This window comes from Momordica charantia, assembly GCF_013281855.1.
Source record: "Momordica charantia cultivar OHB3-1 chromosome 11 unlocalized genomic scaffold, Mcharantia_2.0 BLBB01000011.1, whole genome shotgun sequence".
Lineage (NCBI taxonomy): Eukaryota > Viridiplantae > Streptophyta > Magnoliopsida > Cucurbitales > Cucurbitaceae > Momordica > Momordica charantia.
Window position 1 is genome coordinate 7,642,178 of NW_028275159.1, and position 56,531 is coordinate 7,698,708.

General features: G+C 31.4%; 4 protein-coding genes, 1 long non-coding RNA gene and 1 pseudogene across 13 annotated transcripts; 2 read left to right on the forward strand and 4 right to left on the reverse strand.

Annotated features, from left to right (window-relative positions):
* Positions 1–416: 416 nt before the first annotated feature.
* LOC111010382 (COP1-interacting protein 7) lies at positions 417–7,379 on the reverse strand. Of its 6 annotated transcripts, XR_015788843.1 has the most exons (11): positions 6,554–7,377; positions 6,276–6,461; positions 6,016–6,116; positions 5,607–5,659; positions 5,457–5,512; positions 5,200–5,352; positions 4,463–4,695; positions 2,217–3,958; positions 1,572–1,902; positions 1,363–1,476; positions 417–720 (listed from the first exon to the last, which is right to left on the reverse strand). XR_015788843.1 is itself a non-coding variant. In XM_088119718.1 (10 exons), exons 1-10 carry the CDS (start codon positions 6,610–6,612, stop codon positions 700–702), a joined length of 3,144 nt encoding a protein of 1,047 aa, XP_087975844.1. In that variant the 5' UTR covers positions 6,613–7,379; the 3' UTR covers positions 417–699. The 6 variants fall into 6 exon arrangements, 5 of the variants coding, with proteins under 5 accessions (XP_087975844.1, XP_087975843.1, XP_087975845.1 ...); XM_088119718.1 differs by having other exon boundaries at positions 1,363–1,902; positions 6,554–7,379; XM_088119721.1 differs by lacking the exon at positions 417–720 and having other exon boundaries at positions 1,307–1,476.
* A 4,608-nt stretch (positions 7,380–11,987) lies between these two features.
* LOC111010344 (beta-glucosidase 18) lies at positions 11,988–19,692 on the reverse strand. Of its 2 annotated transcripts, XM_022283714.2 has the most exons (12): positions 19,394–19,689; positions 19,235–19,301; positions 19,091–19,149; positions 18,929–19,004; positions 18,172–18,246; positions 17,249–17,336; positions 16,883–17,135; positions 16,059–16,174; positions 14,499–14,751; positions 13,529–13,631; positions 13,078–13,186; positions 11,988–12,361 (listed from the first exon to the last, which is right to left on the reverse strand). In XM_022283714.2, exons 1-12 carry the CDS (start codon positions 19,547–19,549, stop codon positions 12,172–12,174), a joined length of 1,545 nt encoding a protein of 514 aa, XP_022139406.1. In that variant the 5' UTR covers positions 19,550–19,689; the 3' UTR covers positions 11,988–12,171. The 2 variants fall into 2 exon arrangements, 1 of the variants encoding a protein (XP_022139406.1); XR_015788818.1 differs by lacking the exon at positions 13,529–13,631 and having other exon boundaries at positions 12,222–12,361; positions 19,394–19,692.
* A 2,091-nt stretch (positions 19,693–21,783) lies between these two features.
* On the forward strand, positions 21,784–30,183 carry LOC111010519 (beta-glucosidase 18-like; annotated as a pseudogene). The gene is made up of 11 exons (XR_015788817.1): positions 21,784–22,119; positions 22,214–22,280; positions 22,366–22,424; positions 22,552–22,627; positions 24,826–24,913; positions 25,007–25,273; positions 25,745–25,860; positions 27,130–27,387; positions 27,944–28,046; positions 28,711–28,823; positions 29,718–30,183. The product of XR_015788817.1 is annotated as a beta-glucosidase 18-like (transcript).
* A 2,278-nt stretch (positions 30,184–32,461) lies between these two features.
* Positions 32,462–34,518, reverse strand: LOC148208062 (uncharacterized). Its single transcript, XR_015788671.1, has 3 exons — positions 33,913–34,518; positions 33,786–33,830; positions 32,462–32,763 (listed from the first exon to the last, which is right to left on the reverse strand). It is a non-coding gene; the product is annotated as an uncharacterized LOC148208062 (long non-coding RNA).
* Positions 34,519–40,914: 6,396 nt separating this feature from the next.
* Positions 40,915–42,571, forward strand: LOC148208063 (NAC domain-containing protein 72-like). The gene is made up of 3 exons (XM_088119903.1): positions 40,915–41,179; positions 41,256–41,527; positions 41,850–42,571. Exons 1-3 carry the CDS (start codon positions 40,999–41,001, stop codon positions 42,285–42,287), a joined length of 891 nt encoding a protein of 296 aa, XP_087976029.1. The 5' UTR covers positions 40,915–40,998; the 3' UTR covers positions 42,288–42,571.
* A 9,593-nt stretch (positions 42,572–52,164) lies between these two features.
* LOC111010599 (uncharacterized) lies at positions 52,165–55,404 on the reverse strand. Of its 2 annotated transcripts, none has more exons than XR_015788667.1 (2): positions 53,182–55,403; positions 52,165–52,518 (listed from the first exon to the last, which is right to left on the reverse strand). XR_015788667.1 is itself a non-coding variant. In XM_088119344.1 (2 exons), exon 2 carries the CDS (start codon positions 55,027–55,029, stop codon positions 53,248–53,250), a length of 1,782 nt encoding a protein of 593 aa, XP_087975470.1. In that variant the 5' UTR covers positions 55,030–55,135; positions 55,233–55,404; the 3' UTR covers positions 53,178–53,247. The 2 variants fall into 2 exon arrangements, 1 of the variants encoding a protein (XP_087975470.1); XM_088119344.1 differs by lacking the exon at positions 52,165–52,518 and having other exon boundaries at positions 53,178–55,135; positions 55,233–55,404.
* Between the last annotated feature and the right edge of the window lie 1,127 nt (positions 55,405–56,531).

Sequence of the window (56,531 nt, forward strand, 5' to 3'; positions counted from 1 at the left end):
TTGTTAACAACTTTGATAGCATGTAGGGTAAAACCCTTCATTTTTATCTCTTTTTTCTTATCATAATTTTAGTAACCATAAGTTTGTATTAATGAGTTTTTATTGTGTATAATTTTTGCGTTAAATACAAATAGGGACCAAATTGATAAAAGTTCAGGGACCATAAAATACAAGAATCAAAATGAACAAAAGTTGAAAGGACAAAAATCAAAATAAACCTTTTAAAAAAACAAGAGACCAACCAAAGTTAAAAATACAACGACTAAAATAATATTTAAACCTAGAGATTATAACTAAAACTCAACAACTACATAAAGCCTTCATCTCAAGATAAAGAGAAAAAAAAGAACACTAATGTATTTGAGCATACTTGCCAAAGATACAATGTATTTCTGCAAATAATGTATACAGCAAGGTAAAGAATGCAGCTCAAAACTAATTATTTTGGGACATTGTTCGAATTACAAATATAATTATGAACAGAAATTACAGTTACATTATATAATATTATGCAAAGTGAATGAAGAAGCATGGCCTTTTAAAACTCTCTTGAGGAAAAAGAAAAAAAAAAAGAAACTTTACCTTTTACAACTCCAATAGAAAAAAATGAAATAATATAAATTACAACACAAATCCAAACATGGCAGCATCATCCATGGCCTTAATAAGTACAAGGATCATCTATTTGCTTCATCTCAGTCACCTGAACTCACGTATTATCTGCATAACAATCAAACAATTTAAGCAGTCCATCCAACATGGTTACTGAAGAACTCAATCTCAACAAAGAACTCAACACAATCATCGGCTAGCACAGAATTGAATTAACAAGACAATAAAGGGGTGGATCGATCAATCTGCAGATGTGTTTCGGCTATTACGTCCGAAAAAGAGCAGCTTTCTAAACCCTTTAGGCGCTTTAGGAGAGTTTTCATCAGTCATCCATTTCTTCCTGGAGTGTGTTGTATATTCCGAGGCCATCCCGTTAGTTGAGGGAGGAGTCGAGATTTCGATCTCAGAAATTTCAGATGTGGCTGCAATGTAATCAGCTACCACATTCTCTCCAGTATTCAAGGGTGAAGGGCCTAGGGATTTATCAGCCAACGCCGCAAAATCGACCATCTTTTCAGGAGTATATTCATTGTGAGCATTAGAAATGACTTTTTCTTCACTAAGAACTAAAGGTGCTTTAGATAAATCAATATCATCACCACCCTTAAACTGGTTTTGTTCAAGTTTATCTTCAGTGGGCACAGACAAAACCTTGTTGTTTGAATTACCATTACCACTTCTGTCAACTAAGGCAACTCCTTGAGTAATAAAAGTTTCATCATTTTTCTCGACTGAATGGGTAGTGTGTACCTCCTTAATGTCTTCCACATCATCAACGGCACCATCCTCGATTGGTTGAGTTGCATTCAGTACTGCCGACTCAGCTGGTAATGCTGCTACGTCTTCCTTGCCATCCGTCTTTGTCTGGCCATAAGAATCAGAAGAAAGTGCCTTACTCAATGTCTTGTGGCCGTTTTTTAAATCGGAAGGTTTTACTTTGTTCGAAATAAGTTTCTTACTGTCAGATTTGGGGAGCTTTTCGGATGAAGGAGGAGTGCTAACGCCATTTGCTCTCGAGATCAACTTTTTCGGTTGGCCTGATGGTGATTGAGTTGGGTTTACCTTCTGAGGTGTATGAGCGGTAGCAAGGCGATCTATGGTTGAACTCCTAAGTACAGGCTTAGGTGACTTCTTGGCTTCTTGAACTTGGGATTGACCTTTTGGCTTCTCTATCTTAGTTACACCAGGCTTGGAACTCACACTACCAAATTTTCTAGAAGTGCTTCTTTCAGCAATTCTTTTCTGGCGTTCAATTGCCAATTCTTCCATTCTCTTTCTGGTTTCTTCTTCCTACAGTATTGGAACGAACAAGAAACGAAGAAAAAAGGTCAATATTCGAAAATCATGTGTGAAAGTGCTAGTGTTGAAATTCTCAAGGATGAAAAATTCAACTTCAACTTCATCTCTCTTAGAAAAGCACCACTAAAAAAAAAAGATGAAGAAATGCGAACTCTAGAGAGAAAAAAGAAGTTTAAAAAGACGAAAATTTTGAAGAAAACATCTGAAGAGAATGGTTATGTACAGTACATTCCAATACCAGGGAAGCTAAAATGGAGGTTCACAGTGAAAGAAAACTATTGAAGCTTGAATTTATATTAAAATACCTTCTCAAATTTGCTCTTCTGAACTGTAGTTCTGCTTCCAGAAAGTGGTTTTCTTGTTCTTGATTGAACATCAGGTTTGCCCTTAACAAGAGATCCCCCCAACGATTTGGACCTTCCTTCTTTACTTGGAACTCTGCCGCCAGGAGTTTCTTTATTTTTATTGCTTTTCTCCAAACCAGGCGACTCGATATCGCCACCATTGGTTTCAACAATATCATTGTGCTTACTATTGGCTATAGTTAAAAAACTATTTTCATAATCCATTTCTGGAGTCCAAGATGGTGCTGTGTGCTCTGTAGCTACATCACGATCAAGGATCATGTAAAGGTCATCTGGTTCATTGACACCAAAAGTTCCAGGCTTATCATCTCGTGAGGTTTCTTGTCGGACATACTCATTTTTGGCATCACCAACAAGATCCGACACCATGCTTATGTCTCGTCTGGATAGAAAGTCAGATTGGTCATCTACTAATGGTCGAGCATGAATCATGAAAGAATCATCAACCAACACATCCTTCTTGTTTTTCTCTGCATGGAAATGATCTTGAGGTAATGATGAAGAGAAATCGACGTCGTAAGCTCTGTGGCCTATGTTTTCATACTGATTATCCAACTTGTCAGTTGGATTGCCAACGAACCAGTCGCCTTCTCTTTGATTTTTCATTCTGGAAAACTCGGTGGTAAAATCGGACGCAACAGAATGCCCATTGTTCCCTGCTTCCTCACCTCTTTGTGAAAATAATAACTCCTCGTATGTGCTGTCCCTCTTTCTATTAATTGGGTTGGCAATATCACCAGCTTCAAAATTTTCAATATGCGTTCTCCCTTCATTACCTGAATTCCTGTCTGTCACGACAAAAGAATCGCTTGAAACTTCACGCTGTCTTGGTGGTTTCTCTGACTCCATGTCTAATATAAGTGATCTTCCGTCAGTGTTGGTTCTAAAATGTCCGTCTTGATCCTGAACCGAGGGCAATTCTCCACCGTGATTATCTGGCTCGTCTCTCATAAGAAGATTCTGGAAAGTATCCCATGGGCTACTCATCTTTTCTCCCTCATTCGAAACCCGATTAATCTCCTGTCCTGCAGAGTCATTTAAGTCATCAGCATTGCCAAAGCCATTTTGTTTCTTTTGGTGTCGATTGGTTGATTTATGTCTTCTCTCCAATGTCCCAACAGCTTCCTCTACCTGCTGCTTGATGGAATCTCCATCAATAAGTTCACCCTCATCAGATGAATCATCCTCCGAGTGGCTGCCCTTTTCACCATTCCTCTTAGAGGTTATGTAATTGATATTGCGTATAACGACTGTTCTTGAGGATTTCTTGCTGTTCCTTTTCTTACGTATTTTTTCTGTTAAATATTGCTTTTTATCATCCTCCGAGTGCTCATCTGAGTCACTGTCAACACTGGACTCGGTAGTTCCTTCTTGTTCTGAAGTTCTGGAAACCTCCTTGTGAGAAAGTTTCTTCTTGTTCCTATGAGATTTAGAATTCCTACGACCGTCAGGCTCTCGATCAGAAGCAAGACTGGAGTCTTCAGCATTTGATTGCCACTGCATATTCCCTGGGTAATATGGTGGTGGCATCTGCATTCCGGGGAAAAGATATCCTTGATATGGAGGATATAAAGGACCTTGAAAGTTGTGCATATATTGAGGAAGATGATTAGGCCATGTCATTGGCACTTGAGCTTTCCCATTCACTGATGGCATTTGCGCCGACTTCGGAACACTACCGTCTGCATGTTTTCATCCATACAAAAATAAATAGATAAGAGATCTGTCTGCACAAGCATGTTTCTTTCTTGTCATAACAGAACACATCCAAACCCAAGAGCCAGTTTTCAGGAAAACGACAACCAAGGTGGAAAAAACATCAAACTAGAGTATCACATACATGTGGATCAAGGCATCAAAAGCTAGACATCCTTTTTTTTTAATGAAATTTATGCTCCATGAACGATCACGATCTAAATCGGTTGTGATTGTAGATCCTATCTCTTGAAGCGTGCTTTGAGTGATTACTAAGGTGCAGAGACATAACACTTACACATGGTGAAGGACTGAATTTAAATAGAAAATTGAGATCCAAGGTCCATTTAGTTTGTTGTATATGCAATGGTCAAAATGCTTCAGTTAGCTTACATTTTAACATAAAGGAACCCAAATTATATTTCAAGAATTCACATGCATGAGAAATAATCCATGGATTTGTAAATCGGAAAATTCACATTACACAATACCTTGATTGTTGTCCAAGCTTCCTTGACTTGCAGTTGAATCAGATCTTGATGCTTGAGTATTTATCATGATACCCTGGTTAGTTTCATTGTCTTCACCAGCTAGTATGATACCGGAAGTTTCTGAGTATGGAAATGTTGGCTGAGAGAATGCCTGCATTGCTGCTATTTCATCTATCCAGAGCTTATCTTCATTCTTTCGCTTGCACAAGTCCATAAAGTTTATACATGCTTCCCTGAATCAAGCCAATTATAATACTTTTATTCTTTATCTAACATTTAAAACCCCTCCCCTGTAAAAGAAAAAGCAAAGCAAAAACAGCGAATGAAGAAACAAACAGATATTAATCTACAATTATCTGAATTCTGAATCTCTGTTCTGAAGAGGTGATGATTTTCCTTTTAATGAGTAAAACAAGAAGATAATTTCAAATGTGAAATCGTAAATAACGTCAAAGCTATCAACAAAGAGGTATGGCACAAATCAATTAAAACATCAAAGAAATAAAATCCAAAAAGTGCAAACTATCATCCACTCGTCTTCAATCCAAATATTGGATTGCTTGCAGTTGTATTTGTCATTTGAATTTGAACTTTGAGTTCAAAATGACACAAACTATTTTTATCAAAAAATAAACATGGTTGAAGAAATACTGTCCAAAAGCAAAGCACATCAGCTAAAAGTTGTTCAGTCATTCGAAGAATAAATCATTTTCGTTAGTCATAGCCCGAATCCATACCTCAAACGTGAAGCTCCAAAAGCATCAGCAAAAGATATAAGATCATCAATATGATCTAGCTCATATCCTGCAACTAAAGCACGGGCATAAGCCATTGCTTGCTCTTTGTGTAGCACTGCCTTTCGAGTTTCTAGAACACGTTGAAGGTGGATCCTGTAGATTACCCATTACTGAAAAATCAGTGCATTAGAGAATAGAAATTATTAAATCTAAAAGATACAATGATTAGCCATGAGTAATAGGAATGCTGATATTACTTGGGATTCTCCTTAGATGCAGCATCGTCATTAGATTCGTCGGAATCACCCTTCACCTATTTTCCCCATCACAATTAAAAGGTCTAACATTACTGCATGAACATGCAGAAGTTGTTGCATCTCCAAGGAATGACAAAACAAACGACTTACCCTCGTGGTGGGGCTAGATCTTTTTGAGTTCCAATCAGCAATCGTCGCATTTCCTGTAAATTCCACATCGAACATCATAAGATGCATCAAGCATGGTGATTAAAAGGATTTATATAAGCCCAAATATAAGTCAATGCATCCCAAAACTCGCAGAAAATCTAGATAGCTCCAGTTATCTAAGCATCATTTCATACATGAAGTACGAGGAGCAAGCTCATTGCAGAACCAATTTACCAAATGTTTCGAAAAACCAGCATCCATGAGAGACAGAGTTTGCAGAGGAAAACTATTCAATTTTCGTTTTAAATTTGAAGTTTATACAAGTAAAAGTGAACAAATAGAAACTAGGAAAAACAATTACAGGCACAAAAACCAGGAGAGTAAACAAACATAAATCCTCTAAGCAAACCTTCTGCATCTGTGGACATAGAATTTTCGATCTGCACAATTTCCTTCTCTATAGTAACAAATCTCTCAAGAACCTCCGGCGTGCTGACAAATCTCACGAATCTGCATCAAACAAATCCACAAAAGAGTAACAATTATGCAAAATAACAAACCAGCTAAGCTTGGATCCACCCCACCCAAAACTATTCGACTTCCAATAATCTTACAAAAGAAATCCATAATGCGACAAGAAGAGAGAATTAAAGAGAATAACTAAATAACCTCTGAAGAGTGCCCTTGGTGAACCAGGCAGGGCTGGGTCCTGCAGCAACTGGGCGAAGAGTAATGGAGTAACCCCCTTTAGAAATCTGATCTTTAGCACATTTCAAGTGGGAAATAAACGGCTGAAGAAGCCCAGATGCCAGTTTCTCAGTGGCTCCTCCATTGGCGGAGATAACCAGTTCACATCTTCAACAAACGAAGAAACCAAAATCAGAAATAAAAACAAAATCCCAGAACCCCACAAAAATTTAACCCCAAGTAAGGGCGATGGAAAGAACCTGGTTCTGGTGGGCGTGAGCTGAAACAATGCATGATCCAGACGGGTGCGAGGATCCATGGAAGCCGAAGAAGAGAGGAAAAAAAAAACAAGAAATCAAAAAACAAAAAAGAAAGTTTCACAGATGGGTCATCTCAAAACAGCCCATTCATTGAATCGAAGCCCCCAATACAGTGATCCCTCATTGCGATGTTTCGCTGCAATCTCCACATGGGAGAGAGAGAGAGAGAGAGAGAAGAGAATGTATTTGCCAGCAGAAATCGATGAAGCTGTCACATATGAGAGAGAGAGAGAGAGAGAGAGAGAGAGAGAGAGAGAGAGAGAGAGAGAGGCTCTTAGACTTTAGAGAATGAAGAAATGGGATATCTAGGGCATTATTGGAGGTGGGTCCACGTGAAATTGCCGACAGAGCTCGAATTTTCCTTCAGTCACCCACTAAAAAATTTCCCAATTCATTTCTTGGGTAATTTCAGCCCTTATCTGAAACAAATCAAATGGGTTGCAGAGAAAAACAGAGAGATTTGGGAATTGGGGAAGAACAAGAACATGAATGGCAATGGTGGGGCTGAGAGAGGAGAAAAGAAGCTTTTGGGGAGTGTTTTTTCTCTCTCTTTTCTGAAGTTTGTCATTTTCACAGCAACGATTGGGAAGAAGAAGAGTGAAGAAGTGGGCAAAGAATAATCAGAGAGGCAGCACCAACCGCAAGATTAGATTTACAGGCAGCTATCAGCTATGCTTTCAATTCAAAGAAAAGTTTTCGGTTTTTTTTTTTTTTTGGAGGTTTTCAGTTTTCTTCTCCAACACTTTTTCAGAGTTAGAGATGATGATGGTGGTGGTGGCTGTACCAGGGCCAGTGCTCTTGTGTTTGCCTACGAATTTTCTTTTCTTTTTTTTTCCTTTTTTTTGGAAAACAATAAAAATAAAAGCTTTCTAATAAATATGTGATTTGGACTTTGAAAGATGCATTTCTGTTTTTTTTTTTTTCAAATTTTGTTAGTAACGTTTTTTAAGTTTTAATTTTATTCTTAAGGGTAAAATGTTTACAAGTTTAAAATATTGATAATGTTGTTTTAAGTTTTTTTTAATAAAATATTATTTAATGGTTCATGCGCCCACGTCTAAATGGTGGTCTTGACCAACCTTCTATTTTTTAAAAGTACAATATTTTTAATATTTTAAAAATAAGTTTCATTTGGAACAATATTAAAAAAAAAAAAAACTCTATCGATTTTCATCTTACCATTGGATAATGTTGTAATTTTCACCATATTGATGGGTAAATGGTTACATTACAAACTATAATTCCTCCATTTTATTACTTTTATTTAACATTTAGGTTTGTATATTTTCTTTTCTTTCATTTTATTTTGAACTTATAGTTTAATGAATATATCAACTTTAATTTTTATTAATAAAAAGAAAATTCTTTCTCGACCGTCATTATTCAATTAAATTGTATAAATAATATAAATGGCGTACGAAACGTATGATACATCAATTTTCATCCACCTAATTTACTTAGATAATTACAATCAGGATTCTAACCAGTCTGCGGAGTTTGGCTCGGACGAGTGTTGGCTCGACTAGTGAGCTCTGACGTCCAAATCAATATGTGGCCAAACTATATTTGAGAGAGAATATAGTTTCACGTACCTGAAAGTGAGACGGGGTCTCTATTTATAGATGTAGCTTCCAACAGGGCGTCCAACAAACCTCCAACGTCTCTCTATAATTATGGTGTGTTGTCGTAGAGTGTGTCAGATGTCATTTCCTAAAGGAGTGTCCTCTAATCGACACGACAGGAAATTTAGGTGACTGATGAGGAAGTAAGTTCCATGACTCGACTTGTATACTAAGCGATCAAGGTAACATATAATTCAGTTTGGCTTCTATTATGAGAACGAGGTGAGAATTTTATAAGTCAAATATTTGCGCTGACTCATCATCAATATCTTATCAGTGGTTATCACGTGTTCAATGAAAAATCACCTCCTACCTTATAAAAAAGAGTAAAAACTAAAACTTATTAAAGAAGAGCAAATGATAAAAGAATTGAGTGGTTGGTTTGTAAGCCAACATTTATAGTTAGAAAATGATGGATATATTTAGCTTTTGGTTGCTTGCCTCAATTAGGAGTAATTAAATTTGGAATAAGTTGTGAGTTGTAACAAACCATAGAACAAAAAAATGAAGAAAAATAAAATAATGCAAAGTCATAATTGATTTGTGAGAATGGTGATAATAAACACTTTATTTATTTATTTATTTATTTTTTTGGAAAGGATAATAAACACTTTATGCTCAAAGAGATATTCTAATTATGTTAGATAAGATGTCACAATCATTATGGACAATGAAATTAATATGGGTTCCATTTATTTCTTAAATAAAATGGAAGATTCTTTTTTTTAACTTTATTATTTGCCTCTATTGGAAACAAAAAAGAATATATTATTGCACCTTCCCTTTAATCTAGATTTCAACTTGGATATCAATTGGAGATGAGTAATTTATTTTGGGGTTCTTATAGTTTTGAATCAACAAAAGAAAAAGGTATCATGATATTATCATAATGATCCAATCATAACAAGATTTTAATCCACGAACGACTCAATTCTTCCTCTATTAATACTTTGAAATAAATACTAATTAAGAGGAGGAGATACTAATTATCGCTAAGCTATACTTATGTTGACGTATTTCAATATTTGTAGTGACTTTTGATTTTTTACCTCAAATGCTATAAAAATTTTGTAAAATAATTTTAATGAACTAAAAGTACTTTTTATCCTCTCGAAAGGTATCCCAAACTCGCTGGCATACTACTCTAATTTTCAGAAACTAAATTTATAATTCAACCTAAAAAAAAATTATATCCATATTTGTGAATAAATTTGATTTCACCCTCTAAATGTTCTTTACATAATTCACATATTCCCTAAAATATAAACTTTAATATAGTATTCAAATTGCCAATTGACAGCATCACTTTTCATGAAAATGAAGTTATCAAAAACTATACACTAAATTCAAAAGAAGAACTCAACAAAAATAAAAGAAAAAGGGTGAAGGATATATTATTGATAATGTAGAGTTTGGAGTGCAACATTCTACCTTATATTAGCTGGAAATATGGTGACAATTTGGCTTTAATGATGATTACATTATACCCAAAACTCACAAGGTCCCATTAAGAGATTAAAAAACTTTGTATTATAAATATAGTGACATGAAATCGTACCAACCTTCATTTATCTTTTTCCAATTTTGGGTTTATAAGTTTTCAAATCTTTGTAACAAAAATATATGTGCATGCCAATTTAATCAATTTCAGCTTTGAATTGGTATTATGAGATGAGCTAAGTATATAAGAATTAAGTGGAAACATAATCTAAAATTAAGTGTTGCCTAAGAAAAAAGGATTATTAACTTAAATCTATTTAATTAGTATTAATTCAGTTATAGAAACATTGTTTATCCAAATTTGCTCACATAAACAAATTAGAAAATTTTGGAGAACTTGATTGGGCCATATCATCCCAAAATTACTCAAATCAATACAAACTAAAAAAAAAAAAAAAAAAAAAGTTTAGTTGGATAATTATTATACTTCTCTTGTTGTTTCATTAAGAAACTAATTGGGTGAAAAGGAAAGTTTGGTGGCTTTGATTTGAAGCATCTAAATATTCATTAATTAGATAAAATCTTCCATATATTACCATTCTAAGTGTTTTCAAAAAAAATAAAAAATAAAAATTATCATGCTAGGTTTTGTCTATTATCTTCTAATCATCTCAATATTTTTTTTAGTTACATAGTCATCTAAATATCAAAATATATAATTTCATTACGAAATTTTCAGTACTTTTCATTTTTCAATTTTGTATCTAATTTTTAAATTTTGCCTTTTTTTTTTTTTTGTCTTTCAAGTTTGATAAGAGTGATGAAATGTTATGACATTTTCAAATACAATCGATATTCTATGAATTGCACTCTACCTTAATTAAATAAAATTCTAAAACAGTTGATTAAATTTAGTGGGTTGAATTTTCTAATTGAGTAGGGTGAGGTAGATATTTAATAATTTAACTCATACAATTCATTTAGTTTAAAGTATTATTCATCGTGCTTCTTGCTCCTCCATACATGCTTGTCGTGATTCAAACAAGAAATCCAATCTGCTAACACAACAAGTCTTCCATTTTCATGGTTTCAAATTCTTGGTTTACTCACTTTCCTCTTTGGTTCATTAGCTTTGTAGGGGATAATACTCTATCTTCTATATCTTCCTGTTGTCCACGTGACTGTTTCTGATGTGACTGTTTCTGATTAATGCTAAGTATCGTCGTGTGTGTGTTTTTTTTTGTAAGTATTATTGATTGTGAAGTCAAACCCTTTAAGCTATATGGTGTTTTTGGTGTAAACGAATATTTAAAAATGAAGAAAAAGAAAAGCAAAAAGAAGTGGACGAAAGAACCAAGCCATGAAGTTCATGAGAGGATAAAAAAAGAGACCCATTTAAAAGATACTTGAAATTCAACTAGTTTCATGTGAGAAAGGCTTCAAACTTTTCTTTGCGAGAGATATGGGATGTGTTGTGATACACTTCAATGCCCACCTCATTTTTTAAAACTTTAAATCTCTCTTGAACATGAGCATAGTTCAGTAATAACACGTACTTCTTCTCTCGAGGTTGGAGTTCGATCTCCTATTTCTCCAAATTGTTGTATTAAAAAAGAGACGATTAATTAAATAATACTAAACATATATCATAGCTTTTTCTATCTCTCCATTATTAAAAGAGATGATTCGAACATGTTATCTTTAAAAAAGTTATATCTTTTAATAAATTGAGCTATAACCCTTTTTACGTGCACTTCTTTTCCTTTATTTCATCATTTCTATAACCCGTTTTTGTTGGATTTTGGCAAAATATTGGAATTAAAATTGTCCCACGAATACAAGGATGGTCTCCATGTGCTAGAAGTTGTCCCACATAAGAAAAGTACAAGGAGGAGATGTGTTTCAACTACTATAAAAGTAGCCCATGGGCGTGAGTTTTAATTATCCCAATTGAAATACTTTAAACATGATATACTAACTCTAGTTAACTGAGCGGTATTTCTGTGATTGTAATAATTTTTCACATAGTGGACTTTTCCTTGTGGGCCGTAGTTTTTTCTCCAGTTTTTTCCACGTTAATTCTTGTGTTTCTTTATTTTATTGCTTTTTTAAATTTCTCAGTTATTTTCTGCTTATTCCAAGTATGAGATTTTTTTCCAACAGTTTTAAGATTCTCTCATCTCACTCAATCTCAACAAATATTCCATCTTCTTTATTTCGGTTACTTTTGTAACCTTACTTCTAGAAATGTTGGTTAAGTAATTACTAACTGTTAAAAAAAAACTAATTACATAGAGAATGTCTTGATAGGATTATCAAACACATTATCAAATATATTTTTTTAGTATTAAAATACTCATAAACACACCCATTTTAAATTCGAGTATAATTCAAATTAATAACATATCTATTATCATTTTCAGGATGAACCGTTCAATCTCTGGTCCCACGATTATTAAACTAAAGAAAATATTGAAAAGATTCCCCAACATGCCTTTAGATGGAATCAAAGCCATTTGGGTGGCCGCGGAGAAAAGAAGCAAACCATTGGGCCGAGAGTTTGGGCCGGCGCTCAAGTGTGTGCCAGTCCACGTACAAAAGCCCAAACCTTGTGCCCAATCCATCGGCCCACTCGAAGTTGTCCATTAAGGACCATACAAAATACCCTCTCACGTCAGCACCATTCCTGTCATTAAATGTTATTAATTTCTTTATTTTTCAGTTCTAACACAAGGTATAGATAATATATTAATATGTTGTATAAAAAAAAGATAATATATTAATATTAAATCATATATTTAATAATTTAGTGTATTTATATAGTTGAGGAATACTTAGTCTCACGTGGGTAAAGTGTGAAAGATTTTAGGTTACATGGGAAGGAATAATTTATTCATTTGAACGTTTTGAATGAAAAATAAAAAGAAAACTCATGTAAGTTTAAATTTAAATTTATAGTCGGAAATATAATACTATTGTAGAGATATTTGTTGAGGGACGGTTACCTAAAAGCAAGTTTCTTAACTAAAAGAATAGTCAAATTTTTTGAAATAAAATAGAGTTGCCTAACGAAGGAAAATGAATTATTCAGAGCTCATTTGGTTCATGTTAAAGTTCTAAGTTAATCAATGTAAAATATATTTTATATTTATTATTCATTTTATAAGTAAAAAAAAGATAAAAGATAATGCTTTTAGGTATGTTTTAGAAAAAAATTGAAAATAAGAAACAAGAAACTTGATTTTGTTATTTTCAAAATTTTTACAATATTTTTTGAAAATATTTCTTAAAAAGAAGAAACGAGAAATAAAAATAATTATGGAATATTTATATTTTTCAAAAATAAAAAATAAAAAATAAGAAACGAGAAATGAAAACGTTAAAAAATAAGTTCCTACTTACCTCATTGCTCTAGACAAGGAAGCGAGGTAGCTCTTGTGAAATTTGACTCGTTGGAAGTCATTTACAATTTCCTCAACATTTTTACCTTCGTCAGGTGGCATAGAATATCCTATACAGAGAAAAACAATATATAATATCTTTTTTTAATATCTTAAAATTAGCTTGTTAATTAAAAAGAACTCTTAAATCCTTCGTAATATTCCATTACAATTTAAAAAGTATTTGAAGAAGATGTAATTTGAAAAATAAATCATCCGTGAGAAGTGAGAACACATTGAAAGAGTGTATTTTTCATATACTAATTTTCTTTTTATTATTCGTAAATAATTTATAATATAGTTTTCAAATAAGTCACTATTTTAACTTAACACTCTAACTTTAAAAAAAAAAAAAAAAAAAAAAAAAAAAAAAAAAAACTCACAAATATACTTTTTTTTTTCCCTTAGGTTACCATTTTCTGTGATAAAGATGGGCTTGTTTGGATATCTTTCTTTAACATAGTTAATAGTCTTTTCCATGCCTCTCGGAACAACAAAAAATCTTGATACTCCCGTCTGTCAAAGAAAAGTTAACATCGTCACATGTTAGTAATTTTTGTTTGTTTCTCGATGGAGTTCATATATTTCATTCATAAAATTTTAATAATCACTTATTTATCATATATAGTATAAACAATTTAATAAAAAATGGAAATGTAAAAAGGCAAGTAAAGCTCTTCTAGATAATTCACAATTTCCCAACAACTACTTCATCTTTTAATTTTACTTTCTTATTTGATTATTGAACAAGTTTCAATTCCATCTTTTCTAAATTTCTAGATGAATATTTGTATAATATGTTTATACTATCACATTATTCATATCATGAACAACTATTATTGATCATTCGTGTATGTTACATCATCATCATTTGTTTTACTTCTTCACGTAGATATTAAGTTAAATTATAAATTTAGTCAGTGTTGTTGAATAATAAATTTATAAACTTTCAATTTTGTATCTAATAAATCTCTTAACTTTAAGGTGTCTAATAGGCAAGACTCCTAAACTTTTAATTTTGTGTCTAATAGGTCTCGACCAATTCAACATCTTTAAATTTGTTTATAGTCCTCAATTTTGTATCTAATAAGTAGGTAAAATTTTTAAAAAAATGTTAAATAGGTGAGAGACTTATTAGAAACAAAATTGGAAGTTACTTTGATAACTTCACTTTTTCAATTTTTTTTAATTCAGGAATCTGTTGGACAAAAACTTAAATTGAGAACCATAAACAAAAACTTGATTTTGTGTTGCTTCCAAGCTTTCTATACAATTTGAAAACGTTTCTTCAGAAATGAGAAACATAAATCATTACCAACACATGCTTATGCTTATAAAGAAAACTAGAAACAAGAAACCAGAGACGTTGGGTGAAAAACATACCAAATTTCCAATGGGGACTCCATCTCGATATCCAAGGGTGTCGACAAATCCTTTTATAGGACGGTCTGCGCCATTAGAGCAAGGAGAGTGAAGACAATCTTTTGCATAAAGAGTGGTATAATGGTTGATGCAAATAAAGTCCAAACTTCCTCTCATTACATTTTTCTCATCATCTGACAAGCTTGGAAGTTGGCTTCCCAAAAGCTCTCGCATTTCCTTAGGATAATCTCCATATACAATTGGATCATACACCCTATTCACATTTAAAAACAAAATTGAACTTATAACTTAACATTATATAGAAAACGACAAAACAAATATTTCGAAAGCATATGTTGTACTAAAATAGACAAAAAAATTGAAAGTACATTGGACCGAAATGAACCAAAACTGACTGAGATTAAAATAATATTTAAACCTAATATTTATTTAACCATTGTCGTTGAAATCTATGATAGTATAGAAGTATTCTTTGATTATTTTAAGTTAGGTATGCAAACCACAAATTAGATGGGGTAGGTATCATTTCCATGTATTTTCCTCTACTTCCATTAGTTTCTATAAATATAAATAATCAATTATTGCAATGTTGGATGAGAGTGACACTTTACCCATTTGGCCACTTGTATAGTTTTAAAAATCAATAACTTTTTTTTAAATTAAAAAATCAAAATTTTAAATTGTTAGGATCTATTTGGACTTGCCATCCCTGCACAATCTATCATTGGTGTTAAAATAAAATAGAAAGACTAAATATTTCTTGCTTAAAAACAAAGAAAAAAGAAAAAAGAAAAAGATGAAAGACTAAATATTTCATTTTTAATATTTTTAAATATCATATTTGGTCAACACATTTTAGAATTATTCATTTAAGTAGTCCCTAAACTTTTAAAAGATCTATTTTAGTTTCTAAATTTCTAAGTTTATTTTTATTTTAGTAATTTCTGAACTTTCGAATGATCTATTTTAGTTTCCAAACTTTCAGTTTTATTTCATTTAGTCTATAAAATTTTTTAAATGTCTATTAGTTATCAAACTTTTAAAAAATTAAATATTTTGGTTCTTGTCGTTATTCTGCTACTAATTGTTTAACAAAGGGATAATGTGACATAAAAATATATTTTATAATATTGATGTAAGTACGTATTGGATTCACATAAGTTGGTTGAGATTATTGGATAAGAAGATAATTAGGTAGAGAAACATCATAAAAGACCAAAATGACCTTCTTTTTAAAATTCATAGACTAATATAGACATTTTAAAATTTTATAGGCCAAAATAATTATATCTATAAAGTTTGGAGACTAAAATGATATTTGGCCCAATTAAATAAAACCATAATGGGCAGAGATTTTTTATTTTATGCAAAAACCTTATTCAACTCAATTGATTTCACCATTCCATTAATAAATTTTAACATTAACGACAATCAAAGTTTATTTGAAAGATTAATACATATAAAGGATAAAATTATTACTTTTAAAAGATTTGAGATGATTTAAAAAGAAAAAAAAAAGAAAGAAAATGTAAAAGCATAATTAGGATAAAAAAAACTGACCAGGCTATGTTGAAAATTAAGGCTCTTTCCACAGCTTGTATGTCTGATTCCTCATCTCTTAGTGGCTCATACATGTGTGTAAATGCCACTATTCCTATGGATCCGCCTTGTTTTCCCTGCAAATAAACATTTTCAAATTTAATTTTAAAAAAATTAAACTAAAATTTTAAGAATTGTTTTCGGGAGATAAGATGAAGATATGATTTAATAATTAAGCTTGTTTAAAAAAATTATTTTTTTTGAACATGTGGAAGTGTAAATTCGAACTCATGACATTTTGATCCGAGATAGATATCTTAACCAATTGAACTATACTTTAATATAATAAAATTATTATTAAAATAGCTTTAAGATTATTTATTTATATATATACTGTTTTACAAAGCAACTTTATGATTTCTCGTTGTTAATATATTTTATAAGAAAGATGAGAGATATTACTACAAAGGACCATTAATAACTATATTATTTTTTGTTTTTTATTTCTTAAAAAATAAGCTTGTCTACTAATAATAATAATAATTTCTTTATTTTATAATTTTTTTTTTAAATTTGAAACAAGGAACGAGTAGTTCTAAAACCCTCCATCTTTTTATTTTTAAAACTTTACTAAATTTTCAAGTACTTTCAAAAGTTAAAAACACACACACGAAATCAATCAATTATTAGCTTATTAATAAAACAAACTTCTCTTTTATATAAAAAAAAAAAAGTTTATTATCAGTTCCAATAAATTTAAATCTAAGGAAAAAAAAAGTAAAAAAAATAAGGCACCGAATATTTTTTATATTAACAATAAAGGAAGAGGAGAAGAAGAAACTTGCTTGAAAATAGGTGCGGTAAAGGCGAACGGCGTTGGCATGGGCAAGTAACATATTGTGCATCACAATGAGAGGCTCGATATCCGAGTTGCCAGTGGAGCAGTTTCCGAAAGGCGGTGAGCAATGGGCCGGTGGGTAGACGCCTTTTATATATGCCATTAACGTCACCAAATTCGGTTCATTTATGGTCATCCAATGCTTCACTCTATCTCCAAATTCTTCGAAGCAAATTTTTGCAAAGTATACAAAATCTTTCCTAAAACAAACAAAAATTTTCCCAAATTATGTTTTGTTTTTTTAACTTACCAACCATGTCGTCGCTTAAATCCACAATAAAAGAGAGCAAGAATAAAAGTATTGAGAGATTACTGAATTTGAGAGCTCATCCAACCTCCATATTTCTCGTCGAGTTCAACTGGTAGGTCGTGATGGTGAATTGTCACGAATGGCTCTATACCTATCACATCCATTCAATTCTTCCAATGATTTTAGAAACTATTTCATCTTTTTATTTTAAAACATAAATATGCTTTTAATTTTAATAAAAATATTGGAATAAATAAAGCATAAATTATTATAATTATGAATAGGTTTGAAATTCTAAAATTATGTAAAGGATAAAATGATCCAAAAAATGATTCTCAACTTTCCCACCTTTTAACATAGTAGGAAAAGAAAAAAAATTATTTTACGTTGTTTTTCAATTTAAAAAATGATTTAAAAATATATATTTTTAACCTTATGTATTTTCTTTATCAAATTAATTTTAAAAGATAATATAATTAAATCGAGTTATATTTTAAAAAATACTTAATGAATATATATGAATAATAAAGTTTACAAAACATCCAAACAAAACACATAAAAATAGCAAAATGGTATTTCTTTTATTTTTCCATATCATAAAACAAGTTTTCAACATGAAAAGGTTTGTTTGTATTTTCCTTCATATCTTTAGAAAATACTTCCAAAGCATAATCAAATTCTTTTCAATATTTAATTTTTTCATTTCTCCCTTAATTATATAACCAAACCTCATGTTGCATTCTTATATATAACATGAAAAATCATTTGTTAATGTAAATTTAAAAAATGTGATATTTATTAACGATTTTTTCCAGTACAACTTCAAATAACTTACTACACGTTCTACATTCAAAATAAGAAATTTGATAAACGTTAATAATAGAAATAACTAAAATTGTATAAATCAAATTAAAAATTGAAGTATGCAAACTAAAAATGTAATTTTTTGTTTTTTTTATAGAAAAAAGAGGAAATGAGAGAAGTACCCTTTAGCAACAAATGGTCAATGATTTTGTTGTAGAAGATGACCCCTCTTCTGTTGACTTTTCCAAACCTTCCTCCTATTATTATATTTTATTTCAATTTACAAATCACAATTATTAATAATATCTCATTTTAATAATTCCTACCGTATCCACAATTAAGATTTTGTCTCAATGAATATTAAAACAATTTTAATGCGTGAAAGTAATAACAATTTTCTACACAACGGTTAGAAGAATAATACTATTTTAGTACAACATAGAGGGTGAGAATCGAACTACAACTTTTTTATTGGAGATAAATGCATTATCCTATGAATCAATTTTCTATATCAACAATTAATTATTTCAAATTTTGACAAATTATTATTAGGTGGAGTAAGTTTTAATTTTATGGATTCATAAATCTAATTTAACCAATTAGCACAGGTTTCTAACTAAGAGGTGGTTCGAATCTCCTACGCCCACTTGTTATACTAAAAAAATTTATTAATTAAAATATACATTATTTCCAATTCAATTATCCTAGTCTCACAATAATGAATTTTGATATTTAGTAAAAATTTTACTCCTGATTTAGGTCTACTTTTATGAAAATGGAGTGGATTTTCAGGTGATGAAAAACGGTATGTGAAACCACTAAATTAAAACTTACAAAATTATAAAAGTCAAATTGAAATTAAGGCTAAAATTTTGGAGATTAAATTCCTTAATTTAACTTAAATGAAAAAATGGAAAGAGAAGGAAAACATAAACATACGAGGCAAAATTCTGGTCCAGGAAATGGAAAAGCGATACGCGTTCATTCCCATTGAATGCATCAGCTCAATATCTTCCTGCACAAAATATTATATTCACACAACAAATTTTTTATTAATTTATTTCAGTAATGGAACTCGATGGGTTGGTCGGAAAATAGTACCAGAAAGCGGTGGTAGTGGTCGTCGGCGACATCTCCGGTGTCATTGTTCTTGATTTTTCCTGCAACAAATTTCAAAATTCCACACAGATAACAACTTTTTATAGAATTTGGGGAACTGGGTTTTAATTTTTTGTGAAGATCGACCTGGAATATGAGCAAAAACATCCCAATTACTGATTCCCTTTCCATCTTCAAGAAAAGCTCCTTCAATCTGCAAAATACCCATTAAAAGAAAGGAAAAGAAAACTGAGATCTGCAAACAGAATTGATGAATATGAAAGTAAAGAAGAAAGAAGAAAGTGCCTGGTAAGAGGAAGTGGAAGTTCCAAAGAAGAAATCGTGTGGAAACTCAGATCTCTGAACTTCTTCTTCTTCGTTTTGGGCCAAACTCTGAGCTAAGACATGGGAGCAGAGGAAGAAGATGAAGAAGGAGATTTTGATTTTGATTTTGGTGGCCATGGAACCTCAAAATTGGGAATCGGATTCACAAGCGTGGAGTGGACGTTTATAGGGAAAAAAATTTAAAAGTAGAAAAATCGAAATAAAATTATTTAAAGTACAGAGATTAAAGATATAATTTTTAGATGAGATGAGTAATGAAAAGCGGGAGGAGAGTCTAATTGTCAATCATTTTGTTGTAGAAGGTGAAGGTGACATCTTATCTTGACTTTACCAAATCTTTCTTTAATATTATTATTTCATAACACAATTATTAATGTCAATAAATCATATTGAAAGTTATGGTGCAATTTGAAAATGCGATGGAAGAATTGCTTTTTCCAAGCAGCATCTATGTTCATAAAATGAGTATCCAACCGCTACTATTAATATTTATAGATTTCATTTAAAAATCAATTGTTGTTACGTCACTCCTCTTTTCAATGTGGAATTCTTAACATGGTCCCTCAAAATTGTGGATCTTTTGATTCATCAACATTGACCGGATCTCATTTTTGGACCAGATGCTTTGAGTATTTTGGACTCTGATTCCATATTAATATACATGTTGTTCCAACTCAAAACCAATGAACAATGAGAGGAGTAGCCTATATTTATTATAAACTATTGTAAGGTCATGTTTCTTTTCAACGTGTGATCCTTAACGGCTAGAAACCATGGCCGTTAGGGAAGGACTTAGGAATTTACAAACTCATGAGGAACAAAGATTTAGGCATTACAAAGATTATCTGGCGTTCTTTGATGTTCAGGAAATCAGTGGTCTCAATCAAATTTACATGTGTCTTAAATTAATTTTAAAATCGGTGAATTAAATTATGTCACGTGTTTATCTTGTGGTCGTCCGATAATATCAACAAAGATCAACCATGTAGATATTAGGCTCAAACCCGTTAGGCACATGACCATATAAAACTTACCAAAAACTCTATAAATAGAGCGATTGTCACCCCTCATTTCGGGAGATTTAGAAGTATTGAGAAGAGATTCTGAATGATTGAGAAAAATTGGAGATTCATAGCTATTAGAGTATTTAGAATTAATTATAAGTATTCCCCTAAAAAACAAAAAAAGAATCAACTACAAGTATTCAACAGAGCATCTAGAGCCAACAAAAGCTAAAGATTTTAAGAATTGAATACCTGAAGACTACGAGACTTAAAGAATACTGAATATCCTCTTCGTTAAACAACAAGTCGAAGAACTTCATCAAGCAACCATCTGAAGCACTTCATCAAGTTACAATGAGGAGGAATTTCATCAAGTTGCATAGTCAAAGAATTTCAACAAGCTCAAAGTTGAAGACTTCAAAAACTTCAACACGCCTAAGAACTTATAGACAAACCAAAGATCTTCAACAAACTCAAAACGGAAGACTTCAAAGACTTTATCAAGTTGCAAGCCGAAAAGTTTGTTAAGCTACAAGTTGAAAAACTTCATCAAACTACATAGACGAAGAATTTCAACAAACCAAACAACTTCCCTAAGTTTCAAGTCAAATAATTTCATCAACAAGTCGAAGTCTCCAACAAGCAAGAAGTCAAAGGAGTCAACCTCCTTAGCATTAAAAAATAAGCCCAGAAGTCCTTGAATTAAAATTTACATCTAAGATAAAGCATCGAATGATTATACATGAATACAATACAAGTTCATTAGTTCGAGTTTTTCTTATCTGATTCACCTAGTTCTGATTTGCATCGTGTAGTGTAAAAGTGTAAAAGTTGATGCATATTTAAATTAAAATATTTAGACATATGAATATTTCTCTGAGATGTTTCCTGAAGCATGAAATAAAATCCATCTATCATTCAAAATTTGATTTGTGGCACCAACAAAATCAATTTTTTACATGTGGCATGCCAATATATCGAGATATGATAATAAAGTAATGATTTAATGACGCATCCATCTTCCTATAGAAAATTTTTAATATATCTTTTTCAAGTTAGCTCATATTTTTGTGAACAAACAAGAAGGAAATTGACTAATTAATATTTTCACTGGAGCTCATCTGTAATGTCAAATTGAGCATAACTCAACCTTGATAGCAAGCTTGAAAGCCGTGATCAAGTCAATAGCAGAAACTTCTTCAAGAACCGTAGATCACGAACACAGTTATAAAAAACCGCAGAACCAATAGTTGTAAAAGATGAGACGTAGTCAAAGTTTGAGGCGAACGAGTATAAACTCTAGCCATGTTTATCAATCCAATTTTTAAACTGTGATATATTTCATCCCATCAAAGAGAATAAGTTAAAGTCCTGATTAGATTGCCCCTATCCAGAAAAGGACTAGTTTCCAACACCCATTTTCAATAATGCCCCAAATCTACCAGTCCACACTGGTAAATCTGAAATGCCAATTTTGAGGTCCCCTACCAGTTAATTGGTGCGATGGCCACCAAAACCAAAACCAAAATCAAAATCCTCCAAAATTTCTGCTATTCTGTCATCGTCTTCTTCCTCTGCTCCCATGCCGCAGCTCAGAGTTTGGCCCAAAATGAAGAAGAAGAAGTTCAAAGATCTGAGTTTCCACGCGATTTCTTCTTTGGAACTTCCACTTCCTCTTACCAGGCACTTTCTTTTTTCTTCTTTACTTTCATATTCATCAATTCTGTTTGCAGATCTCAGTTTTCTTTTTTCCTTTCTTTTAATGGGTATTTTGCAGATTGAAGGAGCTTTTCTTGAAGATGGAAAGGGAATCAGTAATTGGGACGTTTTTACTCATATTCCAGGTCAATCCCATAAACAAATTAAAACCCAGTTCCCCAAATTCAGTAAAAATTTGTTATCTGTGTGGAATTTTGAAATTTGTTGCAGGAAAAATCAAGAACAATGACACCGGAGATGTCGCCGACGACCACTACCACCGCTTTCTGGTACTATTTTCCTATCAACCCGTCGAGTTCGATTACTGAAATAAATTAAAAACCAAGGTTTTGATTTTTGTGACAATAATAAAGAAAAAATTGAAAATTTGTTGTGTGAATATAATATTTTGTGCAGGAAGATATTGAGCTGATGCATTCAATGGGGATGAATGCGTATCGCTTTTCCATTTCCTGGACCCGAATCTTGCCCAGTAAGCTTGCCTTCTCTCACCATTTTTTTTAGTTAAATTATGAATTTAACCACTATATTCTAAACAGAATTTCGATTTGGTTTCTATAGTTTTAAAAGATTTAATTGAGTGGTCTAGGTCTAACTAACCTTAGAAACCGTCAAAGTTAGCTCACAAGTAATATATATATATATATGAGATTTTGAGTCTGATCCTCCCCAAGTGTCATACTAAAAGAAGAAAAAAAAACTAACCATATATAAACCATTTTTTATTATTAATATTTATGAGTTTCCATTTCAAGATCGTGATTCTTTCGGTTCATTGATCTTGATCGAATGCTCGTTTGAGCTTGTTGGGCTCTGAGCTATTTAGGTAAATAATCAATTGTATTTCTTTACACAATTGTCAGAATATATACCGATTTTATATTGTTAGGGTTACACAAGAATTAAAGTAAATCAAAGGAAGAATGAGCTTAATAAAACATTCAGGTCCAAACTAATAAATTACACATTTGGCTCATCTCATTTGAGCCATGTGCGGAGATGCTTTTACTTCTATCCACTTGAAAACTCACTATTTCTTTTTAACCAGTCCTACATTTGTTAATCAACCAAATAAAAAGAAAACATAATCTAATTAAGACATATATCACCGATAAAAGGATAGATGTGAATCCTACCCTATACGTTATTGTACTATAAAACAATCTAACCGTTGCATGAAATAAAATGTGTCACATACATGGTATGTTTAAAATAAATAAAAAGATAATGCCAACATGTTAAGTGGTAATTGACACCTATCTCATCTAAATCATGATTAAAATTTTACCATCATTTAATATTATCTAGATTCAATCCCACGTATCCATTGTACTTAAAAAAAATATTCTTTTATATATATAATTATTACTAAATGTCAAAATTTATTGACAAAACAATGATGTGGGACCATGATCTATTTCATTAGACCAATTGGAAATACTTTACCATTGAATTAATAAATTGCACATATTAATGCATAAAATTAAAATTTTACCCGCTTCATATGACTTGTCAATAGTAATTTATCCCAATTTGAAATGATAACTTATCGATATAAAAAGTTGTAGTTCGATTCTCACCCTCCTATGTTGTACTAAAATAGTATTATTATTCTAACCGTTGTGTAGAAAATTGTTATTACTTTCACGCATTAAAATTGTTTTAATATTCATTGAGACAAAATCTTAATTGTGGATACGGTAGGAATTATTAAAATGAGATATTATTAATAATTGTGATTTGTAAATTGAAATAAATAATATAATAATAGGAGGAAGTTTTGGAAAAATCAACAGAAGAGGGATCACCTTCTACAACAAAATCATTGACCACTTGTTGCTAAGAGGCACTTCTCTCATTTCCTTCTTTTACTTTTTTTTCTATAAAAAAACAAAATTTACTTTTTTAGTTTGCATACTTCATTTTTTAATTTGATTTATATAATTTTAATTATTTTCTATTATTGACGGTTATAAAATTTCTTTTTTTAATGTAGAGTTACATATAACAAGTTATTTATGGTTGTACTGAGAACAAAAAAACAAATATCGTTAATATATGTCATATTTTTTAAATTTACATTAACATATAATTTGTCATATTATATATAAGAATAAATATTGAAAATAATTTTAGTATGTTTGGGAAGTATATTCTAAAAATATGAAGGAAAAAAACAACCTTTTGATCTTGAAAACTTATTTTATGAGATAATTTTAAAATCAGGTTAAAAAAAACCAAAAAACAAAAAAAAAAATAAAGTAAACATAGCTCAAATTAATTGGCAGATATCTCTGGATCGGGAGGATACTCCAACCCACATCTTGCAATTTAAAAAAATAAATAAATAAAACGAAAAGAAATTCCATATTACAATTTATATGTACTTTGTTAAATTTATTATTCATATATAATCATTAAATATTTTTAAATATAACTCGATTTAAATATATTATACTTTAAACTTAATTAGGTAAAGGTAAAACATAAGGTTGATAAATATATTTTCAAACCATTCTTAAATTTAAAAACAACGTAGTACTTAAAAAAAATGTAAAAAAACAAAAACAAAAACAAAAAACACCCTTATATCTCGGGGATATAGTAGAGAGAAAAAGGTACACTTGCCCCTAAAATAGAAATATATGATAAATTGAATCAATGTCACAGGCATGGAGTCGTTCGTGACAATTCACCATCATGACCTACCAATTGAACTCGAAAAGAGATATGGTGGTTGGATGAGCCGTCAAATGCAGTAATCTCTCTTTCTTTTTCTTAGTTGCGGATTTAAATGGCATAATTGGTGAGAAAAAAGAGACACGATGAGGACAAATTTGATTTATTTTAGGAAAGACTTTGTCTACCTTGCAAAAATTTGCTTTGCAAAATTTGCTTGGAAGAATTTGGAGATAGGGTGAAGCATTGGATGACCATAAAGGAGCCTAATCTGGTGACATTAAAGGCATATATACAAGGAAATTACCCACCAGCCCATTGCTCGCCCCCTTTCGGAAACTGCTCCACTGGCAACTCTGATATCGAGCCTCTCATTGTCATGCACAACATGTTGCTGGCCCATGCTAAGACTGTTCGCCTTTACCGCACCTATTTTCAAGCAAGTTTCTTCTCCTCCTCCTTTATTAATAATATAAAAATTATTTAATCCCTTGTTTTATAAGTTTTTGTTTTTCTGTTCTTTTTAGGTAAATTTTGTTGGAATTTTTTTTTAAGGTGGTTTTATTAGCTAACGATTTACTGATATTTTACTTAAAATTAAAAAAATATTTTTAGATGGAGAGTTTTCGTTTTAGAACTACTTGTTCCTTTTTTTTAATTCTAAAAATATTAAGAGGAAACAAAAATCATAAAGTGCTGTTTTCAAAATTAAAAATAAAAATAAATACTCATAAAGCCCCTATAATAACCATTTTCTTCTTTCTTTCCTTTTTATTATTCTTTTTTCTTTTCTTTCAACAAGCTTATTCATTAACTATTTCTTTGGTCTTTTATCTTATAATCTATTCTGAAAACAATTATTAAATTTTTAGTTTAACATTTTAAAAAAAATTGAAAAATATATTTATAGGGAAAACAAGGTGGATCCATAGGGACAGTAGCATACACACATATGTATGAGCCATTAAGAGACGAGGAATCAGACAGACAAGCTGCAAAAAGAGCCTTCATTTTCAACTTAGCCTGGTCAGTCTTTTCCGAATTATGATTTTACATTTTCTTTTTCTTTTTAAATCTTGTTTAAATAAATTTTTATTATCATTAACGTTAAATTTATTAACGAAGTGGTGAAAAAAATACTTCATGCTTAATGAGTTAGATATGTTTATGCATAAAATAAAATAAAAATGTATGCCCTTGTAAAATTTATTTTATTTGGTCGTTGGATAACTTATAAAATATATATTTTAGTCTCTAAATTTTGAGGAAATAACCATTTGGGCCCATAAATTTCAAAATTTATATCTTAATCTTTGCAACTTTGGAAAGAATGTCATTTTGGTCTTTGCTAATGTATTGACACCAAATTATCTTCTTATCCAATAACCTCAACCAACCTATGTAGTTGTAATACATGGTCATATCAACATAATAATATACAGGTTTGAAGTTATATTATCCATTTGTTAAATAATTGACAGTAAAATAATGGTCAGAATCACAAAAATATTTATTTTTAAAATTTTAATGATTAATAGACATTAAAAAAATTTCAAAGACTAAAATGAAATAATACTTAAAGTTTAGAAATTAAAATAGATATTTTAAAAGTTTAGAAACTAAAATAAGATATACCAAAAAGTTTAGGAACTAAAATAAAAATCTTGAAAATTTAAGTACTAAAATAAAATAATTCTAAAAATTCAGGATCAAAATATGGTGTTTAAAAATACAAAAATGAAATATTTAGTCTTTCTATTTTTTAAACACCAATAATATATTTTGCATGTAGGCCAAGTCCAAATAAATCTTAACAATTTAAAATTTTTATTTTTAATTAAAAAATATTATTGAGATATAGTACTAGTCAAGGGTCACTCTCATCCAGTCCAAAATTGCAATAATTTAATTATTTATATTTATAGAAGTTCAAGGAAGTAAAGGAAATTCAAGAAATGATACCTACCCTACCTAATTTGTGGGGGTGCATACCCTTAAAATAACTAGATTATACTAAATTGGCATAAAATAAATATATATTTATATAGTCAAAACAAACACAGTTCATTCTCTCAAAAGGTTTATTTTTGTGCTATTTTTGTAATTTCTCGATAAATAATCACGTGGTTAGTATAGAATACTCATATGCTATTATAGTATTAAGAATTTAAAAGAAAATCATTTAGGTTAAATAAATATTAGGTTTAAATACTATTTTAATCACTGTATTTTTTACTTTAGCTCATTCTCATCTATACTTTCAAAATGTTTATTTTAACCTATGTGCTTGAACAGGGTGTATGATCCAATTGTGTACGGAGATTATCCTAAGGAAATGCGAGAGCTTTCAGGAAGCCAACTTCCTAACTTCTCAAACGTTGAGAAAGATATAATGAGAGGAAGTCTGGACTTCATTTGCATAAACCACTATAGCACTCTTTATGCACAGGATTGTCTTCACTCTAACTCGCTTGCTCAAGTGGTGCAAACCGCCCTATAAATGGATTTGTTGACACCTTTGGTTACCGAGATGGCATCCCCATTGGAGATCCGGTATGTTCTTGACTCTCTATCCTCTTGTTTCGGGTAAGTTCTCGAAAAAACGTCTAATGAGTCTCTAGACTTTCAATTTGTATCTAATAATAGATTTCTGAACTTTAAAAGATTTCTAATTAGCCATAAACTTTTAATTTTCTGGACCTGATTTATTTGACACTTTTTAAAAATTCACTTATTTATTGGACACAAAATTGAGGACCTAATCTTTCAATTTTGTATAGTAGATCTATAAATTTTTAAAATGTTGAATAGGAATGCACACAAAATCAAAATATTAAGAACCAACCTATTAGACATATTCTAAAGTTTAGTGGCCTATTAAACGTTCATGTACTTATAACTTTCTAACTTACCCTAAATTCTATCCAACAAAAAAAAAAAAATAGTATCCTATTGTAATGTCAATTAACATACACCAATAATTAATAGTTCATGACTTGAAACTTGTTCATTCAAATGAATGAATTATTAAAATTTTATAAATAATTAAAATAAACTGCATGAAGAAATAAGCACTAATATGTGACGATATTATTTTTTTATATGATAGACTGGGATGGAAAGGTTCTTTGTTGTTCCGAGAGGCATGGAAAAGATCATTGACTATGTTAAAGAAAGGTATCCAAAGAGACCCATCTTTGTTACAGAAAATGGTAAGTTAAGCAAAAATGTATCTATAATTACTTTTATGAGTATTATTTTAGATTGGATAGTCAGATTAGGATTTGTCAATCAGATGGATTTGCTGAGATTTGAGAGATTGATCTTTTAAAACTGTTTTCAGATTCTTTGATCTAGTATAAATTCTGAAAACGACCTTTTTTATATTTTCAGTGTTTCAGATTCAGAATTTAAATTTTCTAAGACGCAGAATTATAAAGTGATAAGCTTTGAAAAATATATTACTTCATATTATAAACTCATTTTATGTTTGTTAAAATTAAAACATGTAAAATATAATATATTCTAAATTATATAACATTGTAAAATAATAATTATACAAAATTCATAAAAAAAAATGTTAATAAATTAATTAATATAGATTAAACTAAATATTTAGTTTGTAACTACCCGTAGTTTATAAATATATTACTAAACACACATTTGTGAACAATTTTTCAAATTGAGATTCAATTACCAAATATAATATCAAACACATGTTTAAAAATACTGAAACAAAATTTTTATTGAATCTATTATTTTCAAATTTATGTTTTCTAATTAGCAACAAAATGCATCAACGGTAAGATATTCTATTTTATAAACAATTTTATTCATAAAAGACATAAAATTCATGTATATTGTTTTTCTTGGTAGGATATTCCATGCCACCCAACGAAGGAAAAACTGTCGAAGATAGATATTGTAAATGACTTGAAACGAGTCAAACTCCACGAGAGCTACCTAGCTTCCTTGGCCAGAGCAATGAGGTAAATAAGGGTCTATTAATTGGTAACGTTTCTATTTTTTGTCGGAAACATTTCTATTTCTTGTAGTTAGTTTTTTAAAAATATAAGTATTTGATAACTCTTCCTATTTCTTACTTTTCAATTTCACTCCAGGTTTCCAAAATTGTGAATTTTTTTTTAAAATAACATATTCAGTTTCTTGTTTATAGTCTTTTCCAAAGCACGAATAAAAGTATTATTTTATCATTTTTTATAAAGTGTTTAATAAATATAAAAGAGGAATATAACATGAAACTTTTAATATTTAATTTAAAAGTAAATTTTTACTACCAAAAAAATACTTGTTTAATTTAAATTTTAGAGAACGAGAAACACGAAATTGTTATCAAACATGTTTTTGTTCCCTTTTCAATTTAAAAAACAAAAAATAAGAAATGAAAAATGAAAAACAAAGAACGAGGAACAAAAATGTTGCAAAACGAGCCCTAAACATACCATTTTCTTTCTTTATGCAACTCAATTATGTTTTTAAACCAGCGTTTTGACTATGCTTCTTGCCAGGAAACTTAGGGAATTACCATTCCCTCCACAAATATATCTATACAATAGTATGATATTGTCCACTTCAAACCAATGGAAACTTTCTTCTTATCCATATGCCTAAAATCTTCTTTATTTTTGGTCCATGTGCGACTACGTGAGAATTCAAACCTACGACCTTTTAAATTTTATGAGATGTTATTGAGTTATGCTTCACACCAACATGATTAAGGGTATAAATAATATCCCGTCCTAAAACTGAAGCATGTGGATCTCTATGCATAGAATAAATAATATAATTAACATTGATATATTATGTAGACCTTCACCTTATGTTATAATTGAAAAAAAGAAATTAATAACATTTAATGACAGGAATGGTGCTGATGTGAGAGGGTATTTTGTATGGTCCTTAATGGACAACTTCGAGTGGGCCGATGGATTGGGCACAAGGTTTGGGCTTTTGTACGTGGACTGGCACACACTTGAACGCCGGCCCAAACTCTCGGCCCACTGGTTTGCTTCTTTTCTCCGCGGCCACCCACAACAACTTGCTCAATCTTCATCCATCCTAAGTATGAATGGCTTTGATTTCGCCTAAAGGCGTGTTCGGGAATGTTTTGAATTATTTTTAGTTCAATATTTATGACGGTGGGAACGAACCATCGAAAAATGGTGCACTTGAATTATATTCAAATTGGTATTGGTGTAATTATAAAAAGAGCTTCAAGATGCCCATTTGAATCTATAAAGTTAGCGAGCTGGTTTAGGTTTGGAGAAAAAAATGTTATATACTTTATTATTCATTCTCAAATATTTATAGTAATGTACTTTTGTATTATTTTAGCCTTTGTACGGTAATTATTTGCAAGAATTATTCCCTCTGTATATATTTTATTTATTTTAGGTTCAATTCTTAAAGATCTATATTTCTTCCTTTACAAAAAGGATGGATGTTGAGATTTTGAGAAACTTTAAACATGGGTCGTGAGCCCAAACCTTGAACTAAAGTCTTGTTTACTTGCCAAGAATCGAAATGATAATAAATCAAAATAAAAATCAATCGGAACCTCGAAGCAACCATCATCTTTCCCATTGTCTTCTCTAATAACGTACGCTTTTTCTCTCTTTTCCCGATTCTTCAAGTTTTTCGAAAAGTCACAAGTACCCTCCCAGGCTCCGAAGGATAGCCGTTTAAATCGAGAATGATATAGACTTTTCACCTTATCATTTTTCCTCGTCCGTTAGAGCACAAATTGAAGAGCCCATTACTCCTCCTCCAAAGGCCCATCTCGTTTGTTTACAAAGCCCAGTGACGTCCAGCCCATTTTATATAAAATGAAAAGTAAATAAATAAAATAGTTTGCCCTCGTGGGGGTAAAGTTTAAAAATGATGTAATTTAAAACATTCTTAAAATGGATCTCTTTAAAAATAAAAATATTAAAGAAATGTAACTAGAATGAAAGTTTTCAATATTAGTGTAATTTTTCTAATTAATGACAAATGTAAAGTTGTAGATCAAAATTTTGATTATTACTTAGCATGTCCCAAAACCGTATTTATTGTAAGTTGCGCAATTTAAATAATTTTTAAAACAAGGGACTATTAAAATATTTATTTTAATTTTTAACTATTTTATTAATATTATATATATAGAAAATAAATTGTTTTATTATTCTAAAATTATCAAAATTTCTCTCTTTCCCTCTCCTCCATTTCTAGAAAAGGAAAGATTTTAGTGAGAAGTACTGAACTTTACCCAAAATTAAAGCTTAAATGTGGTAATACGGAAACTGATTCTCAATCAATCAATTTTAAAGAATTTACATTCCATCTGATATTGAAAAAATAATTTTATTGTCATTTTGCATTTTACTAAAATCCAATTAAAGGTAGATTCAAATTCAATTAAACTTTGGCTGATCGAATTAGGTTCATTGATTAGACTCTGAATTTAAGTTTTAGTGGTTAAGTTGATCCAAATTCGACTCAAACAGTACTTGAAATCTGTAGAGACTGGACTTGGACCAAGTTTGGAACGTTGCTTACTTGAATTCGAGGTGGGGAAAAGTAGTTGGTAGAAAAATATAAACTTTTAAAAGTGACCAATTAATTAGAAATAATCCAAATGTATGTAATTGTATACATTTAATTATTTATTATATGTTTTGCCTAAAAAATATTTATTATACGTTAATTGTTAAAGTACCATTAATCATATAACTATAATTGCACGTGTTAAATATGAAGAAGCCAAGTCAAACCCAGAAAACCAGCAAAACAATCGGCCAAGAGATTGTAATATTATATAAGGTCAACTCTTTGACTCAGGAGCAGTTTTGACTTTCTATCTTTTAACGAAAAATTCAGAGTTCAACGACATTTTATTCTATCTTTTATCCGAATCCTAATAATTACGTCCAGTTATTTTTTGCTTATTTTATACTCTTTTTTATTAAAAAGGAAAAAAGAAATTATAAAAATAGCACAAAAAGTTGACATATTTATATATATAGGATTAAGTTTAAAATTTTACAAAAATAATATACTTTTGCAAACTTATATAATCACATGAGATCAAGTCATTTTTTCATGGCCAAGATAAGTGTAGCTTAGCGGTAATTAACATATACTCCTTATGTTTTCAAGAGGGTTGAAAACCTTAATAATGAAATTTTACAAAAACAAACATAGTTTTTAAAAGTAAAATACTACAAACAAAATAATTATCAAACGACACTTAAGTAATTTATGTTTGGTTTTGTGAGTACTGAGTTTGTGATCTACGTAAAAATTAACATATAGAAATGTGAGTTTCATAAGTTTAGTCTATGTAACATAACCTTATGTAGCCCATAAGATGATTAAAAATCTACCAAAGCTTTAAATAATTTATATACTAACTATAAACTCGACTTTTTAACTTATAAGTACTCAAACTCAACCAATGTACCAATCATATCCTCTACAAAATATTTTATATAAAGTGTAACGTCCCAGGACTTCCCATACACTTCTAAGTCACGTTAACTACCCACCTGGCTAAACTTAACCCCAAACACGAGATGACAACCCCCTGTGAAATAATTATATAAAATAAAGCTTCATCTCTCATCAATTTAACAATGAAACACTTCTATAGAATATCATTCAAACATCATCCGTGGACAGCCTCATTAGGCAACTTTATTATTCCAACTAGGCAAATTCAATGAATGGAAGAAAACTAAAATAATCACCTATCCAGAAATAAAGTAAAGGAACCTCCCAATTATTCAAATACGAACAAATAGTTTATTGACCATAACATAAGGTCTTAACCATCTAACTTAAGCTAAGCAAAAGTGACTACGCAACCTATGGTCCTCACTCGTCATGTCTCCTCCGTCTCATCACCATGGTCGCCAACGAGTCCTTCACCTGAAACAATAATTGTAGAGGGGGTGAGTATATAAAATATACTCCATAAGTAGCCCTCACTAACAACACACACATCATGCTCAACCAAATCATGAAACATTCATAGTCATGCTCTTCATCACATTATGCAATCAAACATAGACACATTCTATAAGATTCGGCAACAACCACAACCATGAACCAATTAGTTACCAACCTCGAGTCTCCCTAACATCTCATGTACCTCTACGCATATCACAGCTATCCTAGCCTTCCACAATTAACTTCTTCGAGTAGAGTCGGCCCCTGACCATTTTTACCCAGAGCCCCGACACTACCGCATCGGCCCTCGACCATTTTTACCCAAGGCCCCGATGACTTCACCATCTATCGGCCCTTGATCATTTTTACCCAAGGCCCCAATAGTTTTCCTTTCAAAGGCTCCTCGCATCGACCCTCGACCATTTCTATCCGAGGCCTCGATACTCCATTAGTGACGTATCAGCCCCCGACCATTTATACCCGAGGCCCTGACACTCACCCATTCACTTTCCTCAAAAATCCAACGTTCCTTATCATAACCAACTCCACGTCAACCCCTAGCCTGCGAATAGGGTCCGAAAATATGCTTCTATTACACCCACATCTCATAAGAAAATAATATGAGTCAGACCAGCAGGCTCGCAACATAAAGAAACATTTATATATGCTCAACCAGCACGCTCACATCATAAATGAACATTTATATAAACTATACAAGCACGCCCACATCATAAGAAAAACATAATCACAATGATTCTAATTTAACGAGCACCCTTTGTAAACATACATTATCCCATAACCATTCTCAGCAGTTTAACAAGGCAAGATTTCCACTATTATCACCAACGAATATTCAACACTACATCAAGTATACAGTTTACCACAACCGAGAGCTACCTAACACAACAGCGTATCAAAAATAATATCAAACATCACAAAAACAGCACATTAGAAGCCATCTGACACACATTAACGCACGCACACGCCCCTTGTCTACTTACACCCAACCGCGCCCCTAAGTTCTGCGTCGATCTCACACCTAGGCACTAAAACAGAAAGAAAACAGCAAGTTACATATACCATTCCGCCTTCGAAATCAATCCTAAAAGGGTTCAAATGACTCATTACCACAAAATTGACTTCGTATAGGTGTGGGTAACTTAGATCTAGCTCGCCAAGGTGTGGGTAGCCTAAATCGGGCTTCGAACGGATGTGGGTCAACACCAAAAGTCACCGGGAGGAAGAAAACGCCGCAAATCTGGGCCAAACACAAGCTGGTCGCTTCTGTTCGAGTCGGGGAGAGGTGCTGCAGGTACAGGGCGCCGAAGGACGCGACGGCAAGGGGAAAGTCGCCGTCAAGACAGCCGGATCTGGCGAGAATCGATGTTGTTCGGAGCAGTCACGCGTCGCCGCTAATTCGCCGGACTTGCTCGTGGTCTGCTCGAAGGTGTCGGATCTAGGCAACAATGGACTCGTTGGACCCGCTACCCCTCGCCACCCGCCGCAGCTACTGCTACCTACGACGTCAAGAAGAAGTACCTGCTGCAATGGTCGCCACCGTCGAGAGCGTCGTGAGGGCTGGGCGCCGGCTTGAAGGATGCGCCGCTGCTGCTGTCGTCGCCGGAGGAAGGGTACGGGCTAACGAAAAAACAGAGAAGGGGGGGTGTGGCCGGCTAGGGCAAGAAGGAAGAAGAAGATGGAAGAAAAACCCTATGTGTTTTATTTTCTTTTTTTATTATTAACTTTCTTTTCCTTTGTTTTAAAACCAAACCAACCCAAAAGGCCCAACATGACCAAGCCAAAGAGAAAAGAAATTCATCCCAACTTAAGACAAAACCAACCACACGGAGCCCGATAAATATAAATTTTATTAAAGTTTAATTTTAAAATAAAAATAAAAATCTCTTGATTCGAGACTAACTAACCTGAGGGACTCGGGACGTTACATAAAGAGTATATTTCAAAAGTTGATCGAGGAGTTTTATAATATATAAAAAGCTAATTTTCATCCCTTTTTATTTTAAACAAAGAAAAATTGCATTAAAAAGAAATAGGACCACTAAAGTTACATCAGAAGAGTGCATCAGCATTACAATCCACGAAGGAAACAATTGTCCCAAAGAACATAGAAATGATAAGAAATTGCCAACTTAGTCAATAAAACAGCTTGCCTATTCAAATAACTAGGAATATGAAAAAAATTTAGTCCACTAAACACTTTCTCCAAGATCACAACGTCCTCAATTAATTGAGGTATTTTATCAATTATGGCTCCTTTATTCATAATTGGAAAGGAAATAATTGCTTCTAAAGTTGTTTTATTCTCCACCATGACAGGTAAGGAAGGATTAGGCAAATTCCTCAAATCACGTTGGTCATGGAAATACAATTAAGTCTGATAGCCTCTCCAGATTCCAAAATGGTGTTCGAGCTAATCGTCGCTGCAGCACCTTTATCGTTGCCCACCTTCTGCTCCGTCTTCCTTGCCCTTGGACAATGGAAGTTCTCTGAACCAATATGCAACGAAGATGAATATTCATCCGAAGAGATCTCAGGCAAGTGACCTCTCCAATTCTGTCCTTAATAACTCTTCAAACACCTAGATGATGAAGTCACGAACCATACATAACAATGTTGTCTTTTATTTTGTCAGCCGCGATGATACTATTAACATCCAATAGGGAGATCCCCGACACCCAACCACCATATGCCATCACAGCAACCAGTGGGGAAGAATGATCCTCCCCTAAAATTGTCTCCACAACAGCAAGAGAGTTCTCTATTATATTTCGATCCATGCTATTTACTTCTTGAAAAAAAATTATAGAAGAATCGAAATAAACCAAAGAAGAATACCCCTTTGAAAAAATTTAGTCGAAAGACTGAGAAAAAACGTATGGAGAGGAGAAGGAGAGGCAACCTGATCCACACTTTTAGCTCTAACTTCATCAGTTTTATTCTTAAAAATGTAGTAAATGAAAAAGTTGGGAAATGGAAAGCAAACTAAAAGAAGTTTTATGTGTCAAAAAAAAGGAAGAAGTTTTACAAATTAGCAATTAAATAAGATGTAGAGAGAAGGAATATAATTATCGACATGTAGCGAAATATAAGCAACATGTCGTTTGAAATCCATGTTTGCCAATAATTGTTACTTATTTTGAAATTACATCCATTGACCAATTATGAATGACATGATGTCATCATATTGGGAAAGATCAATATTGTTTAGTATCTTTGTCAAGGATTTGTACAAATTCTAATATATTGCCAACAAAATAATTGCCCTTTTTTGGTTTCTATAAATGATGCTTGTTATTGTACTATAAATAAAATAAATAAATAAAGTGATGCTTGTTACTAATTAATTTTAATTATATTTTTACTTCAAATCTATTTGATTATAATTTCGCTTAAAAATAATGTTATTACCATATATCATTAACTACAAATATTTGAATTTTTGACCAAATTTCAAAAACTATTTTTTTTAGATTTTAAAATTTAAAATTGTTTTTAAAAAAATAGATTAAAAATCAAAGAAAGATATCAGTGAGTAGTGAAAAGCTTAATTTTTAGAAATAAAAAATCAAAAGTAAAATAGTGATCAAACGTAACTTAACGACTAACGTCCATTATTTAGGTATAATTCTTAAATTAATGAAAAATGTTTTAAACAATTTTTTTTTTTTCTGTGATGTACTTTTAAAGACACCATTGTCAAACATAAAAAAAAATAATAAAATCATTATGAAACATATTTTGACCTTTTTTTCAAGAAAAATATAAAATATTATCATTTCTTAAACGAGGGAAAAAAAATAAAACGAGACACTTGGAAGAAAACATTAAAACAGAACACATAAAAACATTCCACTTAAAAAGTTAAAAGCATGCAATTATACTCCTTATTTACTTTGACTATTCAACGACATCGTATGACCATAAATTCATTCACACGGCTTCTTACACATCTCAAAAGAAGTTTTAGGTTCCTACTACTCATTCACCTTTAAGATTGTATTTATTCATATATTATACATTGATTAAATATTATTTTACTCTTTTTTCAAAAAAAAAAATATATATATATATACACTATTTTAATCTCTAGGGTTCATTTTGTTCCCTATAGTTTCAAAATATCAATTATGGTATTCTGTACTTTTAACTTTAGTCCATTTTAGCTCAAAGTAAGCATAGCTTAGCGGTAATTGACATATATCTCCAACCAAGAACTTGTGTGTTCGATCCCTCACCTTAGATTTTGTACTAAAAAAAATATTTTAGTCCATTTTAGCCCCTAGATTTTGGAAACGTCTGTTTTGGTTCATGTGCTTTCTAAAGGTGACTATATTTGGTCAATATTTGCAAAATTTTAACACAAATTCTATACACGATCAAAACCTTTTCTAAAGGTCCAATAAATGTTAATCAATAATAAATTGGGAGGAAATGACAATACGTAGATTCAAACGTTTTAAGAATCTTGTTGAGTGTAACATCGTACTAAACTTATGATCGAAACACAAATGAAATAAAAAAGAAAATAAAAGAATTGAAATGGTCACTTTTAAAAAATACAATGATCAAAATGGACCAATATTAAAAATAGAGGGACCAAAAGATCTAAAATTGAAAGTATAATTATCAAAATAATATTTACACATTAAATATTTTTTACTGAAAAAAATATATATTTGTTAAAAAAAAATTCAAAATAAGTTAGTCGACAAAGTATCAAAATTTGAAACCATATTTTAAAATATTAATATTAATTTAATTTATTGCTTAAGGTATCCAATTCCAAATCCATATCCTATGCTTCAAATCCAAGCTGCCAAAATTCAATTTCTTGTATGAATTCCACCAACTCAAAAAACAAGGAGTCATCACACCAATTTAGGCTCTAGGCTCTACGATGGTTTAAATTTTAAAATTTCAAAATCTTTATATAGTTTAAAAAGTTTTAAATTTAGTTCTAATCACAAATTAATTTTTACCAATCTTGTTTTTTTTTTTAATTCAACTCTCAAGTCTAATATGGCAAACTATTACAACAATAAAAAAAACACACTTCCTCGCTAAATATATAACAAAATAAACGTTTTATATATTTAACATGGTAATGATTTGACACGATATGAGAAAAGACTAAATTCAAATTAATTCTAAAGTATAGATATGTATCGATAATAATTTAGTGGAAGAAAAAAAAGACCTAACTTCTCTCTTCCTTTCCTTTTCTTGGTTAACATTTAATAGCCGTCCAAAAATTCTATCAACTAAACTCAACTTCCACGTGGCATGAAAGTATGCATCAAAATAGAGCACATTGCATTTTTCTTTTTCCAAAAAAAATCTTATCATTTGAAGCTAAAGCAAAAAAGAAAAAAAGAAAAGAGAAGAAAGCATTGAAAGCTTTGGGATTTTTCCATAGCTATCATCTTCTAAGAGACTGCCACGTCATCATACATTGCATCACACTAAATTGAGGAGTGAAAGCAAACTCTTTTTAACTCCCATCCATATCTCACCAATAATCCTAACACCTCTCAAAATAGAATCATTCCCTTCGAACTCTGGGATATATCTACACGATTCTTTTTCGTTTTTCAAACTTAAACTCCTCTAAAATACGTAAAAAATAAATTAAAAACAAGTGTCATTATGTTACAAGAGTTTAATATTGTACACCCGACAGCTCAAAAATTATTATAAATATGAAAAAGGAAAAAATAGAATATACGTCACTCAATGATTTCTTTTGTATCGTCTCGATCCATATTTAGGTTAATAAAATGGAATGTAAAAGTCTAAGTCCAATGAAGAACCATTGCCTTTTCAGAAAATATTTTATATACGAAAATTGGTGCTTATATATTTTAGGAAAGGAGGCTACCCAATCAAATTTTATCCCAAAGAATAATAGAATCCAATTTTGACCTCTAAATGTGTTATAGAATTTGGTTAATTATCTTAATTTTTCTTTAGAATAAAAGAAATGCCTTTTGACCTAATTCTAGTATTTTCTAAAACCTTTTTTTATCCTGTGAATAAATAGACATTCAAAATACAATATAAACCAAAAAAAAAAATCTAACTTGACAAATTATTTATAGACAACTACGACATTTCAAACCAGTGTGACTCGATAAATTGTCATGATATTAAAATAAAATATCAATTCATCAAACGTCTAACTACTGAAAAATAATTTGTGACATTAAATTATATTTGAAATATTGTTCGATAAAAAGAAAAACATAAGAAAACAAAACTAAAAAAGTAAAAGGAAGTTAAAGGAACGCGTCACCAAATTATTGCCCCAGTGTTAGAAAAACCTCATGAATAAAAACTTCTGCCAAACTTGTCGTTGTTTTGGCCCTCCCATGTGCCGCCACGTGTCCTTGTTCACTTTGCCGACGAGGTTCTCATTCCACCTGTGCTAGACACCGCCCACACGACTTAATCGTTTCCCTTTTCATTTTTTTTTTCTTTTCCTCCCTTTTCTATTTTTCATTTCGAATCTATTTTTACTTTCCAAAGATTTTACTATTTTCTATTTTGAAAAATATCATAATTGTTTCGTTGTGAAGATATCTTAGTGAATAAAGTATGTTGAAGCGTGAGATTTGAGGCTAATTGAATCGGGCGTAGAATTGATTCGACGGGTTGTAAATAGGGAAAGGGCGAGGTTTTAGCTTTTGAATAGAAATGTGTGGCGACTTGCACAAAGAGAGAGAAGACACTAGTGTGTTGTATGCATACTGCACTCTAATGCTTAAGTTAGGGTACGAAGCAGGTTTGAGATTACTTCACTCTCAAGAAATTGCTTGATGACTAATCTGACTTGTAGAGGCACCAAACAGGTGATCGAGCATACACCCGTCATGGACAGGGGTAGTTTTTGCTTGGAAATAGTATTTCCCAAGTGGCGGACCTAGGTGCACCTATGGTTGGACGAATGGTTGCACTGACCTAGGACGTGTCTATAGTGAACCATTGACTAAGTTAACTTAGTGTGTCTGTGGTGTTGGGCGGATCGTTATGCTTTTTCTCAATGTAACTGTGTTGTTCTACATGGACTTGGCATGATGGTCCGACCTATATGGTTTCGTGCTGACAGTTGGCCGAAAAATAAATCGAGGAAGCACATCAGTCTCCGATCCCTTGCGACTAAACGACTTGGCAGGCTTGTTATTTGCGACAGGTCTCCCTAACGTGTGTGCATTGCAGGCGTGACCTTCAGATCGGTCTCGACCCTTGATCGTTACTCCTGACAAAGTACTTATAATCTTCTTGAGATCAAAGGATGAATCCTCTATCTCATTTGTTGTACCAAAAAACACACAAAAAGAAAATTCACTACTCTTCGTTTTTTTTTAAACGTAGAAAAAAATGTGACTTTTCTCTTTAGCATTATATTTAAGTTTGAGATTGATCTAGCTGTGTTATTTTTTAAAACATTATAATTTTCTCATATATGTGAAAACCCACATCTATTTAATTATATTATATTATGCTTTATGTAAATGTCTCTATTATTTACTTTTAAAATTAAACCATAACCTTTATCTTCCAACTTTGCTTTTAAAAGTATCATTAAAATCCTAAATATTCAATATTGTGTTTGAGACTTCCTTGGCCTTTCATCTCCACACCTAATACATTTTTTAAACTCTTAATTTTATGTCTAACCAAATGGTAATACACTTTTTAAGTCTAGAAAAACCTAGCAAAAAAACAAAATCAGACTTTTATACTCTCATTAAACATTTTAAATATTCATAAACCTATTAAATACAATTTAGAAACACCCATAATTCTACAATCTTTTTTTTTATATATATATATATAATTATTTTACGTACAAGTAGAAAAAAATAATAACAATAATAAAGCTTCTAATACGACAGGCGCGTGCAGTACACGTGTATTTCGTCGTGTAGTTTAGGAAGGTTCATGCACCGGAGGCTTGGCCGTACCCGAACCAGATAAGCTCAACGCTCCGATAGCTTCGAACCTCAGACCGACACGTGTCGCCTCTTAAATGGTGACCATGTCCACTGGGTCCCACTCCCTCTTCAAGAACCGACCGTACTTATCTCTCTATATAACCCATTCCCAGAGGCCCCCAAAATTTTCGAAAAAACCCCCAAATTTCATCATAATTACCCAAATTCACCCTCTTCCAACCAAATCTAGAATCGGGAAATGGGGGTGCCGGAGAAAGACCCACTCTCGCAGCTGAGCCTGCCGCCGGGATTCCGCTTCTTTCCGACCGACGAAGAGCTCCTCGTTCAATACCTCTGCCGGAAAGTCGCCGGCCACCAGTTCTCCCTCCAGATCATCGGCGACATCGATCTCTACAAATTCGACCCATGGGTTCTCCCCAGTAAGTCCAAAACAAAAATGATCCAATTAATTTGGGTCTTTTCTTTTGATTGATGGGTTTTAATTACTTTTTGCAGGTAAAGCTATGTTTGGGGAAAAGGAGTGGTATTTTTTCAGTCCTCGGGACAGGAAGTACCCGAACGGGTCGAGGCCGAATCGGGTCGCCGGATCCGGGTACTGGAAGGCCACCGGAACCGACAAGATTATATGCACAGAAGGCCGGAAAGTGGGCATTAAAAAAGCTCTGGTTTTTTACGTCGGAAAAGCCCCCAAAGGAACCAAAACCAATTGGATCATGCACGAATATCGCCTCATCGATGCCTTCCGCAACACTGCCGGGAGCACCAAGGTAAACAAAATTAATTTAATTTAATCTTCTTCATTTTTTAACAAAATTAATTTAATTTAATCTTCTATTATGTATTCAATTTATTCAATTTATTCAATTTATTACGTAAAAAATGGAGCCAAAACCAACCCTCATTAATAAAGATGTTATATTCGAACGGCGACTAGATTACTATTTCTCTCTATTTATTATAATTTTCAAAATTAAATTTATTCAACTTATCGCTTAAATTTTTGGGTTTTGGGGTTGAGGATGATTTATTCCTTCTTTGACAATTTTGATTATTTATTTTAGATTTTTATTTTGTCTTTTAATTTTGCAGCTGGACGAGTGGGTTTTATGCCGGATTTACAAGAAGAATTCAAGTTCTCAGAAGGCGGCGGCGGTGGCGGCGACGAGCAGCATTTCGAGCATGGAATGCAGCAACGGCGGCGGGTCGTCGTCGACGTCGTGTTCGTCATCGCACCTCGACGACGTTGGTCTGGAGGTGTTGCCGGAGATCGAAGACCGGTTCTTCAACTTGCCCAGAATCAATTCCCTCAATACTTTCGACTGGCCCTTTGAAGCGCTCAACTCGGTCGCCGAACTCGCTCCTCTGACTCAGTACTCCGATATGTATATTCCGGCCGCCCACATGCCGCAGAAGCCGCCGGATCAGGAGGTGCAGAGTGGGCCCGCCGCTCAACGCCTTCACAATCCAACGTCTTCCGCACGGTTGCCGCAGAGTTTCGCCAGCTCCGGAGACAGTTTTAGATTCTGAAAAGAAAAAGAAAAAAAATCTCCGGCGGCCGGTCCAGGCGGGCCGACGAGCCGGTCGGTTTTGGGGAATGGGAGAAGAGCTGTGTAGATAATTCTTTGGGCTAACATTTTGAGATACCCAACAGAAAAAGAAAAAAAAAGAAAAGAAAATGAAAGTGGAAATTAGGTCTAGATTTTTATGATAACCATTTTGCTTTTTTTTCTTTATTTCCAAAAAACATGTTTTCTTTTTTATTACTGCTTTTTATTCTAATAAAAGTTTATGGATGAACAAAGTTTAGTTTAGTTTTTTTTTTTTTCAAAATAGAAAATTAGAAACAAAATCGTTGTTGTATGAAATTTACTTTCAAGACAGTGAAGGTATTGGATAAATGTTCATTGATTAATCAACTAGTTAAACACTTATCTCTAATTATCATGTTCGAATTCTCATTCTCCTTAAAACGATATACCAAAAATAAAAAGGATGAAAACAGTGAAATATAGATATTAAAACTATTGTAATTGAACCTATCAAATTTTACATAATTAAATAATTTAAATCAACTCGAATATAAATTTAAATGATGAAATTAGCTAATAATTTTTGTGATAGAAATTAGGTTTAATATAATATTATATTCTAAAAAAAATTAAATAATTAACTCACACATGAAGAATGCACATGATCAAAAAGTAATTGATCATTTTAATAGAATATTCGTTTAATAAATTTATATATTAAAAAGAAAAAAAAAAGGGGATAGAGCAGCATAAAGTCTATTTATGAAAACGTTGAAAATAAAAATTGTAATAACAAAATGGACAAGTCGCTGACTGTGATAGTGGCTATAATGAGAAAGGTTTTAGGCTCATGGTTAGGGGTGTTCACGGGTAGGCGGATAATGAGAAAGGTTTTTTTGTCTCCGTTTTTGTCCCCGTCCCCATTTAATTTTCTATCTTCACGAAATTTCTTGAGAAGATTAGGACGTAGATTTTGAGTTCCTTGAAAAGAATTATTTCCTGTCTTGTTTTTTATTTTTAAAAATTATTTATCAATTAAATAATTCCTTACAAAAGAAATTTCTACCTAAATTTCCAATAATGAAGAATGAAGTAAGAAGAATATAATTTTTTTTAGTATTTGTTTCTGTGGACCGTCTCCATTTAGCGGTGATGGGAAAAAAATCTTTACCATCCACGACGATAATTCTCCACCCTATTTAAGATGGGGCTCTGCAAGAAAAATAGACATCCTACTTAATGTTTTTACCAAACTTAAATTTGGTGTATAACTCAAATTTATATAATCTATCTCGTGAATCGAATCACTAGAAAATTACAATGAGTTGAAATTGAATTGATGTGCCACTTATATTGATGGGTCTTTGCTGTGTGGGACAATTTGTGTCAGGAACCTTAATTTTGTGGTTTTGGTTTCTTCCATGTGTTTTTTATGCATTTTATTTAAATTATTGATTCACTTTTCCATTAATTATTTCTTTTTCTAATTTAATTGCCAAGCCTATCTAGTCCAAATCAAGCATGCATTATTAATGGTTTTGTGTTCTATCTCATTTTAATCGCCAAAAGTTGGTGATCATTATTTAAGATATAGTCTTTCCCTTTGAGTTAATTCATTTATTGGGATTAATTACTTATTATTTTCTCTTTAGAAAAAGTAGTTTAAATAAACACTGGCAAAATAGAAGCTTTCATTCATTATTGGCCAATTTTTTCTTTTTAATATATAGAAGTTTTATAGTGTAATAAATAAAGATAGGTTTGTTTTCAAAAAATCTAGAGGTATAAAATCAACCAATAGTTCGAGGCTTGAGCATAAAGATACCTCATAGTCAAATTCTCACAAAAGAAGATGCTCCTTTCTATAAAGACGAGCAAAATAGCTAGAACGATTCGAACTTTGATAAAATTTGCTCACATTTTTAATAAGCTTGAATTTGTATGATCCACAACTTAAAAGTTTAAATTTATAGGGTCGAATCATACAAAAAGCAAAAATCTAAATATATGCCATTGCAATTTAAAAGAGGTAGTCTATTGAGATGAAATTTGTAACGTGTGCTTTTGAAAAAAAAAAGTATTTTTAAGCGAAATATTTATTATATAATCACAATTAGACATTGATATATTTTAAATTTTAAAAACCCTTTTAATTATTCAAAATGTACTTTTTATTACTCTTTAAAATTTTAACAAAAATTATCAATTAACACTTAATAATTTCTTTTTTTTTCATTTTTCAGTTAAACCTACCCAATCCAATGATAGAGGGATAGCAAGTTGCAAAATAATTGGTGGGCTAGATGGTACCCTTACAATTTTGGGGTCCAGTGCCTACAAACTAGAAAGTTAATTTTTGTTGGACCACTCCCACGAAACAAAACGTCTTTAATTTCGAACTTCCATTTTAAGGGTAACGGTCTTAATCCTCCATAATGATACGATATTATTCACTTTGGACATAACTCCCATAGTTTTACTTTTGATTATCTATTTCCTAACTAATGTAAGACTTTGTTTCCACTCTTTGCAACCTCTATACTTCAAAATTTTTTATCGATGATACATATATTAACAAAATAATAGAACTACGTTGAATTTGACCTGAAGCTTGTTCTAAAGGGTTCACTCCGCTTGTTAGGATGACAGCTTCAACGTACAAGGACCTGGGCTAAGATCAGAACATATAAGACATCACCATAAATCTCAGGAGGGGTCATCCCATGGTGTGTACTTTTTTTTTTAATCTTTAACTGAAGGTAAGGTTTCACTAGTGATATCCCTAGTGCGAGGGAGCAGTAGCTCGGGGCTTCCTTTTGTAACTTGTGTGGTGCTATTGCTCTGGTCTTTCTTGCCTAGAAGATTGACCTCTCTATTTAAAAATATACTTCGGTGTTGGTTGGAGCTTTTATTATTATTATTATTATTATTTGGGTTAAAATTTACATTTCCGTTTAACAACCTCTCGTTTCATATCTGAATTGCATTAAGTACTGCAAAGTAATTTTTAAAAAATATCGATATAATAGTTGGGAATGTGATTTGAAAGAAAGTATATTGCAATTTTTAATTAAAAAAAGGTACACTGGTACAAATCAAAAAAAAAAAACGTAATGTTAAAAAGAATGATTTTTTTTTTAATAAATGGTAGAAGGATGATTGAAGAGCCACAAAAAATAATAATAATAAATAAATAAATAGTATACGTAAAGTCGTTGCAAAAAAAAGAGCAAAATGTTTGTATTTATCAACATTAGGGTTTGCTTGGGAACAATTAATTTTTATACTGTAACTTTAGAACTAACACAATTTGGATTAATTATTTATTATTTTAAGAATAATAAAATTATTCTACCTTTTTTCATAAAAGAAAAAAGAAGTTATTCTTCCTTATAAAATATGGAATTGTAGATAGTAATGTCAATGTGCATTATTATGGATGGTTTATTGGTCCAAAGAGATTAGGGTAAACACCGTCATGGATATTGAGTAGTTCGTGGGTGGCTGATGGACGCCCACTAATATTTAAAAAAATTGTTAATGTGCCTAAAAATATCAACTTATAGCCAACATGAATTTAAAAAAATGTGCTTAGATTAATAATTTTTCTAAAAGTTTCATTTTTTTTAGCATCTATTTTCAAAATCATGTCTATAAATGGTGACACCCACATAACATTAACTTTTATAACTCATTGATCAATTATAATTTTCAAAACTAGCTATAGCTTATTTTTTATCATAGTCTTTTTCTCATTAAAAAAATTGGATACTACTTATATTCAATCGATCATAACACCAGTAACTAAAAACATAATATATAAGATTTATTTAAATGTAAATAACAAATCAAATTACAACATAAATAAGTGGATTAAATTTGTCCAAAAGGATTAAATTGTAAGATTTTGGTACTTACTAAACTTTCAACGTTTCATCAATTTACTATCATTATCCTCTCTTGAGTACTTTAAAAGGTTATTAAGATGCTTTTAAAGTTTCATAAATGACATTTATTGCATCTCAAAGTTTCTAATAAATCTTTCATTCTGAGTGCTAATACTAATAGATCTCTCTCATTAATTTGTTTAATACTTTACTAGATATGTTGAGTGTTTTATTTTAAAAAACATGTAAAGCAATTTGATTTGGAACATAATCCTAAAATACTAGGATTATCGTTGAGAAGAAAACAAATTGAAATTACAATGACTTACAATAAATTTTTTAAAATACAAAGAATAAATAGACACAATCATAAAAGTCAAAGCGGGTAAAAAAAAACTTGGTTAAATAACACTTTTGGTCTTGTACTTTAGTTGGAGTAACGATTTAGTTCATGAACTTTCAAAAGTAACGATTTAGTCCTTATACTTTTAAATTAGTAACAATTTAATTCTTAAAATTTAGAATTGAAGTTTAAAGTTTGTAACGATTTAGTCTCCATTGTGAAATTTTTTTTTTTGTTAAATTTTTTATATATGTAGATCGATAAACCGATGAAGGATCAAATTAGTTTAAAAATTACAAAAATTAAATCGTTATATGATAAAAATTAGCGTTTATTTTTTGTGAGCATTTTCGTGGTAGGGAACTAAATTGTTACTAATTTTAAACTATAGAGACTAAATCGTTACAATTAAAAGTTCATGGACTAAACCATTACTTTAATGAAAGTACAGGGACCAAATGTAATTTTTAACCAAAAAACTTCTTAAAATTGTCAAACCATACCGACACAAGTTTGAATCTTCAAAGACTAAATTTATAATTTAATTTAAAAAATTATAAATAGACAACCTCGAACTCTAAAAGACTTATTTGATAAGTATATTTTTTTTGTATGTTTGATAACTATTTCGTTTTCTAATTTTAGATATTTAGTTTTTATTTTTGAAAAACATGTCTTATAACTAATTCAATTTTCTGATTGCTATTTTTTAAAATGTTTTTTGAAATTCTTAGTAAATTTATAAAGAAAAATTAGAAACATATCTCTGTTTCTTAAAATCTCATTTTTCTTCCTAGGCTCAACTTTTTATTTTTGTTTGACATATTTCTCCCTAATAAGTTTTTTTTCACACTAAAATATTTTCTTGCCTAAATTTCTCTCTCTAAAAAATTTATCTTTTTATTTCTAAAATTTTCATCTATAAATATTTACTATTATTTCTCACCCCTCAAAAATTTTCATTTCTATATATTTCTATTTCTTTTTTTTTGTTGTTCTAACCTATCATCTCATTTTTTTTCTCTCGAAAATTTTAATATTTTTTTCAAACATTTCTCATTCTCAAATTTCGTCTTTTATAATTTTTCTTTCTCTTTCTAGTCTACTTTTTCTCTAAGAAATATATCTTCAACTTTTACTTATCTAAATATTTTCTCTTTCAATTTTATTTCACTTATAATTAATTAATATATACTTTATTAACGGTTTTACTGAACTATGAATAAAATATTAAAAAAAAATTTCTAACTAATCATTTATACTAGTAAATAATAATTTTTTTTAGTAAAATAGATATAGTGTATATATACGTTACTTTCTTATATTTTTTAAATTCTAAAAATAATTAAAATTAATTACTAAATCGATCATTTTCCTTGCAAAAATTCCCGTCCACAAATGAGGATTCCTTGATCCGAACCTCAATTCTCGGAATCAGAGAATGAGGTGGAGACAATAACTAAAAATTTCTGCGAGGACAAGGTGAGAAGGACATCTCCCTACTCTCGCCCCACCCCATTGTCCTCTCTACCTATCATAAATTTTTCTCCTCTAAGATATCTCTCCAACTTTCTAATTTTTGGAAAAACTAGAAATTAGAATATTTATTATACATGTTTGATTTTCTGTTGTTTTTTACAGTTATCAAAGGTATATTGTTTTTTTTTTTTTCTAAAAACAGGAAATTTAAAAGAAAAGATAGAAAAACCAAAAACAAAAATCGTTATCAAATCCCCCCTAAATGGTTGAATTCCAAATCCTTTTGACTTTTTTAAAATATGATTTTGGTCAAACTGAAGTTCTATTCTATACGTGTGGATGTTAATGTAATTGCATACGTTTGTATATTTTGAACTTTTTTTATTTGTTGACTTTGACTCCAAATTTCCATTTTTCTCTTTCATTTTCTCTCCCCTCAAACACCTATTCTCAGCTAAGCTTCTTTTTGCCTTTTCCCCATATTTTCCCATACTCGAAACTACAGAATTCCCAAAATTTAGGGAATTTCTTTCTAATGCAAAAACCCAAACTAGAGCTACATATATAAATATAAATATATAACAGAGTCCAATGCCTATTAACCTTTTCTTTAATTTTAGAAAGACAAATGGCTTGAGTTGAAAATTCAATGGTGCAATTATAGCAACTTAATCCAATTCAAAAGTGATGTTTTACTATTTTATTTTCCTTTATTTGTAATTAATTTAATGTGTCACTTTTAACCTTAAATCTTTAATTTCATCACATTAGCTCTATAATCTTACCATAAAAGTAAAACTTTGTAAGAATTTACTAATAAATTAATAATAACAAAACAATTGATTTTATATGGTCCAAAATCATTTGGATGACAATAAAAAGGGATGGGGAAAAGCATGAGTTGCACGTGTGAATGATGAATATTGGACAGTGGTCAAATACCGAACAAATACCACGCATGCCCTTACGTCATTTTTTTTAATCCTCATGAGAGATTATTTGGTAGAGTATTGGAAAATTTTTAGAATTTACAATTACATATATAGTTCATGTTGGTACTTATTTTTTTTCTTTATTTTTTTTTTCTTTTTAATTTCAACATGATTTTAATAGGTCTAGTTTTTCTTTTTCTTTTCTTTTTTTAGTACAACATTTTAATAGACCCAATTGAGGGTTGAGAAGTTCGGATTATAACCTACCATTGTAATGTACAAGAGAATAAATTTTTTTAAAAATTATTATAGGTTGGGTTTGTGTAATATGTGATTTAATTTGTATAAAATAATACACAAATTAGTGTGAGTTATGTAGCCTATAAAAATTAACAAATTCAAAATCTAATATGAACAAACCCACATAAAATTTGAGCTCAATTTCTTTACTATGAGGCATGACTTACATAAAGTTGATTTAGGGATTGTTTATTTAGGATAGATTTCTATTATTTAGAACAAAAATTAACTCAATAAAATATGTTAACAATACTACTTTGTGTTAAATTACAACTTTAGTCTTTGAATTTTAAAAGTATTTAATAGGTCAGGAATTTTCAATTTTGTATCTAATAAATAAAAAATATTAAGCCCTGAATGATGATGACTTATTTGAGTTATCTCTATGCTCACTATCAAAAAAATTAAAAGTTCATTACTTTCTTAAAATTACCTATTTTCATTTTTCTCTTGTTGGAGATAAGTGACTTCACCCATTAAAACCTAAGTATTTTTTCTAATAAATTTATGAATTTTCAAAAGTGTTCAACCTACTCATAAACTTTCATTTTTTTTTATATAATTTGTCATGTTCAACATTTTTTTAAATTCACATACTTATTAGACATAATGGAAAGTTTAGAATATTATTCTATCAAAAAATAAAAAGTTTAGAATAATATTATATGCAAAATCCAATTTTATATCTAATGAATTTATTAATTTAAAAATATGACCAATTTACTCCCGCACAAAATTAAAAGTTTAAAAACCTATAATACATTATATACTTTTCAAAGTTCAAAAATCAAAACTCTCCAAAATTCATGACAAAACTTATGATTTAACCTACTTATAATTGTTTCTTCTTTCTTTTTATTGTGTGTTTCAATGGATGAATTGATTTTTATAATTGTTTTCAATATCACAAAGCTTGTGTACAACAATTTCAATGCGCATAATAATACTTAATTTCTATAAACCATTTGAAAACAATTTTTTAAAAGTAGTTTTAAAAATAACTTAAGAACTAATTCTCATGTGTTTTACAACACCAAATATTGTAAAACCAGACAATTATCCTATAAAATTAGTCCAGATATGCGTAAGACTCAAAATTCTAAAAATAAACATAAAAAATTGTTTTGAAAACAGTTTGGCCAAGAAGCACTTAATTTTCTTTTCCCAATACTGTTTTTCTTCATATTGATGAAAAATGGCATGCCAAAAGAACCAAGAGCTCATTTGATAAAATTTTATTTTTGCTTTCTGTTTTACAAACCATACCCACCAACTAATATTTTTTGCTTATTTTCCCATCTACTTTTATACCAACCAGAGCAAATTACTCCTCTCTCCTCCTAACTAATGCAACCATGAACATGATTTGGACATCATTTATAATACTAATATAATTAAATCACACTTTGTCATCATGAACCAAACAAAATCATTAATGGTTGGTTTGATATGATTTGGATGTAACAAAAAAAAACTAAATTAAATCAAATCAATCAGATTGATTTGATTTAGTTCTACACATCCCTATATGATGCCAAATTATCAAGGTCAATAAGATAAAACTTCAACAATATCATATTCTATTATATACAACTTTACCCTTTTACTGAAATCCAATAAAGTCCTGTGTTTTCTTTTCTATAGTATGAAGTTCTTCACATTCAAACATACTGTTTACTTGTCCATTTCATATATAGGTTAACTTACTACCATCTAAAATAAGCAAATCTAGTTGAGTTTCAAGTTTCCATCTAGAAATCAAACACTACAATTCATCAAATAACAATTTCTCTTGTTCTATCCTAACATCCCATTTCCCAACCAACACATACAAAATGAACAAGAGTTGCTGTACAAACAAAAGAAACAAAAATCTAAAGAATGGGTCAAAGGCTTACCATGTTTCTTTCTCAGGAGCTGATACAAGTACATCCTTGTAAGATAGCTATTTCCAGCAGAAACTTGCCAGCCCATCCGGCTAGCATTTGAGCTGCTGCACATGATCTTGGCCAACCAACAAGAAAGATGTAAGCTTATCATTTGATTTAATGAAAACTTGCAACAAAAGCAATCTAACAACAAAGCTCCATTAGGAGCTTACAAAGAGCTGCCCAAATCTGTATTAATTACAAAAAAAAAGAAAAAAAACAATTAAGAGAGGGAATGCCAGAAAGAAAATTAAACCTGGCCAAATCATAAACTCCAATTTTTAGGTGATTCCTCGAGTACTCACGAGATATTGGGCTCCATCTGTGAAGTCCAAAAATTCATACTAAACTTTTGACTGAATTATAAATGCCCCAGAGCTTTTCAGAGCTCCTGCATAGTTTGCACTACCCAAAGAACTTCACTTTCTCTGGTACTCCAGAAGCATACTGATTTCCTGGAAACAAGCCAACCAACAATTCAAATGTAAGAATTCTTAAAAACCTGGTGATTTCTTGATCCTTGGATTTGGTTGGTTTGTAGCAGCCATGACAGGAGAAAATATGAGATAATGAAGTTGAACATCAAGCAGATAATAACCGAGAATGCGACCCCCAAGCTTCGTGTGGGATGCCAATACTAAAGAATGAGATATTAGCATTCTCCTTAAAGAGAGTTGTTCCTTTAGACTAAGCGTTTTTGAACACTCGTATACTACTATAGCAGAAGTTGGACATTTCAGAATAGTGATGAGACTGTTAGGAAGAACAAAAAGATAACACACGGATGAAAGACACATTTAGACTAATGAACTGCAAGTTAGCTTCAACTTCCCTAACCTGCCACAGTACAAATTCCTGTTTATACATCAAAGAGAAGGATAATCAGATGATGGATAATTTAGCAACAAACAAAGCATATTGGACATATAGAAGCATCACCATCTCACATAAAATTTGATGACAAATTGATAATAGCTACAACCAAGTCATAACAAAAGATATCCAATAAACTTAATCCTAAAAAGGTTTAAGATGTATATATTATAGACAATAAGTGGATAAAACCTAAAAAAAATTACACAAAATTACTTGAATGTTCTGTATTGTATCTCTTGCTCATAAGTATACATGGAGGCATACTATTTCATTCACCTACAAATATTACAATCCTAAAATCCTTAAAACTATTAATTCTAGCTCATATAAAAAAATATATCCTACGAGTTCGTAAAATTTTCAAATATTCTAATACACATCAAAGATAAAATAAGTGCAATAAATGCAATAACACACTCCAAAAGATTGATGAACGTGTCCATTGCAAATCCCTTCCTCGAAGTATGAGTGTCTTTTTATTCACCTATAAAAAAAAATAAAAAGTACTATAAGATTAAGTAATGAATTCTTAACCTGTAATTGTTTACGTTACCAAAATTATTTAGGCTTAAAACATGCTATGTTTAGATTCAAAGGTCATAAAAAAACTTCAGTCATAATTACAAAGCAAACCAAGAAAAAAACTATAGCTAGCCCATATCCACATATCAAACTACCATTACAACCTATAATTAAGCCAAAATCTCAAACATTATCCAGAATCACAAATAATAGTTGCAAAACAGGAGCACAAACTAATAACAAACTAGACAGGATCAGATCAAAATCATTCAACATAAACATACCTTAGACAACATAATAAAACATTATCAAAGGCCTTCATATTTGAGTTAAGACCAAATTAAAGTGCTAATAGAGATGTTGCTTGCTTTAGAAATGCAAGATAACTCAGCCAAAAGAATTCCAATGTCTTAATTCAGTACTTCATCACATACAAAATATATACATAAACAAGATAATAAACAGAAACATGGAGGCTTTACTCAGTACTCAGTAGCAAGATAATCTATTCAATAAAAAGAGAAAAGGAAAATAAATATTAAAACAAAAGGCTTCAGCTGCTTTCCAATGGACAGGCATCAAAAAGGAAAAAACAGAGACTTGCCTTGAAAAGTAAAGAACTCACGTGAAATCGACACCGAATAGAGAAGAGAAGTAAAGTCATTCCAACGAATATGGCCGCAGTTTTACGTTAGAGCTTCTCAGTCAATCTAACCATGAAAGAGTTAACTGCAGCTGCATCAAGAACAATCCATGAGGATTCAAACAGCTCGTGGAAGAAATCTGTGCTGATTTCCTCCGCCGCATTTCGAAAAGCTCTCCCAAACGAATTGCCTTGAGCCGCCCCGAGCCGAGGCTTCCCACAAACCCCAACGATCAATACTTTGTTGGGCTCTTGAGATAAGCAAGCACATAGCAAAGGCTTCATTCTGGCTCCTTTCTCTCGCAGAGCATCCATTACAAAGTAGCAGAACTTTGTGAGTGCTTGGGGATACCCCAACAGTTTGGTGTCTATAGAATCTTCAAGCTTCACCCAACGAAATTTTCTCCCACTTCTTATACAACCACTCTTTGTAATTGCAGAGCTCCCCTGTCTAAGAATTGACCTTTGAACCTTGATTGCCTGTTGCATTCCAGCTTTGAGCTTATCAAGATTGCTCAATGACAATGCATCATAAGCCACTCCAAATTGCTTGGAAGCACTAAAACCATCTGATTTGACAAAGGACTCGAGCAGTGCAGTGACCCCATATACCACATCTGCGGCTGACACTTTTGAGCTGTAGCCATGTAACCTTAAGAAACTTCTGTAGTAGAAATCAGTTAGGCCGTACTCGGGCAGGTACCTCTCGAATTCATCCTTCATCTTCCGTTTCACTTCAAGATTCATGTACTGGAACTTCTGTTGGCAATCCACAAGTGCAAACCCCATGCGTGCAAGAAGCAACTTGAGCTTCTTCGTTCCATTGTCACTCCATGTCTTTAATTTGGTTGCAATGTAGGAAGAACAAAGCATTGAATCAAACAAATTCCACTCCTGCAAGAGCATTAATCTGGGTTCATCGTCATAAGTGATTCTGGATGAATCAGGGGCTCGGATCTTGGTGCCATCTTTAAGAGTAACAGAGGTAACAGTATTCAAGTTCCCTGAATTGTTTATGCGTTGTTCAAGCTCCATTACCCCAGCTTGGTACCTCTCATCCGTCAATCTTTCATGAACAAACTGATCTGTTAAAGACACACAAGCCAGCCATAGTAATTCATTCGTGTTCTTCCTCAAGGAATGAGACAAATCATACATCAAACATCCTGATGGCTTGCCATGGAAGGTACCCATTTGGTAGTACCCCCTTTTCAGTTTCCTAAAAAGTAGAACAGGATCCTCTTCGTTCTCCTTATCAACTCTCCTCCGTTTCCTCGACCCACCTCTATCTTCTTCATCACTTTCACTTTCATTGTCATCGTCACTATCAGAATCCTCATCAATCTCATCGTCGCTATTTAAGTCACTTGCATTAGCTAATGCGGAGACATCAAAATCATAAGCCAAATCGGCCTGGAGTTCGTCGTCTTTTGTATAAAGCACAACCACTTGATCATTCTGATCACTCAAATTATGAAGATGAATTGGGCGATGACTATCCACGACGAACACTAGAGCAGCGGGACCTAAATTCAGAACTTTCCTAAGATCCCGATGGCATCCCCAATTAATTAAAAGAATCGAAATCGGGTCAGTGGACGACGAGGACAAACTAGGACCAGCATATTTGTGAATTTCTCGAAAAGAAGACACAGGATAGCATGCGTATCGAACCGAATCAGACTCAAGAACTTGGAAAATGATTTTCAAGGCACAGAGCGAGTCTACATCAGAAGTCGAAGGAAATATAAGCAGAGGAGAGAATGAGGAGGCGGTCACTGAATCACGAAGTCTAGAGTAAAACGATTCAACTCGTTGCTCCCTCACCATAATCCTTCAACCGGACATTCAAAACTGGAATTTCACAGCACAAAACTTCCAAATTTCCAAACCAGACACAATTTCAAATTCGCATCACATACAAACTGAATTAGGTCTGCGAATTCCACAAGCATCAATATAGGACCAAACAACGAAAACCAGAAAATTTGCAAGAGACGATAATGAAGGAAATCATAAACTTCGAATCTTACTAGCTCGAGGAGGAGAAATGGAATAATCCAGAAGGAGCGGCGCCAAGACGAGGGCTGAAGCTTGAATCTGAAATGGAGGGAGAGCGGGTATCAAAATTTCGAGAGAGATCGCGCGCTAAACAGATGAATTTTAGCCTTATAGCGGGAACCAAATTTCTTTCAACTCTTACTTTACAGAATTTTCAATAAATCTTTAAATTTTAAACCCTGAATTTATCATGTCACGTTATTTTTAAACAGCATAATCAACGTGTAACGTGGACCCATAATTTTTTTAAAAAACTATACGGACTAAATAGATACAATCCTATAAAGTTAGATCGTGTTTAATAATTATTTTATTTTTTATTTTCTACTTCTAAAAAATTCAAACTAAAAAATACTATTTTTACTTATTTGTTTGTTTGTCATGTCCCCTGCCTTTTGAAAATTTTTTTAAATTTGTCAATATTTGAAAATTGAAAATAGATTTTAAAGGATTTTTTTTAATTTGACAAATAATTCACATAGTATTTTTTATGAAATTGAAAACATATCAATGAATTTGTGAGAAATCGAGCACAATTTTTGTTGATACCGAATTTTGGAGAGGTCCACGTGTCCTTCGAAACACAAATGAGCCTGCAAAAATGATTCTCAAGGTCGATGTAGTGCCCTATCTAAAAGACTCTAACATTCAAGTTAATAATCAAAGTAAGGATAGCATAAAGCACCTTAGAAATTAGTGACAGATTTTTTATTTATTAGTGGCCTTTTCCTTTTATATGTGTTTATGGTCGATCAGGGAGGACATTTTGTTTGTAGCACACTGGTGCTCCTTGTCATACGAGATTCTCACGAGCAAGCAAGGATATTCCTAGTGTGCGGTTGTCGTACTGTCACCTGCTAATCTATCCTTTATGCAAAATGTAGTTTGCAGGCCGCAGCACGTCTCCCATGCTGCAAAGCAAGCGTTCAGCCCTTATCCTTTCTCGCCCTTCCAACTATTACCTCTCAAAGCTTGACATGTCACCCACTCAGATTTCTCCCTCAACAATTTTAATAATAAAACTAAAATAGTTATTAAATGGATACCAAATTTGTAGTTTGGCCCTTAATTACTAGATAAACTACGAGGAATAAGATGTGTGAATGGTTCACTCTTTCTTTTTAAGAATTTTAGTTTTTGAAACTTTTATTATAAGATTTTTTTTAATTATTGTTGTTGATCTACTTTTCTAAAAAAAAAAAATAACAATAATAATTGATAGAAATTTGTAAAAGCAACCTTTGTTTTTGGTTACTTAAGGGTATAAGTTT

What these genes read in the sequence shown, in the direction of transcription:
- LOC111010382 (XM_088119717.1), bottom strand. Translation starts at nt 6,612, where the DNA reads ATGGATCCTCGCACCCGTCTGGATCATGCATTGTTTCAGCTCACGCCC. An exon ending in TATGTCCACAGATGCAGAAG is followed by an intron (nt 5,660 to 6,015) that starts GTTTGCTTAGAG and finishes TGGAATTTACAG; the next exon opens with GAAATGCGACGATTGCTGAT. An exon ending in AGAAGAGCAAATTTGAGAAG is followed by an intron (nt 1,903 to 2,216) that starts GTATTTTAATAT and finishes CCAATACTGTAG; the next exon opens with GAAGAAGAAACCAGAAAGAG.
- LOC111010599 (XM_088119344.1), bottom strand. Translation starts at nt 55,029, where the DNA reads ATGGTGAGGGAGCAACGAGTTGAATCGTTTTACTCTAGACTTCGTGAT.
- LOC148208063 (XM_088119903.1), top strand. Translation starts at nt 40,999, where the DNA reads ATGGGGGTGCCGGAGAAAGACCCACTCTCGCAGCTGAGCCTGCCGCCG. An exon ending in CGACCCATGGGTTCTCCCCA is followed by an intron (nt 41,180 to 41,255) that starts GTAAGTCCAAAA and finishes TACTTTTTGCAG; the next exon opens with GTAAAGCTATGTTTGGGGAA. An exon ending in ACACTGCCGGGAGCACCAAG is followed by an intron (nt 41,528 to 41,849) that starts GTAAACAAAATT and finishes TTAATTTTGCAG; the next exon opens with CTGGACGAGTGGGTTTTATG.
- LOC111010344 (XM_022283714.2), bottom strand. Translation starts at nt 19,549, where the DNA reads ATGGCCACCAAAATCAAAATCAAAATCTCCTTCTTCATCTTCTTCCTC. An exon ending in ACCACTACCACCGCTTTCTG is followed by an intron (nt 19,005 to 19,090) that starts GTACTATTTTCC and finishes TATTTTGTGCAG; the next exon opens with GAAGATATTGAGCTGATGCA. An exon ending in CTGGACCAGAATTTTGCCTC is followed by an intron (nt 18,247 to 18,928) that starts GTATGTTTATGT and finishes ATATAATAATAG; the next exon opens with GAGGAAGGTTTGGAAAAGTC.